General features: G+C 40.8%; 4 protein-coding genes across 4 annotated transcripts in view; 2 read left to right on the top strand and 2 right to left on the bottom strand.

Annotated features, from left to right (window-relative positions):
* Positions 1-1,004, bottom strand: part of LOC123770198 (uncharacterized) — a 4,201-nt gene extending 3,197 nt beyond the window's left edge. Inside the window, exon 1 of the mRNA XM_045761872.2 lies at positions 708-1,004. Coding sequence (XP_045617828.2) covers positions 708-864 — 157 coding nt within the window. The 5' untranslated portion in view covers positions 865-1,004. The remainder of the gene's footprint in view (positions 1-707) is intronic.
* A 21,524-nt stretch (positions 1,005-22,528) lies between these two features.
* On the bottom strand, positions 22,529-27,448 carry LOC123769778 (collectin-12). The gene is made up of 3 exons (XM_045761027.2): positions 27,214-27,448; positions 26,005-26,018; positions 22,529-23,363 (listed from the first exon to the last, which is right to left on the bottom strand). The coding sequence occupies exons 1-3, from the start codon at positions 27,335-27,337 to the stop codon at positions 22,905-22,907; spliced, it is 597 nt and encodes a 198-aa protein (XP_045616983.2). The 5' UTR covers positions 27,338-27,448; the 3' UTR covers positions 22,529-22,904.
* A 20,617-nt stretch (positions 27,449-48,065) lies between these two features.
* LOC138350356 (uncharacterized) lies at positions 48,066-55,661 on the top strand. The gene is made up of 4 exons (XM_069300985.1): positions 48,066-48,396; positions 51,991-52,053; positions 53,261-53,482; positions 54,939-55,661. The coding sequence occupies exons 1-4, from the start codon at positions 48,192-48,194 to the stop codon at positions 55,103-55,105; spliced, it is 657 nt and encodes a 218-aa protein (XP_069157086.1). The 5' UTR covers positions 48,066-48,191; the 3' UTR covers positions 55,106-55,661.
* Positions 55,662-62,980: 7,319 nt separating this feature from the next.
* Positions 62,981-70,752, top strand: LOC123770197 (uncharacterized). Its single transcript, XM_069301444.1, has 4 exons — positions 62,981-63,280; positions 66,395-66,463; positions 69,207-69,548; positions 69,772-70,752. Exons 1-4 carry the CDS (start codon positions 63,139-63,141, stop codon positions 69,942-69,944), a joined length of 726 nt encoding a protein of 241 aa, XP_069157545.1. The 5' UTR covers positions 62,981-63,138; the 3' UTR covers positions 69,945-70,752.
* The last annotated feature ends 1,337 nt before the right edge of the window (positions 70,753-72,089 follow it).

Genomic DNA, 72,089 nt, shown 5'->3' with positions numbered 1-72,089 from the left:
CTTTTTAATTCAGTCAGAATTTAAAACATGGCTGGGAAACGCACCCACCAAGGAAAGTGAGCCTCACAGCACTTGAAAAGAACGTCGAAGGGAGACTTGATCCCGACGTAAAAGATAATGAAAAGATACAGGAGGGATTCAGATGTCATCCACAGAGGCAGAGCAGATATGCAGACGATGAGTCACAATAACGTGGCTGAAGTATGTTGACCAGACCACACACTAGAAAGTGAAGGGACGATGACGTTTCGGTCCGTCCTGGACCATTCTCAAGTCAATTGTGATTCTCACAATCGACTTGAGAATGGTCCAGGACGGACCGAAACGTCGTTGTCCCTTCACTTTCTAGTGTGTGGTCTGGACAGCAGAGCAGATATGCCAGAGAAAGAGATAGCTTGAAGAATTGCTCCAAATAGGTTTTGTTAGGGGTTTCACTTTCACGCAGGTCGGCGTTCAATTCCCGAACGTCCAAGTGGTTGGCCACTACAAAATTCCTAAGAGATCTGTCCTATTTATTCTATTCAAGGCAGGTATACCCGTCTCCTGTATGTGGGTGGGTGTATCATAAGACACGGGGGACAGCTTAAGACATCGGGACAACATAAGACACGGGGGGACAGCATAGGACACGGGGGGACAACATAAAAACATAGGGGGAGAAAACCCACAAGGCATCACGACAAGACAAGCTCTCGAACTCACCTCACCGGAAGCTCCATTCTCGCTCGGCGCCTTTTCTGGCACGGGTTCGTCCGGGTTGGTGACCCCAACACCGTCCGGGTTGGTGACCCCAACACTGCCCTGGCCGGTCACCGTGGTCACCAGGAACACACAGAGGACCATCAACACATACAGGGACTTCATGGTGATGATGTCTAGCTACTGGGGAAGATATGGTCGATGAGGATGTTGCTTCACCCAACGCGCTGTCTGTGTGCTTTCCTGACTTCGCTGGAGTCGCCTTCAGGTGTCCGCCCGCCAGCGATGGAGTGTGGCTGAGGACTGGTGGCTCCAGCACCAGATACACCTGACTTATATCTAAAGTCAGCCGCAGTTAAACGCACAACCTGCTGCAACACACACACACACACACACACACACCTGCTGCCAATTGAACCCCAATGTAATTGAAACAGTGTACATTGTATTTTTATATTTTATTTGAGGGGTCGCGTTTCGCGCATGTACCAGGATATAAGAACTATAGCAGTGACTGAACACACTTCAGAGTCCCTCGTCTCTGAGTCCCTCGTCTTCAGAGTGCTGAAGCTGTACTTAAAACGCAAAAGAAAAACATGAAAGGCACTCAGAGGAGGAGGAGGAAGATTTCCTTAAAGACACTGAAGATGTCCAGTAGTTTCCCTTCCAACGCTTGTCCTCAAATACACCACGAAATCACCTTAATGTGATCTCATTGTGTATTTCAGTGATGTATTCACAAATACATCATTGTATCAATGGTGTATTTAGGTTATGGCGTTGTGGTCTATGGCGCTATAGCTTGGGAGTAAAAAGTGCACGGGGTTCGATTCCCCCTCTCGGCTCCTACTGATGTTCTAACTGATACATCACGTTAATGTGTTTTTATTGTGTATTATGATTATCATTAATATTATTATTATTATTATTATTATTATTTTTTTATATTTATTATTTTATCTGTGTTCTTCTCACGTTCTTATATCAACTAATATTACCTCCCCACAGTCAAGTCGTGTTCTGTTTTGCAGGTCATCTGTAGTAGCAGATCTCAGGTGCATTATCTCTAAAATCAAAGTAATGGTTAATAAAGGTATGTTCTAGTCTCTGATCATTGATTGTTGTTCTCAAAGATCCTCTCAACGTGGATATTGGACCAGGATACAGGTTCACTGACGGGAGCTCTGACTCGTATTTTCATTCATGGACGCTTACACTTTATTTATTATACAGTTCACTGCTTCAAAGACTGACAACAAAAGGCCGTCGGGTTCACATCATATAAGTCAAAGACTGACAACAAAAGGCCGTCGGGTTCACATCATATAAGTCAAAGACTGACAACAAAAGGCCGTCGGGTTCACATCATATAAGTCAAAGACTGACAACAAAAGGCCGTCGGGTTCACAGCATATAAGTCAAACACTAACGTTAAAAAATACATTAGTTGGTATTTGACTTACAGCACACTTGGTCGTGTTCGAAGCTGTAATTCGAACACGTGCTTCGTTCACTTTCAGCCTGTAATTTAAACATTCTTTAAAAATTCGTAACCCAGTCAACTTACTTAGGCCTAGCCTAGCCTAACCTAAATCAACGTAACCAAAACACCCTACAATACCTTATCTAGGCCTAACCTAATATATCCTAACCTTACCTAACCTAACCTAACCTAACCTAAATCAACGTAGCCAAAACATCTTACCTAACCTTACCTAGGCCTAACCATATATAAACCAACAGTATTCAATAAAATTGTATTTGAGAGGGCAAAACTTTGGTATTATTCTGTATGACTTTGACTATTATTCTGTATGACATTCATCCTGTCAGTTGATTGTCAATTGTAATAAATAAATATTGATTTGTTAAACTCAATATGTCAGTGTCTGACACAGTTTGGGTTGGAGAACGGGTTGCCCACACCACCTTGAGTTAAGGTTGGACTGGTAACTGCCAGTTGGACTGGCAACTTTGAAGACGACCTAGTTAGTGACTCGAAGATTGTTAATTATTTCGTCAAAATCGCCACTTACAAATCAACTTACATGTGTCCACTTACACATCTCGTAAGTGGACACATAGATGCTTTGTTTATAGATCTCTATAGAGTTCTCTATATGGATTTTATTTTTGTAAGCAACTGCATTACAGTCTATATTGAAACTATGTGGCTAAGTTTGTTGAACTAAGGTTTTCCTCGGTTTTAACACAGAAAAGTTTCAGCTATTTAATTAACCAGGCTGTGATTCATACGTCAGCCGCGTCCAACAGCCTGATTGACCAGTCCAGCAACCAGGAGGCCTGGTCGAGGACTGGGCCACGGGGACGTTGAGGCCCGAAATCATCGCAAGGTAACCGCACGGTATCTACGTCATCACTTTAACCAGCCTGGCCTTAGGACAGGTTGCCTAAACAACCAGGTTTGGCGGCTGGATTAATGAGCATTTGGTCTTTGTTGAAGAGGACGTGCAACCTTTCCTTTCACCCAGTCACCATTTGGTCACCATTTGGTCCGGGAGACATCTCCCGTCACGCAGGGTGCAGTCGCACCTCCACAGATCTCCAGTATCAGCTCTTGATACTGGTAATGGCTCAAAAGGGCCACCACTTACGGGCTATTCATGCCCGTGCCACCTCTTGGGTGGCTTAATCTTCATCAATCAATCTTTTCACCCAATGGTGCCGGGCGTACCGTAGCAGTAAACAGGTAACTGGGAGTTAAATCAAAACCCGATATAAGCCTCTCTATTGTGGGAAAGTCAGTATGCTTGCGCTATGGGGAAGACCTCGGTGAACCTAACAGGATTCACGGTGTCCGAGGCGGTGGTGGTGAGAATAACGCTATGTTGTTCTCCCGTATCTGACGCCCCGGAGGAGGTAACTTGGTTATTGTTGCTTAAATATGAATGCTCTTCCCAGCTGTTGAAATGTTGTTGTTGTTTTAGATTCAGCTACTTGGAACAAACAGCTGCAAGTAGCACGGGCTATGGTGAGCCCGTAGTGGACTTGCCTGGCTGTTGTAAGGTCCTCGCTCTGTTGTGACAACTGTTTATGGATGTCGAGAATGACATTATAATAATAAAAATAATAATAATAATAATAATAATAATAATAATAATAATAATAATAATAATAATAATAATAATAATAATAATTATTATTATTATTAATAAACTAATAATTACTATACTATTTTTTGTTAGTATTACTATTAAAATAATACAAATAATAATAACGCACAATGATATCATATAAAAGTGATGTATCAATAAGAAAATCCGCACAGGCCGTGAGGTGGATTCGAACTCTCACACACTTGGTACGCCCAAGCTGATCCACAGCCAGAGTGCTGGGAGGGGTAATGCGTGAAACCCTGATTGGGATTCAGTAGAAGCCTCGATCAACACCCCCTAAAGGCTTCAGTTGAATCCTAAGTTGCATCGCTTCTTGACCATGTCATGGTGTAGCCTCGAGTCGATCGGCCGAGCGGACAGCACGCTGGACTTGTGATCCTGTGGTCATGGGTTCGATCCCAGGCGCCGGCGAGAAACAATGGGCAGAGTTTCTTTCACCCTATGCTCCTGTTACCTAGCAGTAAATAGGTACCTGGGTGTTAGTCAGCTGTCACGGGCTGCTTCCTGGGGGTGGAGGCCTGGTCGAGGACCGGGCCGCGGGGACACTAAAGCCCCGAAATCATCTCAAGATAACCTCAAGAAGTGGCCTCGGGCGTGTGCGTGGGAGTACCAAGTATCAGGCTTCGAATCCTGCTCATAACTTCTACTGATTTTCTCAATAATACCAATGATGATAATTATCACTATGAAATTAATTTGTATGAAAATTATCACTGTGATAGTAAATATCTTTATTAAAATTACCATAAGACCGGGAAACTTGCAGACGACATTGTTCTGTTTGCCTGTTGGGTGCCGCAGCTTGCGTCTTCAATCCTCTCTGCTGTCAATCACTTCCTCTTATGATGTATGCTTTTCTGATCTTCATTATCCTAATTATTAATCAACGGATAGTCCCCGTGGTGCAGGGGTAAAACACACGCAAACGCTTTGGCCTGGGTTCGTATCCTGGCCGGGGAAGATTGACTTGGCGCCAATCCTTAACTGTAGCCTCTGTTCGCCCAGCAGTCAATGGGTACCTGGGTTGTTAAACGATTTGGCGGGTCGTATTCCGGGGATAAATTAGGATTAAAGACCTGCTTGAAACGCTATGCGTGCTAGTGGCTTTACAACAATGTAAGAACTCTCGGATAAATAAATAAATAAATTACTTTGCATTTACTGTGATTGAATTCTAGTGGCCGTGTGTTCGTGTAATCCAGCATTTTGTTTACGTCGTTCATATCCCGAGCCAGAGGGATGGAAAGGTCAATGAGCCAGAGGCTCCGCACAATGGCCATTTGTTTTCTATCAGGTACGTCCAAAGCTATCTAAGCTATTTCCAGTTATTTCTGTTTATTCCATCTTATATAATAACATTTTGCAGGGACAATATCAAACGCTCTTTGGCAGCATAAGAAGATGCGGTACACCCATCCCTTTCACTCTTGGCTTGTTGCGATTACCAGTTATCAGTGGAACTAACTGTATGAGGCTCGACCGAAGCCGTTTGTCTACCCTGTAACCGTTCTACTTCTGCATTTAAAGAAATTCTCTCTACAAATTCTGTATGAATCTTCTCGATTACTTCTCTGTTTTATTTTTTTTTTTACAGGAATTGCATGTCAAGGTTTTAAAGCTCTGTATTATAGAGTCTCCTTCCTGTATTCCCCCCCCCCTTCCTTTGTTGAATTGTTGGTACAGATTTTGATATTTGCCAGATATCCAGGAGCTGCTCTGCATCAAGTGTTGTATTGTAGGACACACACACACACACACACACACACACACACACACACACACACACACACACACACACACACACACACACACACACACACACACACACACACACACACACACACACATATAATATATAATATATATATATATATATATATATATATATATATATATATATATATATATATATATATATATATATATATATATATATATATATATATATATATATATATGTCGTACCTAGTAGCCAGAACTCACTTCTCAGCCTACTATTCAAGGCCCGATTTGCCTAATAAGCCAAGTTTTCCTGAATTATTATATTTACTATAATTTTTTTTCTTATGAAATGATAAAGCAACCCTTTTCTCTATGTATGAGGTCAATTTGTTTTATTGGAGTTAAAATTAACGTAGATATATGACCGAACCTAACCAACCCTACCTAACCTAACCTAACCTATATTTATAGGTAAGGTTAGGTTAGGTAGCCAAAAAAAGCTAGGTTAGGTTAGGTTAGGTAGGTTAGGTAGACGAAAAAACATTAATTCATGAAAACTTGGCTTATTAGGCAAATCGGGCCTTGAATAGTAGGCTGAGAAGTGCGTTCTGGCTATTAGGTACGACATATATATATATATATATATATATATATATATATATATATATATATATATATATATATATATATATATATATATATATATATATATATATATATATATATATATATATATATATGTGTGTGTGTGTGTATGTGTGTCCTCTTTTTTTGTGTCCTCTTATTAATGCTAACTTTTTGTATATAATCAGATATGTAACTGTATAACCTTGCATAATAAAGCGTACACCATAAAAAAGGAGGGTGGTAGGAGGAGTTAAATGGCAAGTTTTTCTCTGAATGCTCTGTGTTCCCTTCTCCGAGGCTGTGGGTCCCTATAATTGCACCAGAGGTGGTACCCCCCTATATATATATATATATATATATATATATATATATATATATATATATATATATATATATATATATATATATATATATATATGCGAACAAGCCTGAATGGTCCCCAGGACAATATGCAACTGAAAACTCACACCCCAGAAGTGACTCGAACCCATACTCCCAGGAGCAAACGCAACTGGTATGTACAAGACGCCTTAATCCACTTGACCATCACGACCGGACATAATGAGGTGATAGCCGAGGCTATTTGAACCACCCCACCGCCGGCACTCGGATAGTAATCTTGGGCATAGCATTTTACCAAATCACCTCATTCTTTGGGGCACACGTGAGGAACACAAATGCGAACAAGCCTGAATGGTCCCCAGGACAATATGCAACTGAAAACTCACACCCCAGAAGTGACTCGAACCCATACTCCCAGGAGCAAACGCAACTGGTATGTACAAGACGCCTTAATCCACTTGACCATCACGACCGGACATAATGAGGTGATAGCCGAGGCTATTTGAACCACCCCACCGCCGGCACTCGGATAGTAATCTTGGGCATAGCATTTTACCAAATCACCTCATTCTTTGGGGCACACGTGAGGAACACAAATGCGAACAAGCCTGAATGGTCCCCAGGACAATATGCAACTGAAAACTCACACCCCAGAAGTGACTCGAACCCATACTCCCAGGAGCAAACGCAACTGGTATGTACAAGACGCCTTAATCCACTTGACCATCACGACCGGACATAATGAGGTGATAGCCGAGGCTATTTGAACCACCCCACCGCCGGCACTCGGATAGTAATCTTGGGCATAGCATTTTACCAAATCACCTCATTCTTTGGGGCACACGTGAGGAACACAAATGCGAACAAGCCTGAATGGTCCCCAGGACAATATGCAACTGAAAACTCACACCCCAGAAGTGACTCGAACCCATACTCCCAGGAGCAAACGCAACTGGTATGTACAAGACGCCTTAATCCACTTGACCATCACGACCGGACATAATGAGGTGATAGCCGAGGCTATTTGAACCACCCCACCGCCGGCACTCGGATAGTAATCTTGGGCATAGCATTTTACCAAATCACCTCATTCTTTGGGGCACACGTGAGGAACACAAATGCGAACAAGCCTGAATGGTCCCCAGGACAATATGCAACTGAAAACTCACACCCCAGAAGTGACTCGAACCCATACTCCCAGGAGCAAACGCAACTGGTATGTACAAGACGCCTTAATCCACTTGACCATCACGACCGGACATAATGAGGTGATAGCCGAGGCTATTTGAACCACCCCACCGCCGGCACTCGGATAGTAATCTTGGGCATAGCATTTTACCAAATCACCTCATTCTTTGGGGCACACGTGAGGAACACAAATGCGAACAAGCCTGAATGGTCCCCAGGACAATATGCAACTGAAAACTCACACCCCAGAAGTGACTCGAACCCATACTCCCAGGAGCAAACGCAACTGGTATGTACAAGACGCCTTAATCCACTTGACCATCACGACCGGACATAATGAGGTGATAGCCGAGGCTATTTGAACCACCCCACCGCCGGCACTCGGATAGTAATCTTGGGCATAGCATTTTACCAAATCACCTCATTCGGTGAGGTGATTTGGTAAAATGCTATGCCCAAGATTACTATCCGAGTGCCGGCGGTGGGGTGGTTCAAATAGCCTCGGCTATCACCTCATTATGTCCGGTCGTGATGGTCAAGTGGATTAAGGCGTCTTGTACATACCAGTTGCGTTTGCTCCTGGGAGTATGGGTTCGAGTCACTTCTGGGGTGTGAGTTTTCAGTTGCATATTGTCCTGGGGACCATTCAGGCTTGTTCGCATTTGTGTTCCTCACGTGTGCCCCAAAGAATGAGGTGATTTGGTAAAATGCTATGCCCAAGATTACTATCCGAGTGCCGGCGGTGGGGTGGTTCAAATAGCCTCGGCTATCACCTCATTATGTCCGGTCGTGATGGTCAAGTGGATTAAGGCGTCTTGTACATACCAGTTGCGTTTGCTCCTGGGAGTATGGGTTCGAGTCACTTCTGGGGTGTGAGTTTTCAGTTGCATATTGTCCTGGGGACCATTCAGGCTTGTTCGCATTTGTGTTCCTCACGTGTGCCCCAAAGAATGAGGTGATTTGGTAAAATGCTATGCCCAAGATTATTATCCGAGTGCCGGCGGTGGGGTGGTTCAAATAGCCTCGGCTATCACCTCATTATGTCCGGTCGTGATGGTCAAGTGGATTAAGGCGTCTTGTACATACCAGTTGCGTTTGCTCCTGGGAGTATGGGTTCGAGTCACTTCTGGGGTGTGAGTTTTCAGTTGCATATTGTCCTGGGGACCATTCAGGCTTGTTCGCATTTGTGTTCCTCACGTGTGCCCCAAAGAATGAGGTGATTTGGTAAAATGCTATGCCCAAGATTACTATCCGAGTGCCGGCGGTGGGGTGGTTCAAATAGCCTCGGCTATCACCTCATTATGTCCGGTCGTGATGGTCAAGTGGATTAAGGCGTCTTGTACATACCAGTTGCGTTTGCTCCTGGGAGTATGGGTTCGAGTCACTTCTGGGGTGTGAGTTTTCAGTTGCATATTGTCCTGGGGACCATTCAGGCTTGTTCGCATTTGTGTTCCTCACGTGTGCCCCAAAGAATGAGGTGATTTGGTAAAATGCTATGCCCAAGATTACTATCCGAGTGCCGGCGGTGGGGTGGTTCAAATATCCTCGGCTATCACCTCATTATGTCCGGTCGTGATGGTCAAGTGGATTAAGGCGTCTTGTACATACCAGTTGCGTTTGCTCCTGGGAGTATGGGTTCGAGTCACTTCTGGGGTGTGAGTTTTCAGTTGCATATTGTCCTGGGGACCATTCAGGCTTGTTCGCATTTGTGTTCCTCACGTGTGCCCCAAAGAATGAGGTGATTTGGTAAAATGCTATGCCCAAGATTACTATCCGAGTGCCGGCGGTGGGGTGGTTCAAATAGCCTCGGCTATCACCTCATTATGTCCGGTCGTGATGGTCAAGTGGATTAAGGCGTCTTGTACATACCAGTTGCGTTTGCTCCTGGGAGTATGGGTTCGAGTCACTTCTGGGGTGTGAGTTTTCAGTTGCATATTGTCCTGGGGACCATTCAGGCTTGTTCGCATTTGTGTTCCTCACGTGTGCCCCAAAGAATGAGGTGATTTGGTAAAATGCTATGCCCAAGATTACTATCCGAGTGCCGGCGGTGGGGTGGTTCAAATAGCCTCGGCTATCACCTCATTATGTCCGGTCGTGATGGTCAAGTGGATTAAGGCGTCTTGTACATACCAGTTGCGTTTGCTCCTGGGAGTATGGGTTCGAGTCACTTCTGGGGTGTGAGTTTTCAGTTATATATATATATATATATATATATATATATAACTTTTCTCCCGGTGTCTCCCTAACATTCTATTAGATAGACAAAAGAGGATTTTTGAGTACATAGGATATTGAGTACACAAGGTATTAAGTGCAAAGGGTATTGAGTATGCAAGGTATTGAGTACACAGGCTATTGGGTACATAGGGTATTTAGTACATAAGGTATTGAGTACACAGGGTATTGAGTACACAAGCTATTGGGTACACAGGGTATTGAGAACACAGGGTATTGAGAACACAGGGTATTGAGAACACAGGGTATTGAGTACACAGGGTATTGAGTACACAGGGTATTGAGTATATAAGCTATTGGGTACACAGGGTATTGAGTACACAAGCTATTGGGTACACAGGGTATTGAGAACACAGGGTATTGAGTACACAAGGCATTGAGTACACAGGGTATTGAGTACACAGGCTATTGAGTACAAAGGCTATTGAGTACAGAAAAAATTGAGAACAGAAGTCATTAAGTACAGATGCCACTGAGTAGGGAGGTTACTGAGTACAGAGGCTATTAAGTTCAGAGGTTATTCGATACAGTTAGCATGACTGCTATCACGTTTCATCAAAGTTAACTGCCCCGCAGCTTGCTATGGTCAATAGGTTGTCTTTGTTTACCACAGTTCACGATGACGGAGAATCTGACAACGTTCTGATTGCTATTTTCACGTTGTTTCCCTCCCCCTCACATTTTTTTTTTTTTTGAGATATATACAAGAGTTGTTACATTCTTGTACAGCCACTAGTACGCGTAGCGTTTCGGGCAGGTCCCTGGAATATGATCCCCGCCGCGAAGAATCGTTTTTTCATCCAAGTACACATTTTACTGTTGCGTTAAACAGAGGCTACAGTTAAGGATTTGCGCCCAGTAAATCCTCCCCGGCCAGGATACGAACCCATGACATAGCGCTCGCGGAACGCCAGGCGAGTGTCTTACCACTACACCGCGGAGCTCCAGAACAGTTTAATTTTAACACGAGAGGTTTACAACAAGTCAAGTAGGTATAGGACATCAAGAGCTGAAACCTCACTTCTCCTTTAGTCACTAATAGGTTAGTATTGATAGTCAAGTAGTGAATAAGTTCCTTTTCTGACGTGTGGAATAAGTATGAGATTATTTCCACCTGGCGTTGGGTGGTACATCTCTGTGTTAGGTACCAAATTGTCATGAATTTAAACTACTCGTCTTATTTCCTGGTCACTTTGATAAGGTCTTCAACATATACCCCTGTAGTACAGTGGTCTACGTCTTCAATTCAAAATCTAGGAGACTCGGGTTCAGTCTCCGAGCAGGATATAAAAGGGAGAGTCTCCCTGTACCTCGTCAACTGGAATTATTGTTATAAACTTTGTGGCAGAGACATAAACTTCTCTCCCGAGGGTGTCGAGGCTGCTCATTACACGTGATATTGAAACTATGGCTATACCCAGGTGTTTATCGTATGTATATGTGTGTCACTCAGGGCGATCATATATCTGAGTTCCCTGCAATCGCTTATGCAGCAAATCCATCATATTTTAGTAACCTGCTTATGGCATATTTGTAAATATGCCTTAATATCAGTGGCTTCGCCTTCAGCAGCTGGGTTTATCATGTGGGCATGGAGGGAATTGAGCCCACATCACGGAATTAGTTAATATGTGATTGCCCACTTGAACCCCTACTCTGGGGGCTGAGGGCCGGGTAAACGATCATAACCTGAGAAACACCTCGATACAGCTCTCTCTTGCCTATTTATTGCCTGTCTCTACCTCCTCATCACAATCGACTTGAGAATGGTCCAGGACGGACCGAAACGTCGTCGTCCCTTCAACTTCTAGTGTGTGGTCTGGTCAACCTCGATACTGTATGTAAGACTCTCTAGGCTCGCAGAGCTCACTCCCGTCTCAGTACATACGCAACGTAAATAATCCTGTGGTTACATTGTGTGTTTTGGGGTACAACGCACCTCTGGCAAGCATACGTCCGTCTGGAACGAAGTTATCATTCAAGTCTAAAGAATTGAAACCTTTTTTAAGTTTTACTTTTTGGGAGGAGGATGAAAGAGAGGGGTTGGAGAAGGGGGTGGGAGAAGGGGGTGGGAGAAGGGGGTGGGAGAAGGCGTACTTGAAGGGTAAGAGATGGAGGTGGAACTCCAGTGTGGTGAGGACATGTTGAAGTTGCTATATAAGAATTAGCAGTTAGCAAAGAGAGAAAAGAAAGCACCAAAGCCCACATATCTATCACACAATCTGTGGGCAGGACAGAAACTTGTTGGGCAGGTTTCCTTTCACTTGATGCCTCTGTTCACCTAGCAATAGGTGAACAGAAGCATCAGAGGGGTGTTTTAGGAAGAATCTCGATGCGTTTATGCATCAACTGCTACATAGCCTTCCCGGCTTGGTGCCTTCATTTGATAATTATTTACTTATGCACCAACTTCAAGTCCTCGGACAGCAGACATTACTCTTATTATGTATAGTATAGGCACTGACACGAGTAATTGACCCAGGGAACTGTAGTGATCTATTGCGGGGAGGGGCGGGAGGCTGGCAGTTCTAGTGTTCAGTTCGAGCCTGGTGTTCTAGGAGGCTCTGAAGGCGGGGCATTGGTGTTTGCTACTCTGAAAGTCTTGGGTGCTGATTATATCTGATTTTCTGATTGTTCTTGCTGAGTTCAGACAATGTTTTGTCCTCTTTAGGGGCTACTTTGCTGGAGAGAGTGATAGATTCTTGTCCCTTGCTTCTCTCTCTCTCTCTCTCCCTCTCTCTCTCTCTCTCTCTCTCTCTCTCTCTCTCTCTCTCTCTCTCTCTCTCTCTCTCTCTCTCTCTCTCTCTCTCTCTCTCTCTCTCTCTCTCTCTCTCTCTTTCTCTCTCTCTCTCTCTCTCTCTCTCTCTCTCTCTCTCTCTCTCTCTCTCTCTCTCTCTCTCTCTCTCTCTCTCTCTCTCTCTCTCTCTCTCTCTCTCTCTCTCTCCCTGAGTGGCAGGCGCATTCTCAAGGAATAAGTTAGTTTTGAAGAAACTAACTTATAATTTAGTACTCATTATTAAAACACGAACTTTCTGATTGGGTGACATACAATTTTTTTTAATTCAATTCGGGAGGAAAAAAAATTTGTAAAGTGAATTTGGAAAATGTATTATAGTGATGTTCAATAACTGATTGTTTGTAGGAGCACACGTGTTGATGACTCTGTGTGTGTATACTCACTTATTTGTGTTTGCGGGGGTTGAGCTCTGGCTCTTTGGTCCCGCCTCTCAACTGTCAATCATCTGGTGTACAGGTTCTTGAGCCTACTGGGCTCTATCATATCTACACTTGAAACATGTGTATTCACCTAGTTGTACTTGCGGGGGGTGAGCTATGCTCTTTCGGTGTGTGTGTGTGTGTGTGTGTGTGTGTGTGTGTGATCCTCATGTTATGTAGTTGCGTGCGTAGCGTGAGAGTGTGGACGTGAGCACAGAGCGTGATCGCGGCCTCACGCCCTCTCATTGAGTGCAGTGCGTTAATCAAATCATATGACAATAACTTTTTTTCGGAACACACGTTGAAGTAAATAAAAGTATGGTGAAGGTGTAGGGCAGCATGGGCGCGCGCGCGCAGGCGAGGCCGTGACGTGGTGGTGGTGGTGAGGAACACGAGTACATGAACACATCACCAACAGTCTGGTCCGCCACGTGACTGTTTCCACGGTGTTCTCCTCGCACTCCAGGCCCCCACTGTTATTCACACACACACACACACACACACACACACACACACACACACACACACACACACACACACACACACACACACACACACACACACACACACACACACACAGTTGTTGTTGATTGATTGTTGATTGACGGTTGAGTTGTTGATTGACGGTTGAGAGGCGGGGCCAAAGAGCCAGAGCTCAACCCCCGCAAACACAACTAGGTGAGTACAACTAGGTGAGTACACACACACACACACACACACACACACACACACACACACACACACACACACACACACACACACACACACAAGGGGGTCTGGTTGCTGGGTGAACAGCGCGCGGGACTCGTAATCCCGTGGCCCGGGTTCGATTCCCGGACTAGGCAGAAACAAACGGGCAGTTTCTTTCACTCTGATGCCCCTGTTACCTAGCAGTAAATAGGTACCTGGGAGTTAGACAGCTGCTACGGGCTGCTTCCTGCGTGTGAGTGTGTGTGTGAGGGGAAAAAAATAGTAGTTAGTAACAGTTGATTGATTGACAGTAGAGAGGCGGGCCGAAAGAGCAGAGCTCAATCCCCGCAAGCACATCTAGGTGAATACACACACACACACACACATACACACACACACACACACACACACACATACACACACACACACACACATACACAATCCGAGAAGCAAAAGAGGAATCCTTGGTTTAATAGGGAATGTATGGAAGCACAGGACCCGAACAAAAGGGCATGGAGGAACTTTCGAAATAACAGAACATCAGAAAGCAGAGAGAGATACCAGAGAACCAGGAATGAGTATGTTAGTGTAAGAAGAGGAGCAGAGAAAAGTATGAAAGTGATATAGGAAATAAAGCCAAGACCGAACCAAAGCTACTCCACCGTCACATCAGGAGGAAAACAACAGTGAAAGAACAGGTGATGAAACTTAGAACGGGTGAGGACAGGTATACAGAGAACGACAAAGAGATGTGTGAAGAACTCAATAAGAGGTTCCAGGAGGTCTTCACAATAGAACGAGGTGAGGTCACTGTGATTGGAGAAATGACAGTAAACCCGGCATCCTTGGAAGGGCTCGAAATTACAAGAGATGAGGTCAAGAGACACCTGTTGGATCTGGAAGTAAGTAAAGCTATTGGTCCAGACGGAATCTCACCATGGGTATTGAAAGAATGTGCAGAAGCACTTTGCTTGCCACTCTCCATAGTGTATAGTAGGTCACTGGAGACGGGAGACTCACCAGAAATATGGAAGACGGCGAATGTGGTCCCAGTATACAAATAGGGTGACAGGCAAGAGACACTGAACTACAGGCCTTAACTTGTATACCATGCAAGGTGATGGAGAAGATCATGAGAAAGAACCTAGTAACACATCTGGAGAGAAGGGACTTCGAGACAACCCATCAACATGGGTTCAGGGAGGGTAAATCTTGCCTCACTGGCTTAATATATTTCTACGATCAGGTGACAAAGATTAAGCAAGAAAGAGATGGATGGGCGGACTGCATTTTCTTGGACTGTCGGAAAGTCTTTGACACAATACCCCATAAGAGGCTGGTACATAAGCTGGAGAAACAGGCAAGAATAATTGGTAAGGTGCTCCAGTGGATAAGGAGGTACCTAGGCAATAGGAAGCAGACAGTTACCGTGAGGGTGTGAGACCTCAGTTTTGGCGTGAAGTCACCAGTGGAGTCCCACAGGGCTCTGTATTCGGACCTATCCTGTTTCTGATATACATAAATGATCTCCCAGATGGCATAGACTCATTCCTCTCAATGTTTGCTGACGATGCCAAAATTATGAGAAGGATTAAGACAGATGAGGGCTGCTTGAGGCTTCAAGAAAACCTGGACAAACTGAAGGAATGGTCGAACAAATGGTTATTAGAGTTTAACCCAAGCAAATGTAATGTAATGAAGATAGGTGTAGGGAGCAGGAGGCCAGATACAAGGAGTCATATGAGAGACGACATTCTTCAAGAATCAGAGAGAGAAAGACTTGCGTGTTGATATCACGCCAGACCTCTCCCCTGAAGCCCATATCAAGAGGATAACATCAGCGGCATATTCCAGGTTGGCCAACTTAAGAACGGTATTAGAAAACTGGAGAAGGTTCATAGGTTTGCCACGAGACTAATCCCGAACTGAGGGGTTATGAGCTACGAGGTGTAACTACGGGAATTAAACCTCACGTCACTGGAAGACAGAAAAGTTTGGTGGGACATGATCACTACATACAAGATTATCAAGGGAATTGATAAGTTAGATAAAGATAGATTATTTAACACAAGGGCACACCCACTAGGGGACACAGATGGAAATCGAGTGCCCAAATGAGCCATAGAGACGTTAGAAAGAATTGATTTAGTGTTAGAAGAGTTGACAAATGGAATGCATTAGGAAGTGATGTGGTGGAGACTGACTCCATACACAGTTTCAAGTGTAGATATGATAGAACCCAATAGGCTCAGGAACCTGTACACCTGTTGATTGACAGTTGAGAGGCGGGACCAAAGAGCCAGAGCTCAACCCCTGCCAGCACAACCAGGTGAGAACACACACTCGTGTCACAGGTGTCAGTGACGTGGCTGAGGGAGCAACAGGGGGGCCGCCTCAGTTACGAAAATTGCTTTATAAAATGACAACAGAATAACAATGCATATACTACACACACCTGTTACAGCTACTGTTCCTATATATATATATATATATATATATATATATATATATATATATATATGTGTGTATATCACGAAAATAAACACGTGATTAAGAATGTGACAATGTCAGACCACGGAGGAAAAATGAAACAGGAAATTTCCTTAAGTACTTTCGTATATTAAATACATCTTCAGAAGGTCATTTTACAGATCGAGTGATGGGTATAAATAGGCAGGAGAGAGTGGTGAAGTAAGGTGAGGTACAATACTTGGACAACGCAGAAGGCCCATTGGCCCATCAGATGCACCCAATTAGCCCATCCGATGTAGCCCAATGGCCCATCTGATACAGCAGACATACAAGCATAATACATAGGTAATTATAACATAAAGAGGTAAATATATACAATAAATTAGTGAGACAAATGTTTTTCAATGATTCTACTTAAATCGCCCTTTAGCTGATCTATTAGAAATGGATCTAAGTTATATAGACCACTACTAATATTCAAATTACTTTCTTTGGTGATCTGTATCAAAGCGGATTCAATTATGTTTCTGTTATAGGTGCTTTTACAATTTGTTATTGAAGACGCACTCTCCCAATCAATTTGGTGAGCGTTTTCTGACAAATGCACAAACAAAGCATTAGATAATTGGCCATGTCTTACAGAGTATTTATGTTGCGATATTCTACATTTTAAATCTTTAGATGTTTGCCCGACATAGAACTTATTACATTCCTTACAAGGTATTTTATAAATGACGCAATGTGGTCTGACATTGTCATATATATATATATATATATATATATATATATATATATAACTGAAAACTCACACCCCAGAAGTGACTCGAACCCATACTCCCAGAAGCAACGCATCTGGTATGTACAAGACGCCTTAATCCACTTGACCATCACGACCGGACAAATAATGAGGTGATAGCCGAGGCTATTTGAACCACCCCACCGCCGGCACTCAGGCTTGTTCGCATTTGTGTTCCTCACGTGTTGCCCCAAAGAATGAGGTGATTTGGTAAAATGCTATGCCCAAGATAACTATCCGAGTGCCGGCGGTGGGGTGGTTCAAATAGCCTCGGCTATCACCTCATTATTTGTCCGGTCGTGATGGTCAAGTGGATTAAGGCGTCTTGTACATACCAGATGCGTTGCTTCTGGGAGTATGGGTTCGAGTCACTTCTGGGGTGTGAGTTTTCAGTTGCATATGTCCTGGGGACCTTTCAGGCTTGTTCGCATATATATATATATATATATATATATATATATATATATATATATATATATATATATATATATATATATATATATATATATATATATATATATATATATATATATATGTATATATATATATATATATATATATATATATATATATATATATGTATATAAATATATATATATATATATATAAGATTCCTTTTTATGCATATACGAGAATAGATGTGGTACTCAGCGGTGCTAAGACTTCGCTCCCCACCCCACCTCTCTCTCTCTCTCTCTCTCTGCTCTCTCTCTCTCTCTATCTCCCCCTCTCACCTCCACCCTCTTTTCCCTGTCTCTACTCTCCCTACCTCTCCTCCAACATTCTCCCTCTTCTCGTCTCTCTCTCTCTCTCTCTCTCTCTCTCTCTCTCTCTCTCTCTCTTATTCTCCTGGAAAATGTAATACTCAGACCGAAGTGAATTCATAGTCATCGTTCTCGTAGCATGAAAATACGAAAGTAACGCATGAAAACTCCATAGAAAACACAACCCCGATTTCATTTCAGACTGAAAATTGCATGGGGTCGATATAGATGTCAATATTTCTGAAAGGGTGGCAATTGGGCCAACCCGATTGACCTATGACTCTCACATACTCACATATAATATATTATTATATACATAATAATAAATGTAATTAGTGGACCTCAAAGAAAAAAAGTCTAGCAGATCCATTTCCGATATAAAATTACATAATCCACACACAAAAAAAAAAAATAAAGCAGGATATATAAAGACAATTCTCCAAACATTTGTCCTCTGCTCTATAAGCTTAATAAATTTGTTATCACATACGATGACAAGAACGATAAAGATAATATACTTATAGTCATCATATATAATTGACATAATGTATATGGTTTTACTACACGTACAATAAACCACAACTACATACACAGTAAAGATATTAACATGGTAAGATATAGTAGCAATAAAATGCTCTTTGTTAATATATTAACTGTGTTTGGTGGTCGTGGTGAACTTGTACCTTTGGGCATGATTAATGCTTATAGCATTAGTTGTGATAACATGATATCAGTTAAGGAATTGTCAAGTTGTTGAGTTCTTCCTGGTGATCCTTGGCACCAGGAGGTGTTGTTGACCCGAGATGTCAGGTGGTGTTGTTGACCTCTGATTGGTGACCCCAGGCCACCAGGGTTTGTTGTTGACCCCTGTTCAGTGACCCCTGACGTCTGGTGTTGGTGTTGACCCCTGTCTGGTGACCCCGACGTCAGGCGACGTTGATGACCCCCTCTTAGTAACCCCCGACATCAGGTGATCCGACAGAGGTTAACAACCTGAGGGTGTGAGTGAGTCAGCAGGTGTGAGTGAGGCCAACCTGTATGTGTTGTGTTGGCAGTGTGTGTGTGTGTGTGTGTGTGTGTGTGTGTGTGTGTGTGTGTGTAGACTATGTTGAGGACTAAAGTATACTTACTTAATTGGCAAAGCCCAGTCGGGTCTAAAACAATATGATGTCACACATATTGACATCGTGCACACTATATATATATATATATATATATATATATATATATATATATATATATATATATATATATATATATATATATATATATATATATATATATATATATACCCAGGTAATGGTAGGTAGGTGCTTCATCTACTACCATCATCATCATCGCTACCTTCTCTCTCCCTCATTATCTTCCCCACTTCTTCACCACTTTCACTCTCCTTCGGCACTTTTCCTACCCCTTCTCCAACTTCTGTACACTTCACTACTTTCTCCCCCTCACCACATTTCCATCAACTCACTACTGCTCATTATCTTCCCTACCCTTCACCACCCTCTCTACCACTCTCCATCTTTCTAACCTTTCACCAGCTTCCCTACCCTACAACCACCTTCCTTACCATTCACTAGCTTCCCTACTCTACCATTCACCATGTTCTCTTCCCTACACCCACCTTCCCTACCATTCAACAGCTTCCCTACCTACCATTCAACAGCTTCCCTACCCTACAACCACCTTCCTTACCATTCACTAGCTTCTCTGCTCTTCATCCCTGTAACCATTTTCATTAAACACTGACATCAAAGAAAAAACTACATAATAGAAACTGACAATAAATCATCCTGTAGAAAATAGTATGCTAGATGAATCCTAGTGAGGAACGAGTCTTGTATTTAGCAAGATTTGGAAATTACATGCAAATAGGGGGCGCGGGGGGTTATGGAGATAATAATAATATAAATAATGGATGGTCATAAGCTATTCGCCTATGATAGTCCTCGGACAAAGACCAGTCACTCTGTAAACCTGTATATCATCCATGAGGTATGTTGTCCGGCCCGACGTCTTTTGGAAGAATTCTGAGGCGCGTAGCCAAGCTGCTGACGCCATCTAGGGGTCAAAAAATAACACTATAAACAGGTCAACAGCAGCCCATAAGGCAGGTTGTTGGGCTGAAGGTTGCTTCCCGCACTCGCTTTTCATTGGTAGAAACTTTGTGTTGACATTCACCTCAACAGCCAATCACAGGAAGGGATCGGGTTGAAGCTCCGCCTTCTTAGTTACAGTTTTGAGAAAATACCTTTCTTAAATCTTGGTTGAAACTTTAAATATATCTTGGTTGAAACTATAAGGCATAAGGCCTAATAGTTTCAACCAAGATATATTTAAAGAAAAAGATACATTTTTTGTATAAAAATTCTTATAACAAATTATGATACATGTGTAATAATGAATATAACAGTTCCCATAAGTGAATTGCCGGGCTGCCTATCCTGTGATGTTATCACTGCATTGGTGTTACCTGACAAGTACTTCCATCTAGTGGCAGAATTGAACACTAAGTAATGAGTGGGCGGGGCATCGCTTCATACAATACAACATTCTTTTGTAACAACTGTTAAGTCCTATAATATTATATTAATGCTAACAAAATATCATAATTTTAAACATAACTGTGAAGAGAAATCAGAGATAAAACAGTACGACATAAATAAGCAGGAACAAATTGTTAATGTTTCAGATAATATAATTAATTGGTCGCAGCTATCAGCTGATTCTTTCCTGTGATTGGCTGCCGAGGTAAGTGACGACATAGAGTTTCTACCAATGAAATGCGAGCGCGGGAATGCGACCTGTAACACAATAATTCGCCTTATGAGCTGCTGTTGGCTTGGTGATAGTGTTATTTTTTGCACCTAGATGGCAGCAGAAGTCTCGCTCGCTTCATCATTCTTCTAAAATATGGTGACTGGGCTTCAGAACAAACAGGTATGGTGCAATGCTTCGCCCTCTGATAGTGGAGTCTATTGGATTCTGTTTTAAGTATACACAGAAATATATCTTCATCGATGTATATGCATCAGTCCATTTATACTCACACCTAATTTAGGTTCAATGTTTTGCATTGAACATTGACACCTAATTTAGAACATTGAACCTAATTTAGGTTCAATGTTTTGCACCTTTGGTGAAATGTTTAAAATTAATCTTTTAAATATATCTGTTTAAGCCCTTTTGGCCGCCCACTGCTAGGTTAATATGGCGGGCTTCTGAAACCACTTTTCAGGAAGGCACTCCACCTAAACTTTGATGACAGTCAGGGGGAAGAAGTAACTCTACCAGTTAGACTTTTGACAGTAGGCAGATACAATGCAACAGAGGTAGCACTACCAGTATTTTTATTTACGTGCATTGCTGCCAGCGAATTAGTAGAGAAGATCCTATCTGATTTCATGAGAGATTCCGAAGTTCATCTAAGGAGCCAACCATAGGAACACTAACGCACACGCCTCACCGCGGCCACAAGCCCCAAAAGAACCCCAAATCTCACTTGGAAAGTCCCATAATGGAGAAAGATTGCCTCAACAATGCTCGAAAGTTCACCTGTTGAGAATAAAACCCGCCTCCTAGCAGTGAAAGCCCCTCTTTTCTAAGATTTTTAATTTCCTATACTCATCTCAGCCGTAGGAACTCACCTTAACCGCGACGCTCTTTATATTGGTCTAGCCCTTTGCCTTGCTGTCCCCCTCCTCACCGAACACAGGTGCATCTGTAAACGTGCATTGGCAGACCAATAAGACAACACACTGATATGTCATAAATCACACGACAAGATTGCAAGGCACAAATAAGTCAACGACATCATCAAGACAAAACGGCACTCAGAAGCGTCAAGATGGGGTCACCATGCGTCCCTAGAAGGATAGCAGGCTAGTGGCCCTGATACTACCTACTACTGTAGGTAGTACCTACAGAAGATAAGTACTACCTATGCCTCACATAGGCTAGTACCTACCTTCAACACAGGGCAATGGAAGAGGTAACGCTGTTTCTTCTATGAAACGCAGAAAGCCATCAAATACAGAGGTCTGACACATTGCTATAGTTTTGTTCTGATTTGCTTGGAAACCCTTTGTTTGTGCGGCAAATGTGCACTAGAGTTCCTGAAAGTACTGGGCCCACAGACTAATTAGGGTTACTAAAGACCAAAGAACGACAAGTTTCTTGTTGCATCTTCTCAGTGTCGCAGTTCAGAGGGGGAATTTCTGCTGTATCTTGGGCACGTGTCCATCGCAGGAAGAGCTCGAGGAGGTGTTAGATTTGTAATAGCTGTCAAGTTAGTTTGTGATATCCATTAATAGCTGTGAAGTTAGTTTGTGATATCCATTAATAGCTGTCAAGTTAATTTGTAATATCCATTAATAGCTGTCAAGTTAGTTTGTGATATCCATTAATAGCTGTCAAGTTAGTTTGTGATATCCATTAATAGCTGTCAAGTTAGTTTGTGATATCCATTAATAGCTGTGAAGTTAGTTTGTGATATCCATTAATAGCTGTCAAGTTTGTTTGTGATATCCATTAATAACTGTCAAGTAAGTTTGTGATATCCATTAATAGCTGTCAAGTAAGTTTGTGATATCCAATAATAGCTGTTAAGTTAGTTTGTGATATCCATTAACTATTCATTTTATTTTTTTATTTTTTTATTTTGCTTGTAATGGTAATAATGTTTGTATATTAGTGCTACACAATCCGCCAGTCCGAAATGCAAAATTAACCTCCCTCAAATAATTTGATATACAATAAAAGCACCATTTTTCAATTAATCAGTATCTCATATATTTAGTTAATGAAGTGGAAAATGTAGATACAAAATGATGTATTTAAGTTCAATTAATATCTAAAAGTTCCTAGACTTACACGTTCTTATGAACCTAGAACACCAACCCAGGAAACACAACCTAACCACAAATTTTGTAAAAGATTATAAAGTTATAGGAAAGTTGTGATAGTTCAAATAACGTTGTGGTTAAGTTGTGCGTTTGCCAGGTTAACAGATGTTTACTGTATAGTGGGATCAGGCGGGATTGTAAAGCCGGAGACGCCAGGTGGACCTGGAGGGCCTTGAGGACCTGGAAGCCCTTGGGAACCTTGAGGCCCTCGGAGACCTGGAGGGCCTTGGGGACCTGGAAGCCCTTGGGAACCTTGAGGTCCTCGGAGACCTGGAAGGCCTTCGGGACCCTGGGGACCTTCAGGACCACGAGGGCCTATTCTGCCTTCTCTCCCTGGCAACCCATTGCGACCTGCACTGCCCTTGGGACCCTCTTTGCCAGGGTCGCCTTTTAGACCAATTGGTCCGGATCGACCCGGAGCTCCTTTAGGTCCAACGAGACCTCGAGGGCCGGCTGGTCCTGGTTTTCCTGGTAGACCTGAGAGACCCAGTTGGCCAGGTGGCCCAGGCGGCCCGGGTGGCCCGGGTGGCCCGGGTGGCCCAGGAACGCATACCGGGTAGTGGTGATTCTGTCGAAGAAGAAGTAAGTAATTATCAAAAGAAAGGCACCAGACCGGGAAGGCTATGTAGCACCATCTGTTGAAGAAGAAAAGGGAGTCAAAAAATAAATTATATCTTTTGAAATAAATAAATTAACAAATAGTAACTTTTAAAGTAAAGGAATTAACAAATAATAACTTTTACAATAAATAAATAAATAAATAAATACATATTTTCTTATTCGATAGTGTAACGTGGACCCATTCATTTATTGCTGTTATTAATGCGAAAGTCAATATCTTCATTATTCGTTAAAAGTAGTTATGTTTTTAACAGTATTTGCATAACAGTGTTTACAAGACCAAACTTTAGCTCCTGGGACCCCCCCTTTTTTTACCTGCTATCGAAACTGTCTCGCTGGTTACACTAACTGGCCTTACACTGAAGAATTATTTCCTTACATCTCTGAGTCTTATCTCAGTGTCTAAGTCATCTTAAAAAATCATCGATACACCTGAGTATTTAGTATGTTTGGATCATATCCCGTCTGTTTATCTTTAAGTTCTGTGTTGTTAGGTTTAGTTTCTTTATCTTCGCAGTAAAAAGCTCTGTACTTTCTCAATTTTTTAACATTTTTTTCGAGGTGGGACTCCAGACTGGTGCTGCTTACTCCAGCATGGGTTAGACAGATGTTGTATATAGTGTTATGAACGCGTTCTTACATTAATGTCTCTATGTTGTAAATTAGTTATCTAAACATCTGCCGCTGATGTGATTATATTCATGTGTTTCACGCCCCTTGTTACTAGAGACAGCAACATCACCCCCCCCCCCCTCGTCACAAGCATTAGCAACAAGACTTCAGATGTTATTCATCAACTTTACTTTACCCCTTGAGGTTATCTTGAGGTTATCTTGAGATGATTTCGGGGCTTTTAGTGTCCCCGCGGCCCGGTCCAGGACCAGGCCTCCACCCCCAGGAAGCAGCCCGTGACAGCTGACTAACTCCCAGGTACCTATTTACTGCTAGGTAACAGAGGCATTCAGGGTGAAAGAAACTTTGCCCATTTGTTTCTGCCTCGTGCGGGAATCGAACCCGCGCCACAGAATTACGAGTCCTGCGCGCTATCTACCAGGCTACGAGGCCCCCTTGTTAAGATTTCTTTCTTACGTTTAGTCTCCATAATATTGAATGACCATCATGCACTTGAACGGACGACTCGCTATGTATTTGTTGAATATATGGCCTGCGTAGGGTCATACATGGCTTGTGTAGAGGTCATACATGGCCTGTGTAGGGATCATACATGGCCTGTGTAGGGGGTCATACATGGCCTATACATTGCATTACTGCTTAAAGATTTTCTCCCCATACATGTGTCAATATGCATATCTCATATGTATATAATTACGTAGTCGGGGACAGGAAGTCCCCGACAACGTGATTATGTGTAGTGTGTATTATTTGTGTATTGCTATGGTGCTGTGTTGTATGTGTAGTGTGTATTGTATGATAACATACAAGGATTATCTGTTATCACCATTACGGTGCGTAAGGTTCGCCCATCAGTCAACAACTAATCCAGACATGATAAAATAACTTGTTAATATGATTAACATGGCAAAAAATGAATATATTTTGAATAATAATACAAAAATCAAATATAACTGTTGCTCATCAATACCGCATTAATTAACTAAATTAAATTAATAATCAAATAGATTCACTGTTCATTAATAAATAACAAATCAAATCCATATATTACTAAGTATTTATAATCTTTTCGGTATAAGAGTGCTGTACTGTGATCCAGTTGCTCGTTTTAAACAAGGCAATTGAGGATTTAATGGCAGAGAATGTGATGCCTTATAACTACCTCTTGAGCTGGTCGTAGAGCAAACGATTCTCTAGATTGGCCACTACGTAAAAAATGCAACTGTTTAGCCTGACCAGAAATGCACGAACTCAGCAATCTACCTAAGCTGTTGAGACCGATACATTGCAAACGTAAATATTACGGGGGTTATATATTTTTTTATAATACGTCACATTTATAACATATTAGACGTTTCCCTACACAATATGGCTATAAGCATATCATGGAACACTGACGACAGTCCTGTGTCAGTGTGATAATCTGGCAGCCGTCGCCAAGGTCCAGCAGCGTCATACTGCCTCAGTGTTGTGAACTGGTCACAACAAGGCCATATTGAGTCAGTGTTGTTAACAGGTTATTGGATTTTTCCGAAATTCCAACAGGTCTGATGTCCCTCTATCGAATCAGGACCAGTTTATTCACCAGGCCAGTCACTATTCCTTCGCAAAAGATCAGTATATGCACCAGGTCCATATATGCACCAGGTTGAGTTACACACCTGCTCAGTATATATTCACCAGAACAATATACGCATCAGGTCAGTATTTGCACTAAATCAATATACACATCAGGCCAATATACGTACCAGGTCAACATACATATCAGATCAGCATTCGTACCAGGTCAGTAAATGCACCAGGTCAGTATACGTACCAGGTCAATATATGCACCAAGTCAGTATACGTACCAGGTCAATATATGCACCAAGTCAGTATACGTACCAGGGCAGACATTACACCACACCTCAAGGAGCGTGCTTCCATGACAACCAGAAACAAAGCCTCACACCTACCTGGAACCAGAACCCTGAAAATGAAGGAATAACATTAATATATAACTGTGTGCAGCCTGCGCACTGACCAAGCCAAGATTAAATTATTATAACAACAATAAAATGCCTAAAATTAGCTCTGATATACTTAAACATTGGCAGAAAAACCAGGTTTTCAAGAATGTACATTTGTCATACAGATTTAAGCAAAAAAGCGCAAAAACAAAGGTTTAGCTTAATTTTAATGACCGATGATGTAGTCGATATCGACTTTTCTTTTAATTTATTAATAGTTTGGAAATTGCAGGATGTTGCAATTGAAATTGTTTATATATATTTTTTTTCTTCAGTGTAGATATTGGGGAAGAATTCGCCTCTATGATCGACAACCTCAGAGTGAAGAGGAGAGAGGAGCTCTTGTCCCTCAGGTCGACAACTCCAAGGATAAATCCAACAGAGGCATAAAATATTACATTTTCCATACTTCCGACAAATTCCTTCCCAACCCTTCACAAAAATTCTAACCACCCCTGCAAATGCCTCAGCTAGTAGCCTCACATCGCACAAATCCCTATGTTACTCTTTTAGACCCAAATCATTATATTTCCCATCCTATAACGTCCCCCCTTCCCCAGCATTGTGATCTTCTCCCCTCCCCCTCAATGTTGTAATCCTCACTTCATCCCTCAATTCATCCTACACTCATCCCCCCAAAGTCAACCAACGCTCTAAATCTCTTGCAGACCCCATCAACTCTTTTCTTCATATGTAGATCCTACCCAAATACTCTCTAACACAGAGGCTTTCCAGGGAAGCAATGGACAAGGAAGTGAGAATTCATTAAAGAAAGGGAAACTTTAAGTAATGTACACAAAAACATATGCGATTGCTTACAGGGAAAAATGTATTCAGAGAAAAGACATGACCTTCCCGACCTGAAAGAAAACCCTGATGTAATTGCACTCATAGAAAGAAAACTGTCTGAAGTTAAAACAAACATAATGTTTCATCATGAGTTCCGTGCAGTTAGAAAGATGAGAAATAGACAGGAAGGCAGGGGATTGACACTCTTGATCAGAGCATTGTAAATTCGAGATCATAATAAACATAAAACATGAAAAAATACTATTCATGTGTGAGTATAATTAATATCAAAATATTCCCATTTCAGTAAGATGTTATCCAATACTCTGATATATTAATCATTTTGTTTAATAATCTGTACTTTACCTTGTGTGGCGTGGGTGACGAAGAGAACTATCAGCACAGCAGTCAGGAGCTGGGTGTGGAGACTCATCTGAAGAACGCGATCCCTACCAATACCCACAGAGCAAATTCTGGGGCACCAACCCATAAAATGCAATTTCAACCGCAACTGGAACGTTAACCAAAGCAGGAACGCCAAATATAGTCAGTACCAGCATAGACGAACCTCTCCCGCCAGTTGTTCACAACACACTACTTGTTATCTCTTCCGTTATAACTCAAGTGACATGTTTATCTTCGATAACCAATCACTTACGAATAGCAATCTTCGTCAGAAAAATCTGAACTTTTGTCACCTGGCCAGTAAGATAATACCAGGTGTGGGGTAAATGGGTTAGAGGTTCAAATTTCCGATCATTTACAAATCAGGACAGACAAGTTTTTTTTGCTTAATCCATTCCACTATGTCCCGACATGTGGCGTTATCCACTGTCTATCCGTCAGTGACCAGCCTTCATCTTCCGAGGCATTATCTTCTTCATCTACAGTTTGCAGTATTCTACTGTCTACCATCACACTGAACTATCCTCCCCCGATCTAATTAAACATTATTCTCTGTCTACCAATATAAACCTCCTATTGATCCAATGTCACCTATTTCCTGTCTACCGCCCCACTCTTCACTGGGACAACTTTCACAAAATTTGGCAACCCTCTCTAGTTTGTTACGCTATTCTGAAACTGAGATTTCATTGATGTTTCTTTGTAGAGAGAAAGTCTGATATACCAAGGACAGGCGTAGAAAGAACTAGCAAATAGGGCACCACAACACAGTAACAGAGATGACTTACAAAATCATTTCTGAAACTGCTTTTCTGATAAGTTTTTACCATTGAGATGTTCTTCAGGGAGTTGTGCAGTATATGTGTGTGTGTGTTGTAATTATCTAAGAGACAATGGTAACTAGTCAAATGAATTACTTTTTTCCTTTTCATGTTTTATGAATGTGTGTATAATGAAGTCTCACTTCTTTGTTCTGTACATAGGCTGAGAGGTTTCCAATACCTTAACTCATGGTAAACCTTAATCTACGTGGTTTTCCCTGGAACACAATCCGCCAATCAGTTTACAACCAGGTCCCAAATTACCGCTGGGTGAAGAGGGGTGAACAGTAATGGAGCGATATTCAGTGGAATCTCCCACTGATAAAGTGATAAAGATTAAGGCACCCAAAATGTGGCACGGGTATGAATAGCCCGTAATTTACCCTGTACTGGGCTCGAACCAGGATGATATAGCTGGTGAGGTGTGGGGGATAGCGTGCCACCACTGAGCTGCAACCCATTATCCAAACAATAGTTCGTTAATCCAGCCACCTCTTTCTTGTTTATGATTAAAAACACACTGAATACGAAACTCAACTAATTACATTCAACATTGTTTTTCAAACATTGCTTCGCCTTCTTTCTTTTTTGATCGTACACGCTTCATCTGCATGCGGCAAATGCAAATAATTGTCAACAGAAAATATGTATCTCACCAAACCTGAGCCTAACTATGCACAAATTCTCATATATAATCAAATTAACTTCTCAGAAAAAGTCCTATTTTGGACACACATTATGTTAAAATTGATAAATGCGGCTATGAGGTCGGCCGCTGCTTGGACGAGCATTATCTGAGGAGAGAGTTGCTATACTGCGTATTGATCTTTCACAGCCATAAAAATATTAATTTCAAGGGTCTTAAGAAAATTAAAGAAGGTAGCGAATGAGCTCAATACTGCTTCATCAGGTCCTTTGTGGTAAAAATGTGTTGCATTTATATTTTAGAAAGGTAATTTTCCGCTATTCACGAACTGAATGAGAGATCTTGGAAGTAGCACTTTAAAGTGTGTCTGACAACTTTTGTCACCGAAGATTACTTCGTGGATCGTGATGATGAGTTATTGGCAAGCCAAGAGGTAATTCAGTGGTAAACAAGAGGAACCAGAAGCCTCACTGGACAATGTTCAGCAGGAAGATTGGAGGACTTGGTCGAAAATGTGATCGCTCATGAAGTGAAGACTGTCGTCGTTGGGGAAGAGTCCTCCTGAGCGGGCCAAACTATGTCGTGCTCCTGATGCTGTCAAGTGATAAAGGCTCTCACTAAACCAGTAGATCGTGGTGCTTAGCAGAAGGTATACGTCGCGTACTGTGGTAACACCAGATGATATACCTGTTAGAGGGTAGGTCACCACAACTGCTGTCCTTAGCAGTCTGCTCAAGAGGTTATCAAGCACCTTACTCACAGACTGACTATAGTCCGCCACAGAACAAGTATGTTTCGAAAGCCCTCATACTTCGACGAGGACTCCGAAGATCCTGGAGTGAGTGTGGAGAGTTCGAACCCCGCTTTGTACAGCGTCCTCAGTGTCACTGGCCTTTTGTTAGTGAAGGAGCAGCCATCTGGAGGGTACCAGGTAGCTCGGAAGAGATTATTTCCCTTGGTCATCCTGATGGGCATTGTAGCTAGGACCACCACCGAAGCCATTATCATTGCATGGAAGAGTTCCTACGATTCAGCGATTACGGCCACCACTATCATTGTGGGCGGGGGGTATGTCCTCGCTAACCTGATGTTGATAGTGGGGAAAAGGAACGCAACATGTCGCTTTTTCTCAGCTCTCGACAAGACTTCGAAACCCACGAAGATCTGGAAAACAATCGTGTCCGCTCTAGTCTACTGCGTCTACTGCACCGGGTATTGGCAGGGGGACAGGTGGCTGTACCAGCTTGACAATAGCACACCATACCGTCCATCGATGTTAATTTTTTCGTGTGTAATCTCAGGTGTATGTGCAATTCTGGACCTCCACGCGGCATCTCTTATTGGCGCCATAACCGAAGCCTATTCAAGTGCAATCAGAGACCTTCGATGCGGCCATTTTAGCCAGGAAGAGCAGTGGGATCTGAGGGTCCTACGGGTTCGAGGATACCGTAACCGAAGGATTCGGGACTCCGGACGCCACCACCACCACCAGGATGCGAAGACTGTGAACGACAAGCATGACAGGTCGGTCCGAGATATGACCATGGGAAATCAGGTAAATTCCGTTTATTCGATTTTTATATTATCATTGTAATTATTATTATCATTCTTGGTTTTACTGCTGCTATTATTATTATTATTATTATTATTATTATTATTATTATTATTATTATTATTATTATTATTATTATTATTATTATAATTATTATTATTATTATTATTATTATTATTTATTATTATTATTATTATTATTATTATTATTATTATTATTATTATTATTATTATTATTATTATTATTATTATTATTATTTATTATGATAAAAGCCCATTGTTGTTAAAATCATACTCAGACCTTGATAAAGCACTCAAGAGAGTGCGAAAGACTTGGTGTATCTCAAATCTTTACATAGAATACATAAAATACACAAGTGTGAGTTTTAATCCCATGTTATAATGTCTGTGAGAAGAAATTACCATCACTTAATATTTTTATTATTATTATTACTTTGTTTATATTACTTATTAGTTTGGTTGTTGCAAAAAAAAAAAACTGCTTTTTCTGTTCGATAATATGTAGCTGTTTGTGTCTGCAGAATCGAGCTATTAGCTCCTGGTCCCCGCCTTTCTAACCAATCTATTTGTCCTTTATTATATCTACTACATATATTTCTCTCTAACACACACATACACATCCTTTTCTAACCAGCCCGTAGCAGCTGTGTAACTCCCAGGTACCTATTTATTGCTAGGTGAACAAGTGCATCAGGGTGAAAGAAACTCAGCACAATTGCTAGGTGAACAGGTACATCAGGGTGATAGAAACTCAGCACAATTGTGTGTGTACAAACAATTGAAGCTCAGCACAAACTCCACGTGTGTCACTGTCGACATGACTTTCCTTATACTAACAAGATCAGTGTGTTTACCCCCCTACAGCCAATGTTAATGTTCCCCCGTACATCATCCTGTGATGCATGGGAGAAGGGTGGCCAAAGTTCCCATGGTAATATTGTGTATCATCCCACAGTGGATGGGATTAGGGTGGGCCAACCCACGTCCCATTAACCCGGGGGAGGTGATAGCCAGTGCCGAACACCTCACTTATCTCCTTGAACTCTTCAACCAGGTGAGGCCTTGATAGCGGCTTGATCATTGGTAGATATTGAGATATGTTGTTAGGGATACGCTATAATATATATGTTATCTCTCTCTCTCTCTCTCTCTCTCTCTCTCTCTCTCTCTCTCTCTCTCTCTCTCTCTCTCTCTCTCTCTCTCTCTCTCTCTCTCTCTCTCTCTCTCTCTCTCTCTCTCTCTCTCTCTCTCTCTCTCTCTCTCTCTCTCTCTCTCTCTCTCTCTCTCTCTCTCTCTCTCTCTCTCTCTCTCTCTCTCTCTATCACTTCAGACTACATGACAATTACTCAGGATTGCTATAGTAGTCTATATATACATATATATATATATATATATATATATATATATATATATATATATATATATATATATATATATATATATATATATATTGTATACGACGTTCCACGTGTATTTAGACTGGCGAGAATGCTTAGCGTCAGACTATACGACGCTCGAAGGTTTGTATAGCTGCCACGTGTGTATTGTTGTATACAGCTACCTGCCACCCCAATTGTTAAAATTTAGACTATTTAGAGCTCTATTGAACAGGATTAGTTACAGATAAATGTACACAGTAAATGGTTTTCGTGGGCTGAGTGGTGCATGTAATCAGCCTGTTCGCTACTTAGCATAGCGTACAAATTTCGGTGCTTCTAGTGAGACTAAAAGTGTCGTAATACTGACGCTGTATGGGACTAATAGGCAGCCCGCCAAACACACACCGAAACTACGACGTTGGTACAACGTTCGAACAAGTTTTCACACCTCCTAACCTGTTATAACAACCAATATAGCAAGTTGTATCAACGTTCTAATACGTCATAAACACGTTCAGCCAAGATGTAACAACTTTATTACAAGTTGTAACAAGCGGAAAATAGAGACAGTTTAGGTTTGTGTTTCCAGGGAGGTCAGACGGGCAGCTTAGTTTCGTGTACTTCTGGCTAAGAGGAAAGCTGCTTTATATTTGATGTTTAACTAATTTTACAAACAGTAGTGAACCACTTTGACGGTGTTGATGCGTTGTGCATGCTTGCAGGCCTTCTCCATGCGCTGTGCTTGCTTGCAGGTCTTCTCCATGCGCTGTGCTTGCTTGCAGGCCTTCTCCATGCGCTGTGTTTGCTTGCAGGCCTTCTCCATGCGCTGTGCTTGCTTGTAGGCCTTCTCCATACGATGTGCTTGCTTGCAGGTCTTCTCCATGCGCTGTGCTTGCTTGCAGGCCTTCTCCATGCGCTGTGCTTGCTTGCAGGCCTTCTCCATGCGCTGTGCTTGCTTGCAGGCCTTCTCCATGCGCTGTGCTTGCTTGCAGGCCTTCTCCATGCGCTGTGCTTGCTTGCAGGCCTTCTCCATGCGCTGTGCTTGCTTGCAGGCCTTCTCCATGCGTCTGCTGGTGCGTTGTGCGGTGACCTGGGTGATGAGTCTGAGTCTGATGTATTACTTCACCACACATACTGGCGACGCAGTCGTCTCTCTCGTCATTTTCTGCTTCATCGTCGATGAGCTCCTCCGCTTCTACTGGATGTGCTACCGGGCCGACCTCCTCCAGCAGGCGGTGAGTGGGAACAAGCGGCGTGCCACAAGGACTACACAAGTTCCCCATCTCAAGTTGATACACAAGAGAAGATAAGTTAAAAAAAAAAGAACTTTACTCCCATTTTCTATGTCCTAATTTTAAAAAATTTCGAATAGTATTTTTACGGATAGACTGATTGGAATATCATAATGGTATTTTTACTAATATTATTGCTGAGGGAACTCACTTTCAGTCGCAACCTGTCCCAGTCGATGAGAAAATCTTTTCGAGCAAGACGAGGATCGAACCAGCGTCCTGGGTAATCATAGATGCACAACTTAACCCATTGATCGTGATAAAATCACACTGTATTAAAATAGTAATGATTTCCTCCCTCCCTCAGCACCTCGCCCTGGAGGACACCGTCTGGGAGCTGTACCAGCGACTGGACACCTCCCAGCGCCCTCTACTGGCAGCCCTGGCTTCCCGCCTCAACTCCCGCCGAGCCGTCGTCAGCGTCGGGGGCTTAGGAGTGCTGGGGCGACGCCTTCTTCTCTCCTTCGTCAACCTCTCCTGCACCTACACCGCCATCCTCTACCAGTACCGCCCCAATATACTCGACGTACCTGATAATACCACCCTTACTAGCCTCTAGAATGATTGAGGCACAATAGGCTGCGTCCTCGCCTCACAGCCGAGGTGTCCCTGGTTCAATCCTCCGGTAGGATAGAAACGATTGAGTCCGGTTTCTTTCTCGTAATGGCTAATGGTACCCGGGAGCTAAGCAATTGTTGTGGGGTTGCTTTCTATGGCAGGTCAGGAGTTGGCCTGGCGAAGAGCTCGATATGTCTAAATACAGGCTTCCTGTCCTCTGCTATGAGAACTGTTAGATTTTATCAGCACCTGTCTTCATACTGAAGGGTTGATGAGGGATTATAAATAAATATAATACTGCTGCAAATGTATATCAATTAAAAATAATTAAGGAAATTAATGGTTTAATTGCTGAATATGATGACAGACACCAACGATTTCAATATATAGGCAATACAACAACATCGGTTTCAAGGTCCTCACCAATTCACAAACAGGAAGTTCCCATCAGAGAACACATAATATCTACACAACCCGATAATCTCCAGAGATATCCTGACAAATCCCTCTGAAATAATCGACTTCGACAGTGGAAGATTAGACATTAGCAAAGCAATGCATATCAAACCAACTATCAACGGCCAGCTAACACTTAACATAAATTCCTCTGTCTTTGGGGCTAGGAACATGCAGGATATATATATATATATATATATATATATATATATATATATATATATATATATATATATATATATATATATATATATATATATTGTCCAGTCACCATGAGAACATAGGAAGTAAGGAGGCTGTAGTAGGCCTATTAGCCCACTACAGCCTCCTTACTTCACTTCACTCTGGGTTATATATTCAATTGATCCAGCTAAACTGTATTCACCTCTGCTCTGCCTTTGAAAATGTTGACTGGATCAATGAAATGCGGACTTGTAGCCGGACTTAGTGTTCAGCCACAAAGAAACTGTAAAAGAAACTTTGGAGAGTTAACTTTTCAGTTTTCTTCTCAAGTGAAGACCATAATAAATATGGAGAAGATTCGTGCTAGAATCATTAATATCACCCTTTCTGTCATATTCTGTAACATATGTCTATAAGAAAGACTGCTACCAAAGTATACTACTACTATATTAATGTTTTGTATATATATATATATATATATATATATATATATATATATATATATATATATATATATATATATATATATTGTTCTCTTCCCACCGCAGCTGTGCACCAACGCCCATTTTGTCTGTCGAATACATCACTGCACCCTGTTCATCTTGGCAATTATACCAGAGCATGCGTCACCACAGCATGTTATCTTCCATACACACATATGCACTCTATCATCTCTCAATTACCCCCTTCCTGTATATTTGTATCTCTGCACACGTATGAGCTAGAAACAGTATGATCCCCTTAGGACAAATATTTCCTATAGTGCTCAGGTGACATCTGCAGCGGCCCCGTCAGGTGTTTAACCTTCCCCGGGGCATCGCACCTGTACGTGCTGTGGGTGTTTGTGTATCCGCTACAGGTGTTGAGTGATGCTGGCAAGGTATTAATTTTCCTCCGCCACGTCAGCCTGGGTTGTTGCTACGGGCGACATGACTTGGTGTAGATGAGGGCGGGGCATGATAGTCTAAGGTGCCTCTGTTGATCTCGCTATTTACAGCAGATTTTGTGGTGACTTTGGTTCTGTAATTGTTGAGGTCAGAGGTCAATCAAATCGGGCCCACCTTGTGCATATTGAAGTCATGTAAAGATATACCAGCGTAAAATATTTGTCAGACTTTTGTGGCATACAATTAACATACAACATGGCATACAAGATGATTCAAAGTTTTGTAGTGGGATGAGAGGCTTAGCTAGATAAGGAGGGTTCTTCTAAGGTTTCTTTCTAGGCAGAATTCATTCTCACTCAGTTTGATTAGCTTATAGGTACCATACACAGAGATCACAGTGTGTTATGGCTCTTCACTTTTCATTACCACCAAGAAAAAGCTGATGGCAGTTTTATATTCAGTTATGTTCATGTAATGAAGCAGGTGCTTACCTGTACCTGTGGTTTACCCGTACTCGGTTCCAAGAGTTCTAGTCCCCAAGCCCTGAAGACTGTATATAGGTTGAAAACTACCGATGCTTCTCCTTACTCAGCTATGCAGGCATCCCCAACATGAGTAATTAACTCGTATTATAACTATCAAGACTCACCCACAAACTTTAACCTGAGAAAATCTTTAACGAAAGAACCTCCTATTGTGTGCCGCACATCTCCCGGTTCCACTCTCCTCCCTCTCATGTTGCTCTTCTACACTTTTTGAGGCCATGGAATGCCTCGAACTCGCGACCTGGTGATCCCCCAGACGCCTGCCTTAACTGACTCGGCCACGGTCGTATCAAAGTTGATCAACCCCGACATCTACTGAGCTCTCTGGGAGGTTCTGGAGGCCCCAAACCGGGGCCCCCAACCAGGATTTTACAGCCAACCCGACCACACTGGGACCTACAGTAATGGCGTTCACACTCTTACGCCAACAGTCAAATCGCATTGAAATCGCAATATTATTGAGATGAAGTGTATACAAGTTAGCTGGAGCAAGTGAAGACACAACCAAGGATGAGGAGGTGTGGCATGGGCCTACAGATCTCACACCCCATGCTTTACTTTACCTATGATTTTTCCAGTAATAATTCCACGGTAATTACACGCCATATTTCATAACCGACTCTAATTAAGACTGAAAATGGGGTCTAGGGGTGTTTATAATTGTTAATATTTCTTAAGGCCTTTAACTTAGGCCTACTCCGACCAGTCAATAACGGTCTCGTACCAGACCATTTCCCGTGAATTTGGGTGAGACTAGCCCCTAACCTCTAACCTCCATCTCTAGACAGAAAGAAAGACAGACATTCTCTCTTAGAGCTACAGGTAAGTAGCTCTAAGAAATGGAAAGTACATCTTCATTATTATATATATATATATATATATATATATATATATATATATATATATATATATATATATATATATATATATATGTATGTATGTGTGTGTGTGTGTGTGTGTATGTGTGTGTGTGTGTGTGTGTGTGTGTGTGTGTGTGTGTGTGTGTGTGTGTGTGTGTGTGTGTGTGTGTGTGTGTGTGTGTGTGTGTGTGTATGTGTGTGTGTGTGTGTGTGTGTGTAAATCACGAATAATTGAACACGTGATTAAAAGTGTGAAAATGTGAAAATGTCTGACCACGAGGAAAATGAAACAGGAAATTCCTGAACTACTTTCGTATTAATCAATACATCTTCAGAAGAATGAATAATACAAGTCAGTGGTAGATATATAGAGAGGAATGAGGTAAAGTCGGGTGAAGAAATATTGTCTTGGGATCACCAATATTGGAGGAAACTGCAAAAGACTCATTAGCCAATACATGTGAGTTCCAGGAAGCAACAAGGCCAAGCAGATATTATTGAGATAACTGTATATTAATACTCCTATTCAACTAGTTTTTAGTTAATAAATTAAAAACGGATCCAAATTGTATAAACCAATACTAATGTCCACATTGAATGGATTTGTGATTTGAATTAATACAGATTTAATAGTGTTTCTGTTGAAAATGATTTTATAATTAGTTATTGAAGAAGACCTCTCCCAATCAATTTGTTGAAATTTTTCTATATTATTACATCTATATTACAAAGATGGTAATAAATTCTATATAGGTCAAATATCCAAAGATTTGAAATTCAGAATGCCTCAGGGGAGGTTTAAAGATCCAGCTGGGCAACAAGTAAGTGCCTCTGGAATACTTCAGAGGCACTGAAGTATATATTTACCTTTTTAATTCACGAACACCTGAATTAATGAACACCAAAAATGAACACCTTCATTTTTAATGGTGGCTCGGTAGGTAGAGCTGCGGCCTATGGTTTATGTGGTCTGCGGTTCGAGACTCCGATTGTCACGGTGAATGAAATATTTATATTTTTTGGGGAAAAACAGGTGCAGGTCAACCCTTTGCATCATTTTTTTTTTCATATATATACGTAAAGAGATCAATAACGCTCAACTATTAAATGAAAATCGACCCCATTTGAGAAAGGTGAAATATTGAAGCAATATATTTCAGCTTTCAAATGTGGTGTGTGTATATATATATATATATATATATATATATATATATATATATATATATATATATATATATATATATATATATATATATATATATATATATATATATATATATATATATATACCGCTGTAACCAAGCTAGTGTCTATATGTATGCATGGAGGTTGGAGAGAGCGGTAATCATCACAGGTGAAGAACAAAGTGTTCTGTCACTTCTGTTGAGATGAATAATGTCTGTATATGTTTGGCCTCGACGACCCCCGCCCGACCCCCTCTTCGGTTTCCACCTGCCACTGACACACCCGCCACGTCGCTACCTCCTGTTACACTTGTGCTGTATTGTGTAGTGTGTGTGTGTGTGTGTGTGTGTGTGTGTGTGTGTGTGTGTGTGTGTGTGTGTGTGTGTGTGTGTGTGTGTGTGTGTGTGTGTGTGTGTGTGTGTGTGTGTGGTGTGTGTGTGTGTGTGTGTATTCACCTAGTTGTATTCACCTAGTTGGCTTGCGGGGGTTGAGCTCTGCTCTTTCGGCCCGTCTCTCAACTGTCAATCAATCAACTGTTACTAACTACTATTTTTTTCACACACACACACACACACACACACACACACACACACACACACACACACACACACACACACACACACACACACACACACACACACACAGGGAGCAGCCCGTAACAGCTGTCTATCTCCCAGGTACCTATTTACTGTTAGGTAACAGTGGCATCAGGGGTGAAAGAAAGTCTGCCCATTGTTTCTCGCCTGAGCCGGGAATCGAACCCGGGCCACAGGATTACGTGTCCAGCGTGCTATCCACACAGCCACCGGCGTGCTTGTGTGTATGTGAGTGTGTGTAGTCAGTCTGTGAACTAGCCTATTTGTGCCTGCGGGATCGAGCACTGGGTCTTGGATCCCGCCTTTCTAGCGGCCGGTTGTTTAAAGCAGTGACTCCTGTCCTTTATCTCTATCATATTTAGTATTAAAAGTATGAATATTGTTTGCTCTTCATAGTTGTGAAAATTAACTATCAACGTGCTTCTTTAGTTCATTTCATTTACTCACTATTCTCACGCTAAAAGAAAACTTTCTAATATCTCTATGACTTACCTGAGTTTGCAGCTTCCACCTATGTCCCCGTGTCATGTTAGTATTCCGTGTGAACATTTCGTCTATTTCCATTTTGTAAATCTCCCGATGTATTTTATATGTTGCTATCATATCTTCCCGCTCCCATCTTTGTTTCTAGCGTAGTCAGGTTCAGTTCCTTCAGACGCTCATCATATCCCATTCTTCGTAACTTTGGGACGAGCCTCGTCGGAAATTTCTAAATCTTTTCCAACCGTAATGTGTTTCTTCAAGTGGGGTCTCCATGATGGGGATGCACACTTGAAGACTGATCTTACGAAGGCAGTGTAAAGTGCTCTAAATGCATCCTTACTTGGGTTTCTGAATGACGTTTTAACTTTTGCCAGTATAGTGTACGCTGCTGTCGTTATCCGATTTATATGTGCCTCGGGAGTTAGATTTGGTGTTACGTCCTCTCCCAGGTACCTTTCTCGAATCGTCACGGATAGGTAGTTTCCCTTCATTGTGTACTGACCATTTGGTCTCCTGTCACCTAGTCCCATTTCCATAACCTTACACTTGCACGTGTTGAACTAAAGTAGCCATTTATCTTATCTTCTCTGCAGCTTGATCAAGTCCTCTTGGAGGATCCTACAATCCTCATCTGGCACAATTCATCTCGTTAACTTCGTGTCACCCGCGAGCATCGACATATAGAAGTCGACTCCTGTATACATGTCGTTCACTTATATAAGAAATAGAACTGGTCCCAGCACCGATCCTTGCGGTACTTCACTCGTTACGGTTCACCAGTCTCACGTCTCGCCCCTGACTGTTATTCTCTGGCTCCTGCCAGTTAAGTAATTCCTTACCTAAGTAGTTAGGGTTTTTCCGCTTACTCCAGTCTGCCTGTCAAGCTTGAATAGGTATCTCCTGTGCAGTACTGTATCAAAGGCTTTTCGGCTGTCCTGAAAAATACAGTCTGCCCTGCTTTCTCTGTCCTGCTTTATTCTTGTGTGTGTGTGTGTGTGTGTGTGTGTGTGTGTGTGTGTGTGTGTGTGTGTGTGTGTGTGTGTGTGTGTGTGTGTGTGTGTGTGTGTGTGTGTGTGTGTGTGTGTGTGTGTGTGTGTGTGAGTGTGTGTACTCACCTAGTTGTGCTTGCGGTGGTTGATCTTTGGCTTTTTGGTCCTGCCTCTCAACAGTCAATCTACAGGTGTACAGATTCCTGAGCTTCTCAAGCGCCATCATATCAACCTTTGAAACTGTGTATGGAGTCAGCCTCCACCACATCACTGCCTAATGCATTCCATTTACTAACTATTCTGACACTGAAAAAGTTCTTTCTAATATCTCCGTGGCTCATTTGGGTACTCAGCTTCCACCTGTGTCCCCTTGTGGGTGTACCACCCGTGTTAAATAACCCATCCATGTCTACCCTGTCAATTCCCCTGATAATTGTGTATGTGGTGATCATGTCTTCCCGGGCTCTTCTGTCTTCCAGCGACGTGAGGTGGTGTTGGGGATGTGTATGTCAGTGTGTGTGTATACTCACCTATTTGTGCCTGCAGGATCGAGCTCTAGCTCTATGACCCCGCGTGTTCTGAGTGTGTGCTAGAGTTACTCTCACACTCGCACATAACAGCCATAAATGCTGTTCGTAGCACGAATGTTTATAAGAGTAAGGTGAGGGGGAAAATGACGATCAATATCAATAAAGACAATGTTCTTTCTGCCCAAGTTAAAAACATTTAGTTTTTTGGTAAATCCCGCTGGTAATCCAGACAGGATTATATTGCACCCCTGGAAGACCTACAGGCTGTTGATCTACTCGTTCATCTACATTGACTTTCATGTAGGGTATCTATATAGGAGGTGCTGCCACATACAGGGAATCAGCTTAGATCCGTAAATACAGAGAATTAGTTAATCAGTACAATGTTACAATCCCATTGCTTTGGCGTACCTGAGGTAAAAGTACCAGGAGTGTTTTTTTCTCAATGATTTGTGTTCTAGGCTCATCAAAACAACAAGAGACCCAAGAGCAGCCAGATACATTTGTATCAGGCATCAATGCGATAATACAGAGGGAGAACACATACACTCAATGTGCACACTGGGTGTTAGCTTTACTCCTTCTTTGTAACTAATCTTGCAACAATCTTGTGTAATATAATTTCAAATGAAATCAAATGTATCTATAGGTATTTCAAGACAAGAGCCTGGCGGTGGCGCCCTTATCTTGACACACTAAGATACATTTGATGGGCTCATGTTGACGGTGTAGTACTGTGCACTTAGGAAGGGGTCCTGTGCACAAGCTGAGAATATGCACATGTATTCAAGCTGAGGATGTGGTATTGTACCCAAGCTGAGAAAATGTAACTTTGTACAAGCTGAGAGAATTTGGTACTGAACACCCAGTGGTCACGTGATCACGTGCTCTTAGTAAGAGGAGATTTGTATGTGTTGACCAGACCACACAGTAGAAGTTGAAGGGACGACGACGTTTCGGTCCGTCCTGGACCATTCTCAAGTCGATTGATAATGTATCGACTTGAGAATGGTCCAGGACGGACCGAAACGTCGTCGTCCCTTCAACTTCTAGTGTGTGGTCTGGTCAACATGCTTCAGCCACGTTATTGTGACTCATCGCCTGCGTTTGTGTGTGTGTGTGTAAACAGGTTTGAAATAAAGATGAAGATGTAAAGCAGAGCAGCATGAGCGCGCGCGTAGGCGAGGCCGTGACGTGGTGGTGGTGAGGAACACGAGTACATGAACACATCACCAACAGTCTGGTCCGCCACGTGACTGTTTCCACGGTGTTCATCCCATGTGTTCTTCCCCACTCTAGACCCCCCCGCTGTTATTCACACACACACACACACACACACACACACACACACACACACACACACACACACACACACACACACACACACACACACACACACACACACACACACACACACACACACACACACACACACACACACACACACACACACACACACACACACACACACACACACGCACATACACAGGGAGCCGTGGCTGAATGGACAGCGCACGGGACTTGTAATCCCAGGGTCCGGGTTCGATCCCGGCCGCAGGTGGAAACGGAAGGGAAGAATTTCTTTCACCCTGATGCCCCTGTTTTCTAGCAGTAAATAAGTACCTGGGAGTTAGACAGCTGTCACGGGCTGCTTCCTGGTTGTTTGTGTGTGTGTGTGTGTGTGTGTGTGTGTGTGTGTGTGTGTGTGTGTGTGTGTGTGTGTGTGTGTGTGTGTGTGTGTGTGTGTGTGTGTGTGTGTGTGTTTGAGAAAAAAAAATAATACTTAGTAACAGTTGACTGATTGACAGTTGAGAAGCGGGCCGAAAGAGCCAGAGCTCAACCCCCGCCAGCACAACTAGGGGAATACAAACACACTAACGTGTCCCCTCACCACAATAATTAATAGTACAAGATGTGTGAATGTAAATATTTCCTATTGCTTCTCAGTCACTTTATATTGATTGTTTACTTAAACTGAAATACATATATTTTAATCAGAAATTGTTCCAAACTTGGAATTTGTATTATTGAGGCTACTTTTCTTCTTGTTTAAACCAAATTATTCCCGTGAAAAGTTGCCAAAATATACCCATGAAATAGTGACAAATTATCACATGAAATAGTGACAAATTATCACATGAAATAGTGACAAATTATCACATGAAATAGTGACAAATTATACCTCCATGAAATAGTGACAAATTATACCTCCATGAAATAGTGACAAATTATCACATGAAATAGTGACAAATTATCACATGAAATAGTGACAAATTATCACATGAAATAGTGACAAATTATACCTCAATGAAATAGTGACAAATTATCACATGAAATAGTGACAAATTATACCTCCATGAAATAGTGACAAATTATACCTCCATGAAATAGTGACAAATTATCACATGAAATAGTGACAAATTATACCTCCATGAAATAGTGACAAATTATCACATGAAATAGTGACAAATTATTCCCATGAAATAGTGACAAATTTCCTATGAAATAGTGATAAATTATCACATGAAATAGTGACAAATTATACCCTATGAAATAGTGACAAATTTCCTATGAAATAGTGATAAATTATACCCATGAAATAGTGACACATTATACCCATGAAATAATGACATATTTTACTCACTGAATAGAACTAAATTATGCCCGTAGAATAAAGGCATATTCTACCCATGGACTGGAGCCAAATTATACACAGGAATAGTACCAAATTATACCAATGGATTAGAGGCAAATTATACCCATGGAATAGCACCAGATTTTTTTCTCATGGAATGGAACCAAATTATACCTATGTAATAGTAACCAATTATACCTATGGAATGGAACCAAATTATACCTCTGTAATAGTAGCCAATTATACCTATGAAATTGAACCAAATTATACCTATGTAATAGTAGCCAATTATACCTGTGGAATAGAGGCAAGTTATACCCCTGGAAGTCCCAGCTCAGCAAGGCCTATTATGAGTACCATAGACCGCCTCAGTTGACAATCAAGGGCTTATCGAGTTACAACTTAAACTCCTTACTCAAGGCTGTTCCCTAGTAACCTATCCTCTCACTTAATGTCTCGTAATGTGTACGGAATCGACCAATCCGTAAAAAATATGACGTATTATTACAAATTAAAGCATAATAATATTGACTTTTTCTATGAATCTGCCTTAATATGTTACGAGGGACGTTTGGGCTCCTGCGTTTCTGGTTAGGTAAAACAATTATAATTGTTTACGGGGTGCTTGTCTGAATATAATTAACGGGCTGGGCTGTGTACGCAGTCTCATTTTCTTGTTTATTTGCTGCGTAAAATATGCAACTGTTTGGTCATCGCCCCTGCGAGAGGAGTCACCAACATAGGCGAGTAACTAACTAACCTTAAAGTTGATCTGAACGACCTTCGTGCTCAACAGTTGAGCACTGTTATGACCCTTGACCTCTGGGTATGGTTCCTTTGCTTCTGACCCTTGACCTCTGGGTATGGTTACTTTGCTTCTGACCCTTGACCTCTGGGTATGGTTCCTTTGCTTCTGACCCTTGACCTCTGGGTATGGTTCCTTTGCTTCTGACCCTTGATCTCTGGGTATGGTTCCTTTAACCTTAAAGTTGGTCTGAACGACCTTCGTGCTCAACAGTTGAGCACTGTTATGACCCTTGATCTCTGGGTATGGTTCCTTTGCTTCTGTAGTTCTAAAATAGATATAAATGCGGCCTTGCCAACTACATTTGTCTAGGGATAAATAAGTCAACCACTTAATATGCAAAGCAATATACTTTAAGTAAGGGTAACAAAGGAACATACAAACAAATAAATGAAATACAGGCAGCTAAGAAGCACCAGAATGAAATAACACAATATTATTATATAAAAGAACTGATCACTATTTTAAAAGTTAAACGAATAGATGGGTATGTAAATAATGGTCTAACCAGAGAATTATCTATGTTAATTGAGCAAAAACAGAAATTGAGCCGGCGAGAAACGATGGGCAGAGTTTCTTTCACCCTATGCCCCTGTTACCTAGCAGTAAATAGGTACCTGGGTGTTAGTCAGCTGTCACGGGCTGCTTCCTGGGGGTGGAGGCCTGGTCGAGGACCGGGCCGCGGGGACACTAAGCCCCGAAATCATCTCAAGATAACCCCCCCCCCTTTACATTAATAAACATGCAATAGCATTAACAAAAATATATTATACAAGCACATTACAGCATGATACAATTAACTCAGACCTTATATACTAGAAAACAAATGGACATGATGTTAATCTCCCGATAACTGATGAAAGAAGTTACAGTATGAACATAAATGATTTATCATGATAAATGTCAAAATCAAACATTATTGATCCATAACAAGCACCAAAGTCGTTCCCCGCCAAACACACGTCGAAAGTACGACGTTCCTACAACTTCTGAACAGGTTTTTAACACCTACTAACAAGTTGTAACAACCAATATTAGCAAGTTGTATTAACGTTCTAATGCGTCATAAAAAGTTATAACAAGATATAGCAACTTTATTACAAGTTGTAACAAGTGGAAAATAGGAACAGTTTGCAGGCGATGAGTCACAATAACGTGGCTGAAGTATGTTGACCAGACCACACACTAGAAGTTGAAGGGACGACGACGTTTCGGTCCGTCCTGGAGTGAACAGTTTCGTTTTGTGTTTGCTGGGGATTCCACTCTCATGAGTGTATGATCAAGTATATGGTTAGTTGCTGAGATGAAAGACTCGTCCTGACCATGTACTCAGACCTCGATAATGCACTCAGAAGAGTGCGAAAGACTTGGTGTAGTTCACATCTTTACATGAAATACACATATATACATAAGTGTGTTTTTGTATTAAATCTCCAATACAAATCATGCAAATAATGTATTAGACTGTGGACCTGTTCTTAGGCTGTATTTTGCGTTCTCTTATTATTTTCTCAAGATGATTATCTGTTTGTCCAACACAGAACTTATTTACAATCTTCACATGGAATTATATATACACACATCCATTACAACTATTTTGGGAATTTTTTAATCAGAGTATTTTTTGTATGATATCAGGATTCCTTAGAGCGACATTGATTTTAATTTGCTTTATTAATTTAGGAATTCCACAGAAGTTATCATAAAATGGCAGAATTTCTGTGTTCTTTAATATTGTATTCTTTCTTTTTCGAATTAAAGAAAGTGTTTCGAGTAATTGGGCTGGCTGTATCAATTTTTATTTTAGGGTATTAGACAGGGTATTTTAATTTAAAGTAAAATAGATGTAGCAACTATATTAAGTAATAACATACTAGTTACACTATATATCACTAATTTATATAAACTCATGACTACATATCCTTAAAACTCTAAAATAAAATTGAAGAAAATACATCTTGTTTTACTGTTCAATGATCTGATGAGTAAAAGTGTACACAAGACCCAACCTTGGTTGGTGTTCTGTAAACAGAAGACTTGAAATTATTTTCACATTTATAAATTAACACACAAGGAATTCTTGACCATTCCTACAAGCTTTCTCCAGATAAGTTTCTTCCTTTTGACGAAGTGCTATAATCCCGAACACACACTTGGGTCTTCGTCTCCACCAGGCTCTCCTAAAATGCCAAAACGTTAAGGAATCGACACATACAACGAAGATGAGTAACATACGTTATTCATCTCATTCCGCAACGACTCATCGCTGCCCTCGTGAACCACTCATTCAACACACCCCCAAACTTGCTCTCCACACGGGCCTGGTGATGAGAGAGCGAAGCCATTCCTAAATATATTCATTCTCGTTTGAATCCCAACATGTACGCAGCATCACAAGTCTCTGCGGGTGTGTGGCACAACACATGTTCAAGTGGCGTGATACACGTGATATGTGGCGTGATACACATGCGTAATTCATCTCGGATCTCAATTAAGGACTGTTATGTCAATTTACGATACAGTGATCAAAGCTTAACCGGGTAACATAATAAACGTCATAGCATTTGATTGTTACAAGCGTAGACTAGACATGTATGATTGTTTCAAGTGTAGGTTAGACATGGGAATGGATGCATTTACGTCATGCAGTTTACTTTTCATTCTAGTGTTCGAGAGTTAATTTATGATGAAGACAGCAAGAATGAAAAACGTGGGTGGGAAATATTGAATTAGTGTCTTAGAACATCGTAAGGTTCTAAAACACTAATAGACTTTGAACATCGTAATAGTCTAACACTTCGAATACATCCAGCTTCATCTCCCAAGACTTGGCGGACTCAAGTGAAGTCTGAATTTTCACCACGGAAAGTCTTATATTTAATAAATAAAAAAAAAAGAATTCAGAATTATCAGAATTCTATCTAACACAACTCAGAATTTTCAAGAACGATAATTTACAGTTTCCGGAGGACCTATCCATCTGGAGGACATATGACCTATCCATCTGGATGTGTGGGATAGAGGGTTTAATTCGCAGCCCCGTTGTTGTGACTTATTGTCTACTGATGGAGTTGTCGGTTGAGTGACGATCTTGTTTCTTGCTGGGTAGGTGTTCAATCCCCCGATGATTCAAATGTTGTGTTCATTACAACATTCCTTCACTCCGTTCTTATTTCCCATCTCTTTGTCCTCATATCCCACAGCGTTGTTATCATTTCTCAGTTCCTTGTCCTCATTTCCCGGCTCCTTGTCCTTAAATCCCAACTCCTTGTCCTCATATCCCAGCTTCTTGTCCTCATATTCAAGTTCCTTTTTCTCATAAACCCTTCCAAGTGCCACATAAACACACTGGTTGGGCGCTCTCTCCTCATAAATTACCTCATCTTCCCAGAGCAACATGGGACCAATAATGCAATAGAAAAACAGTTTCTGAGCGCCGAGAGAAAAATAGAATAAATAGAATGACACTCAGAATTTTGGACAAGCAGCCATGTTGTGACGCTGTAACCCCAAGAGAAAGCTTGGGATTTTTTCTTTTTATCTTGTGAGAGAGCAGGAGGAAGATTATGATAAAGATATTGTAATTTATTACTACTACCACTACTACTAATAGTTGGATTAGATGGGAATTTAATCAAGAAATCTAACCAGGCTCAATAGGTTGTGGATTGACTGGGCTAACTACTGCGCTGACGATATCGTATAATACTAATAGTTTCTTGACACAACGACGATGGTTGTCTTTGTGTTGAACTTTGATTTTTGAAAACTATAGAAATGTGACGCGTTCGCCCAAAGGCTTTCTACACCTGATGCCTCTGGTCACCCAGTAGTAAATACGTATGAAGGAGTGAGTTATAACTTATATCGGATAGCAAGCCGTTAGCCTTTGGGCTCTCGATGGGTCAAACAGGTTTAATTCATGTCCCAACAACATGAAAACAATGAGACACAATAAAAGAACTGACAAAAAAGAATTCGTAGCACCAAGCAAGAACAGTTAATCAAAAATATTAAAAAACGAAGAAAAAAAGTCTAACATGAATTTTGGGGGAATGAAGGAATATTAAACGCAAATGATTTATTGAATGTAATTTGAACTTCATGAAGCTCATTTTTTTTATATTATTGAATAGTATTGCTTTAAGCATGTTATAAACAACTTCATGACCCTAAATGGGTTGACCTGAGGGAGAGTTCAGTGCCTGCTGTTGAACGTGGATCCAGCAACGTGGCACTCACATAGCCGACTGGAAATTTACGAGGAATACCTTCGAGCTTTCAATTTGTTCAACTGTCACCTGCCTTTGCCACAGGTGCTTGTGTTTAGAGGCGGCTAAAGGTTCAGTGGGTATAAGACAGGTGTATCAGCTGCTGAAGCCACCAGTCACCAGTCACACACCACCGCTGACGGCCGGCCACCAGGAGGCGACCTAACTGAAGTCAGGGAAACCAATAGACAGCCTGTTGGGTGCAGCAACAGTCTCAACAGCAACCAGACCCGAGACATCACCACCATGAAGCCAATGTTTGTGCTGACGCTCCTCTGCGGCTTCCTGGTGACCATGGTGAACGGCCAGAACGGTGCTGGGGCCAGAAACCCGCACGGTGTTGCGGTCACCAACCCGGACGGTGTTGCGGTTACCAACCCGCATGGTGTTGGGGTCACCAACACGGACGAACCCGTGCCAGAAGAAGAACCGAGCGGAAACATATCTTCCGGTGAGGTAAGTCAGAGAACTGATCTTGAGACGCCTTGCTGTAGTCTCCCCCCCCCCCCCACCTCTTATACTGTCCCCTCAGGGGCAGGCGACGGGCAAATCTATTCTTAATCATAATGACTAAAACAAGCCAGATATTTTTATGGAAATCAAGAATATTGTAGAGAAATGTCTGAATATTCAGCCTGGAACTCTCACCAATTTCCGCATTGGTTCGAATTTTGTTTGGATATATATATATATATATATATATAAAACGTGAACGCATCTGTTATCGGATCACAGAGGCGGATATCTACACAAGTGTGAGCTGGTTTACATCATCAATTCATTTACCTCGACAGCTTAAATACATGAAAGTCAACCTAGAGTAAACAACGCGGTGTGTTTGTTGCCACAGACCATGCACGTCCTAGTTTATAAACCAAAATTTTTAGCAATGTCTATCCCATTTTTTTTTTTTAGTATCTTTTGAGTTTATATATTTGTCTGTTAAGGTTTTGACATAGTTTGCAATAATTCATGTATTGGGTGAATGTGATTTGTTCAGCTCAGTTTGTGAGCTGAGTGAAGGGAAAGGTCTTAGCTTTCTAACAACGGTTAATAGCCTTTTACCCCTATTGTAAAACTAGTGGGTTTAACTTAAATTATGGGAAGAGGAAGCTCACAGCCTGCTAACAGGAGTCAGGAGTCTTCTACTCCTGTACCCACCCAGGGACATTGTTAAGGGTAAGGCTTACCATGAACCTTACTCTGGGTTGTAGGAAGGGTAGAGGAAAGTTCTACATCTACTAACAGGAGTCAGAAAAGCTCCTTCAGAGTGAATGGCACATAAAGTGTTATATATATATATATATATATATATATATATATATATATATATATATATATATATATATATATATATATATATATGTATATATATATATATATATATATATATATATATATATATATATATATGTATATATATATATATATATATATATATATATATATATATGTATATATATATATATATATATATATATATATATATATATATATATATATATATATATATATATATATATATTTGTGATTATACACATTCACTCGCATACATTTTACATTCATACTCACTTAGATGACTGACAAATGAGAGGCGAGACCAAAGAGCCGAGGCTCAACCCCCGCAAGCACAATTAGGTGAGTACTAGGGTCTCTCCTGAACGCAAAACGAAGCTGGAGAAAGTTCCGATGAATGGCTTCAGACAACTCTCAGAGCTGAAACGTATGATTTAAGTGGGAAGTCTAAAATAATTTTTCACGTCACAGGCAGAGAGAAAGAGAGAGAGAGACAAATCAAGGGAAACATGATTACCACATACAAAGTTCTCAAGGTAATAGAAGGGCAAGTAATACAAGCAAGGTGGCACTAGTGGTATCTAAGTACCTTAATAAGGCACAAGAGACATCATAAGAACATTCATTGACTGAGAATGGAACAGTCGGAATAAGAAGTGATATGGAGGTAAAGGAAGATTGTTAAGAAGGTGTTAAGAATGTGATAAGAATATGTTATGGGGCGATATGGGTAAAGGAAGACTCCACACATAGCTTTATGTATAGGTATGGCGACGCGATTGGTTCTCAAGCAAGTACATCAGCAGATTGAAGGTGGAGAGGCAGAACCCAATAGCTGAAGCTCATTCTCAGGAAATAAAATTTGGTGTAATTATACATTTACACAATGTGTCTACACACACACACACACACACACACACACACACACACACACACACACACACACACACACACACACACACACACACACACACACACACACACACACACACACACACACACAGTAAAAATATTTGTACCACTTTTCTTTTTTCCTTGCAGATGATGGAGCCGAAAACAGAGAGAGACAGAGTGGGAAAGTGAGAGAAAGAAAGTATCCACGAGAAACTGTGTCGCTATTAAATAGCCAAGAACACAGACCCCGAGCAAGAGTTCTGTGGCACCTTTCAAGAGTCACAACACAGGACTCAAAGACTGTGTGCCACAGACATATTACTGAACACTATTTCACTGCAGGCACAAGCTTGGGGAGTCTGTGGTGGTGTTCCACAGACATGAACTTTGTGGTCTGTGGGACTTTTCAACAGACACATAAATGAAGGGGGGGTCGTTAGTGTTGTTCCACAGACATATACAGGGAGCCGGTGCAGTGCCACAGACATATACAGGGAGCCGGTGCAGTGCCACAGACATATACAGGGAGCCGGTGCAGTGCCACAGACATATACAGGGAGCCGGTGCACTGCCACAGACATAAAACAGGGCCACTTTTGAGCAATCCCGCAGACACAACCTTAGACCAGGAATCGTCTAGTATTTCCTCCACGACATACGAAGCCTGTACATCTTTCAATTATCATAGAAACTTTCACAACACGATGTTATTATGCTTATAAACAACATCGTTGTGCCTCAGAGCTCATCAACGGGTTAATAAAATGCAAATAAAGCCGTCTTGATTGATGAGAGATGCACAGGTTTCGTAAGGTGGTGGAGGAGGTACTTGACGAATCCTAGTCACAGTCATCGGAGGGCTTGGAGAGTCAATTAGCCTCAGCACTCTATAGTTCTTCACTTCATAAATAGTAATTGATCCTATTTCATCCTATTTCTTTCAGCCTATTTTCCTAAAATGAATAGCCCAAGTTATATTATCAATATTATATTAATAATAGCCACTTATAGCCATTATTTGGTCGAAAGTACCAACATGTATTCTTGGGGCCCACACAAATTCACTTTTTTGTGATATTAATTTTATATAGTACGAAAAAAACAAAAGGGAAAATTCAGACAAACTTTCCTAGGCCTAGTATAGCACATATATACTATATTAGGCCTAATATATCGTGTTCTTGTGCTAGGATTCCTTGCTATAAGTACTATCGTCTTAGAAGGATTTTTTCATTTAACGTGAATAAGGCAATCTTTAAATAAGTTTTTTTTAAGCTGTTTAAATTGAAATAAGAAAGTCATTCATATCGTTATTTGTGGTAGAGATTTTTATGCTATTTAGACAGCACAGACGCAGGAATATATATCTTTTCTCGGGAATTCTCTGGCAAATATAGTTTACTTAATATAACTGAGTGAATCTGATATTATAATTGATTTGCGAAACGAAGTACTTGGAACTAAACATTATAGGAAGTTAGATATGCATGTAATAGAGAACCTTTTAATACGAGATAATTTTCTCGAAAACAAATTGCTTGGACAAAACATTTTGAGGTTAGTAATATTAGAATGTCACACAAGTTTTGTTCCTGGGGTAGTAAGTTTTTTTTTTTTGCCTATGAGTACAGAGTATGGGGAAAAATGGTTATTTTTCCATCAAAATTTCCTTTGGTTTTTACCTCAGTTACCTCTGACAGCTTAAGGCAGAAGTCTAGAAGGTGCTTGAAGGTAGGCCTACTCCTTATCTAGAGTTGTGACACATTGTTTACAAGTCAGGCTGCTGGATTGTTATGTAGACAGTATATGTAAAGACGAATTACTATCAGATGTATAACATTGTTTTGTTTCTCAGGGAAACGCCCGGAGGAACGGAGTTATAGATCCGGATCCGGTTCAGGATTCGGACACGACAGCAGTAAGTAAATTAGCTCCCTTCCTTTGTCTCTGTTATTCTCCATCCACCCCATTTGTTCTTCTCTCTACATCCTATTTTTCTACTTATCTCTCTCTATCAGTTACAAAATTTAACGCAAGAAGAATCAGAAAGAATTTATTTATTGCAAAGATTTATATATATATATATATATATATATATATATATATATATATATATATATATATATATATATATATATATATATATATATATATATATATATATATAAACTACCTTTACCTTCAACCACTTCCATTTATGTAAAAAATCTTTGCAATAAAGAAATTCTTTCTGATTCTTCTCTAGTTTATTTGTCTTTAATTTATGTCTTTAGTTTCATTTATATATATATCCTTTTGTGGAAATATTACAACTTTATCAATGATGTTATTTTCCCTTGAAAATCTTGCATGCAGTTTTCATGTCTCACTTCCTAATACTTTCCTGCCGTCTGGTGAGGTCTAATTTTTCAGAGTTGAACAAATCCACAAGGGCCGTGACGAGGATTCGAACCTGCGCCCGAGAGCATACTAGACGCTGCCTTAATTAATCGACTGAGCTACGACATGGTCAAAAGGAGTTGAAACCAAAGTTCTACTGAACTTACTGGATCCTGCAGCCTCTCCGAGGCACAAACCTCGCCACGGCCCTTGTGGATTTGTTCATTTGATGCATCACGCAATTGGGATTTCTGTGTGTAATGAAGTAAGGGCGAAGAGGGAGAACGGCCTATTGACATAGCTCGAGTGCATGGGGGCAGTTGTGTAAAATCCTGGGTTGTGTCTCGGAGAGGCTGCAGGATCCAGTAAGTTCAGTAGAACTTCGGTTTCAACTACTTTTTGACCATGCCGTAGCTCATTCGATTAAGGCAGCGTCTGGGATGCTCTCGGACGCAGGTTCGAATCCTCGTCACGGCCCTTGTGGATTTGTTCATTTGATGCATCACGCAAATTGTGATTTCTGTGTGTTCCCAGAGTTATTTCTCGTAGTTTCTTCCACTCAGTTCTGAAATAAGCCTTGTTGTATATTTTGAAAAATGTTGTGTATTTTCAAAGAGACCTTCCACTCCAGAGCTGTATACACACATTGTTTTGGTATATTGTTTACACCCTACGTGAGACTAATCACCGAGTATGCAACCCCGGCGTGGGACCCTCTATTTGAAAACGCCCCACGATCCAAACAGGGTGCAGGAGCTTGAGGGCGTGCCGGCGCGCCAACGGAATCTGTCAGTCAACAGCCTGCCGGTCGAACCAACGGGAGATCGTGAACGGGTGCAGAAGCAACCCCAACAACGACTACTCGAGGAGGAGCGGCCGTCGCAATTCTTTCGGCAACGATCACTTTAGCGGCGGCAGCGTCGGTCACCCCGGCGTTGGCGGCCATTGTCGCTGCTGTGCCTCTACAGGTTGGTATCGTAACAATATTTATTATACTGAATATGATATGAAGATACAAATGATATTTTGAACGTGAGAGTTCGCAATTAATGTGTTTTCTTCTTGCATCGTGACCCTCTGTTTCCTGTCCGAGAGGTACTCCCCACTTTCCATCGATTGGGCCTGTCAGTGAGGGTCTATAGACCCCTTCTTGAGGTTATCTTGTGATAATTATTTGGGCTTTTTAGTGTCCCCGCGGCCCGGTCCTCGACCAGGCCTCCACCCTCAGAAAGCAGCCCGTGACAGCTGACTAACACCCAGGTACCTAATTTACTGCTAGGTAACAGGGGCATAGGGTGAAAGAAACTCTGCCCATTGTTTCTCGCCGGCGCCTGGGATCGAACCCAGAACCACAGGATCACAAGTCCAGCGTGCTGTCCGCTCGGCCGACCGGTTCCCCGAATGGTGTGTCCCCCCTGGACACACATTCTTCTAGGAATTCGAGCTGAACTCCAGGCTGGACCGCACCAGTGTGGTAGTTGCTGCCTTCCGTGACGGTAAACAGTTGGGAGAGTGGCGTGCCATCTCCTCGATCTGGGAATCGAACTCGGTCCAACAGACAATCAATCGGTCACGCTAACTCTTACCACGCTTGATACCAGTCATGATAATATTAGCTATTTTTTGCAATAGCAATCCTTGTGACAATAATATATGCACATTATAATTTGCTAGCAATTGAGCAATAGTTGAGAATCTTCTGACTCAGATTCAATTATATGCACAATGCTATCACAAGAGACTGATATATCTATGAGAAAATCATTGGAGCAGGTCGGTGGAATCGAACCAGCGTCCTGGATCACCTCAGACACGCGTATTAAACATCGCCCCACGATGCGCTAAAACTAACACAGCCTGGAGTCCACTCAAACTGCTAAGGAATTTGAAGACACTGAACTGATACTCAAACCAATTTGGACGTGTAACCTACACACACACTCTGCTGTGGGTTGTGGAGATCACCCAACATTCACACACACATACACACACACATATGTGTGCGATAGAGCCCAGTAGGCTCAAGAATCTGTACACCAGTTGATTGACAGTTGAGAGGCGGGACCAAAGAGCCAGAGCTCAACCCCCGCAAGCACAAATAGGTGAGTACAAATAGGTGAGTATATATATGTAACCTGTAGCCCGCTCGTGGACCTAGAATACCCTAACCTAACCTAGCAAACTTAATTATGTGTCTAAACCAACCTAACTTAACCTACACATGTATCTAAATGAACCTATTATTGAACATAACCTGACCAAATCTAACTAACTCTCGTATCTAACGTAACCTAACCAAACCTGCGCTTGTAGTTAACCTAGCCTTACTTAACCTAAGAAAGTCGTGTACTTAACCTAACCTAACCTAACCTAACCTAACCTAACCTAACCTAACCTAACTCCAAATATCCTCGGTACCACCAGGCGGGTATGGCCATGTGGTTGTGAGAGTGGAAAATGGACATGGAGGTCCAGAAGAAGATGGAAATGGAGGAGCTGAAGAAGCACCACAAGGAGACGAAGAGGAAGAAGAAGAAGAGGAAGAAGAGGAGGAGGAAGAGGAGGAGGAAGAGGAGGAAGAAGAGCAATAAGATAAATCACACACACACACACACACACACACACACACACACACACACACACACACACACACACACACACACATGTAGTCATGAATGCACACAAAGGTTTCATCACAATTCACATAGCACAATTATCTGTTTGCTTTGCAAGGCCCCTTTGTATAACATGCCGGCATACCCCAGCATACTATATAACATGTGGGCATACTCAGCATACTCTATAACATGTAGGCATACTCAGCATACTCTATAACATGCTGACATACCCAGCATACTATATAACATGTGGGCATACTCAACATACTCTATAACATGTAGGCATACTCAGCATACTCTATAACATGCTGACATACCCAGCATACTGTGTAATAGGCAGGCATACCTGGCATTATAGATGTTTAATCTGGAATTTGTTTTTATTAATTTATATTATTATGTATTTATTATTATTATTAGTTTTTATTAATTTTATTAATTTATTATGCCGTGTGATTTGCTAATTATTTTGTGCACAATGGCACGTGTAATTTTATTCATGAATAAAATATTGCAACACTATATAAAAGTCTTTTATTCACTGAAAGGCTGGATGCTGAAGGCTTAAGAAAATCAACCTATTCTCCCGATTTGCCATTACGTCAAAAATACTACTGTGTTTCCTAACCAGAAATGTATACAACATCCATTTTGCCTAATCAGAAACGTAAAAAGTGCAGCTGTTTTTCCTAACCAGAAACGTAAAAAGTGCAGCTGTTTTTCCTAACCAGAAACGTAAAAAGTGCAGCTGTTTTTCCTAACCAGAAACGTAAAAAGAGCAGCTGTTTTTCCTAACCAGAAACGTAAAAAGAGCAGCTGTTTTTCCTAACCAAAAACGTAAAAAGAGCAGCTGTTTTGCCTAATCAGAAACGTGAAAAGTGCAGCTGTTTTTCCTAACCAGAAACGTAAAAAGTGCAGCTGTTTTTTCTAACCAGAAACGTAAAAAGTGCAGCTGTTTTTTCTAACCAGAAACGTAAAAAGAGCAGCTGTTTTTCTTAACCAGAAACGTAAAAAGAACAGCTGTTTTTTCTAACCAGAAACGTAAAAAGAGCAGCTGTTTTTCTTAACCAGAAACGTAAAAAGAGCAGCTGTTTTTTCTAACCAGAAACGTAAAAAGTGCAGCTGTTTTTTCTAACCAGAAACGTAAAAAGAGCAGCTGTTTTTCTTAACCAGAAACGTAAAAAGAGCAGCTGTTTTTTCTAACCAGAAACGTAAAAAGAGCAGCTGTTTTTCTTAACCAGAAACGTAAAAAGAGCAGCTGTTTTTTCTAACCAGAAACGTAAAAAGAGCAGCTGTTTTTCTTAACCAGAAACGTAAAAAGAGCAGCTGTTTTTCTTAACCAGAAACGTAAAAAGAGCAGCTGTTTTTCCTAACCAGAAACGTAAAAAGAGCAGCTGTTTTTCTTAACCAGAAACGTAAAAAGAGCAGCTGTTTTTCTTAACCAGAAACGTAAAAAGAGTAGAAACGTAAAAAAAAGGATAATTCATGTTGTTCACATGAATGATGTTATGAGTAAACAGCATGAATGATATTATTAGTGAACAACATGAATGATATTATGGCTGGAAAAGGGAACAATCCCATTATTTGTATCAGTGCAGGAGGAAATGATGTTGGACGAGTTAGGAGTGAGGCACTGATACAGAGGTTTAAGACAGTCATAGAATTAATTAAGAGCAAGGGGAGGAGTCCCGATCATATGTAGCATTCTTCCAAGAAAGGGAGTTGGAAATGAATGGTTGTCGAAGGCACTTGGTGTCAACTGCCGTCTGGAAGAATATTGCAAATCAAATGCAATATCTTTCATAGATAACTGGGAACACTTCTATCGAAGTAATAACTTGTATGCTCGGGATGGGGTGCATCTATCGAGGGCTGGGGTTGTTGATGTTGCCAACTCGTTGGAACCTCTGCGGGAGGGATTTGTTTGGGTTTAAACTGTTAGTAGATAGTGGTATGGGAATTGATATGGAGAAAGGAGGTAATAAAAGTACGTGTTTGCGGGAGAAACAACTTGGCAAAATGATCAGGGAAGGAGTGGAACCTCAAAATAACAATACAATTAGGGTATATTATACGAACAGTAGGAGTCTAAGAAACAAAATAAACGATTTAAATGCTCTTGTCTGTACAGAAGAAATAGATTTTATTGCACTTACCGAAACGTGGATGAATGTAGAAAATAGAGAACTATTAGCTGAATATCAAATAATAGGATTTAAACTATTACACACAGAAAGTTATATTAGACGAGGGATATATTTTATAAGGGACAATTTGAAATGTAGTCTCAAGGAGGGAATCAAAACTAATCCACACGCCAAAACTATTTGGCTAGAATTTAACGAAAAAGCAAATAATCTTATAATAGGAGTTATATATAGGCCACCAAATTTAAATAGAATGGAAGCAAAGCGCCTATGGGATGAAATATCTAGAGCATCAAGGTCTAACAGTATTTGTGTCATGGGAGACTTTAATTTTAGTGGAATAAACTGGATTAACAGAACAGGGAATAATGAAGCAGAAGATTTTAAATAATTAATTGACGATTGCTTTCTTACTCAACACATTAAGGAACTAACACGGGAAAATAATATTTTAGATTTGGTGTTAACTAACAAAGAAACATAGATTAATGACATCGAAATTGGGAGTGAACTAGGAACAGTGATAACAAAGAAATCAGATTTAACATAAAGTGAAATAGATCTGCAGGAGAAAATTCTGTTAAAGTGCCAGATTTTCGTAAAGCTAATTTTAATATCCTTAGAAATTTTTTGGGTAAAATAGATTGAAAAGTCTTGGGCATAGAGGGTGGGCCGGTCTTGGAGCAAGACGTGAACCCAGCAATGTGTGATGTAAAAAGGGGATTTCAATTTGGATTCAAATATAACTTATTTAAAAATAAGTTATATTTTAATAAATTAAAAAATCTAAGCAAAGCACAGGCACGTAGTATACTTTACAAATTGAATAGATCAAATGCAAATGACCCGAAATGGATAACAAAGGATCTGAAAAACCTTATAGGCAGAAAGAGAGCTTGTTACAAAAAGATTAAGAATGGGGAAGTCAGTTTCGAACAAGAATTCGTACATCAGGTTAGAAATGTTAAAAACGAGATAAGGAGGGCAAAAAGAAACTATGACGTTCGTATAGCAGGCCAAGCAAATGCAAATCCTAAAGGGGTTTCTCAGATATATCGAACAAAGGTTAGGGCAAGGATAGGTCCATTAAAAACCGAGACAGGTCAGATATCGGATAATGACGAAGAGATGAGTAGTATTTTTTAATAAATATTTTATCTCTGTATTTACTAAAGAAGAACTTAACTCTATGCCTTCAGCCGAACAAGTTTTTGTGGGTGGGGACGAGGACAGGTTTGGACACGAGGACACGAGGAGCTTTGACTAGTCTAACAGTTACCAGGGATGATATTGTTAAACAAATAGTGAAACTCTAACCAAACAAATTCTCAGGGCCGGATGAAGTGTTTGCCAGGGTGCTTAAAGAATGCAAAGAGGAACTATGCGATTCATTGTCTACCATCTATATAAATGAAAATGTAAAAGTTCGTTTGTGCATAACCGCTAATCTCCGAAAGTTCTTCACCGATTGCTTAGAAATTTTCACACAATGTTCCATTCGTATCCGAGCAGATTATATATATATATACTATATAGATGTCACGTCTGTGACGGTAAAAAAAAAAACATGTTTTTTTCTGAAAAACTGTTTTTCATGTGAGGGAAATCTTCGAAACCTCTTTACCGATTGCTTTGAAATTTTGACACAGCGTTCCATTCGAATAGGCGCGTCTTTTTATATATCTACTATATACATGCCTCACCTGTGACAGGAAAAAACATGCGTTTTTGAAAAACAGCGCCATCTGTTGCACATAATAGCAACATACACGCTATACTAAATATGTCACGAATTGTCATTTCAATGTTTCCGATTGTACTGAAAAATTTTATTTTCATAGATTTCGAATTATTTCAGTTTTTATTGAATTATTTTGTGTGATATTGTGTTGGAATTGAGCTGTGTTGTTTACCATACCGTTCATTTCGTAAGTATATGTATAGATGCCACACCTGTGACAGGTAAAACTATGCTTTTCTTGAAAAACAGTGGCATCTGTTGCTTGTAAGAGCAACACACATGCTATACTAAATATATTACAATTCCATTTCAATGTTTCTGACTGCATTGATAAATTGAATTTTCATAGATTTTTATTTATTTTCATTTTGATTTAATTATTTTGTGTGAATTGCATTGGAATTGAGCTGTGTTGTTTACCATACCGTTCATTTCGTGAGTATAGTTTTTTTTTGTCCATATTTTCAATTCCTTTTTTAACTGTTTTTCATATATTTCTGTAATGGGAACATCAGATCACTTGATGTTCCCAATTTTCTGATGGGAACATCATACCATTTGGGAATGCATCAGACAAGGGAGTGGGGAATGGTGGGGATGACGAGGGGACGGAAGTGAGAGATGGTGGGGAGGACGAGGGGACAAAGGAGGGGGTAATGGTGGGGAAGGACGAGGGGACGGGGGAGTGGGGAATGGTTGGGAGGTCGAGGAGACGGGTGAGGCGGGAATGGGGGACAGGGAAGGTTGCTGTGGCTCAGCAACGCACGTGCGTTGCTGAGCCACAGCAACGCGTGGCCGGGTACTGCTAGTATTTAATAAATCATTAGAGTCAGGCAGAGTGCCGGAGTCGTGGAAGATTGTTAATGTGGTACCAATTTTTAAGAAAGGAGATAGATCACTTGCGTCAAACTATCAGTCAATTAGCCTAACGTCTATTGTGGGAAAGTTACTTGAATCGATAATTGGAAATACCATTCGTCTTCATCTTGAAAAACATATTTTAATGAATGTCACAACATGGTTTTACAAATGGTCGTTCATGTTTAACAAATTTGCTATCATTTTATTCCAGCATAGTTGAGGCAGTTGATAGTGGTAAGGATTGTGATGTTGTGTACCTTGACTTTAGCAAAGCTTTTGATACAGTGCTACATGAAAGACTGATTTAAAAGATAGATGCTCATGGTATTGGGGGTGCTGTATTAAGTTAGATTAGGGCATGGCTATACCAAAGGAAACAGGGAGTTAGTATAAATGGGGTTAAGTCAGAGTGGGAAAATGTTGTAAGTGGAGTGCCTCAAGGTCTTGGGACCTCTGTTGTTTATAATATATATATATAAATGATTTAGATTCAGGTTTGAGTAGCAACATTTCCAAATTTGCCGATGATACAAAAATCGGTAGGGAAATAAACACGGAAAAAACTCACTATCACTTCAAGTCGATCTAAATGGGGTTTTGATATGGTCTAAAGATTGGTAGATGCAGTTTAATGATGATAATTATAAAGTTTTGAGGCTAGGTAATGATGATAGAGTTACAAGATACAAGCTAGATGGTGTTGAGATTGTGAAGTCGGATTGCGAAAGAGATCTGAGTGTTATGATTAGTAAGAATTTAAAACCAAAAGGATCAATGCATGAATGTTCGTAATAAGGCAAATAGGACCCTGGGATTTATTAATCGAAGCGTTAGTAACAAGACACCTGGTGTTGTTTTTCAGCTATATCTTGCTCTGGTTAGGCCCCATTTAGATTATGTAGTTCAGTTTTGGTCGTCGTACTATAGAATGGATATAAATTCACTTGGACGTGTCCAGCGTAGGAAGACAAAGTTAATTCCCCAAATAAAAAACCTGTCATATGAAGAAAGATTAATAAAGCTTAAATTGCATTCACTGGAATGGCGAAGAGTTAGGAGTGATATGATAGAGGTTTACAAGTGGATGAATGGACATTACAAAGGGGATATTAATAGGGTATTAAAAGTATCAACACAAGACAGAATACGAAACAATGAGTATAAATTGGATAGTTTAGGTTTAGGAAAGACCTGGGTAAATACTGGTTCGGTAACAGGGTAATTGATTTATGGAACCAATAACTACGTGGCATGGAGGAGGTTGGGTCCCTTGATTGTTTCAAACGTGGGTTGGACATGTACATGAGCGGGATTGGGTGGTTATCAACAGGAGCTACCTCGTATGGGCCAATAGGCCTTCTCCAGTTACCTTCATTCCTATGTTCTTCATTAAATACAGGGATAAAATGTTTATTAAAAATACTACTTATTAAAATCAGCTTTTCGAAAATATGGCACTTTGACAGAATTTTCTCCTACAAATCTTTTCCATTCTATGTTAAATCTGATTTCTTTGTGATCACTGTTCCCTTCCTCACTCCCTAATTCTATTTCATTAATTAGTATTTCCCTGTTAGTTAACACGAAGTCTAAATATTATTTTCCCGCGTTGGTTTCTTAAAGTATTGCTTTAGAAAGCAATTGTCAATTATTTCTAGAAAATCTTCTGCTTCTTTATTTCCTGTTCTGTTAATCCAGCTGATTCTACTAAAATTAAAGTCACCCATGACACAAATACTGTTTGACCTAGATGCTCTAGATATATCTATCCATAGATGCTTTGCTTCCATTCAGTCTAAGTTTGGTGGCCTGTATATAACTCCTATTATATTTTTTAGCTATTTCGTTTAATTCTAGCCAGATAGTTTCTGTGTGTGGGTCAGTTTGATTCCCTCTTTGAGACTACATTTCAAATTTTCCTTAACATATATGGCTACTCCCCCTCCTCGTCTACTATATCTATCTGTGTGAAATTGTTTAAATCCGTTTATTTGATATTCAGCTAATAGTTCTCTATTTTCTAAATTTATCCATGTTTCTGTAAGTGTAATAATATCTATTTTTTTTCCTGAATATACAGGAGCATTTAAATCGTTTATTTTATTTCTTAGACTCCTACTGTTCGTGTAATGTATTATGTATATAATGTATTGTTATTTTGAGGCCCATCTCTTTCCCTGTTCATTTTGCCAATTTGCCTTCCCCATAAACACATACTTTTATTACCTCCTTTCTCCATATCTTTCTCCTTATATTGGTAGGCTACACAACTTAAGTATGAGTGATAATGGAGCAGCAGCAGGTCTGCAGGACGTGGATAAAATAATTAGTCATCAGAGTAGAGAGAGCAGGGAGAAACCCCCCCCCCCCAGATGGATAATATGGAATTATGAAACAACTACCGACACAGAGAATTGGATTACTGACAGGCATTTTGAGTCCAACTGGAGTCAGATAGATATTACATGAGCAGAGTGTTGGAAGTAATTTTGAGCCAGGATAACCCCCAGAATTTTTGTTAGTGTAGTTTCACAAAAATGCTTAGAGAGAGAAAATACATATTATTTTATGTTATGATTGCTTTACATTAGTTATACTTGTAACTGTCTTTTTGTCATCCTAATTTTGTGATATAAATTGTTCCGATATCTGTCTTATTACCTTAATGTAAACCTCACTTTGCTTTTAAAACATATAAAGTTTTAAATTATACTTTAAGTGTGATTTAAATTGTTGTAAACCTGTTTAGTTCAGATATGACTTATTTAGACTTGTATAAGTTGTTACGAATAAAGTTCCTGATTCTGTGTGACTCCTATGTAATCATTGTACTAAATTTATATGTAAACGTTCCCAATTATAAATGTACAATCAATTTATGAATAAGTTTTATTTTATTTTATTTGATGTTAGAGAGAGCTCAGTGAGTGATGTGTCACTGTGATACTGCCACGTGTGTTGCGACGCTTGACACAGGATATTGAACCAGGTTTATTGTTTCAATTTAAAAGCGTTCAAACGGTAGCAACAGGTGTGTTTACGACAGCTGCTTGTGGTTTAGGGGCAGCTGAGTTTAGAGTGGATATAAGGCAGGTGTATCTGCTGCTGGAGCCACCAGTCACCACTCATACTCCATCGCTGACGGGCGGACACCCAGAAGGCGACATCAGCGAAGTCAGGAAAATACACCAGAGAGCGTCGTGGGTGTGTAGCACCAGTTTCATCAGCTGCTGGAGCAGCCAGACTTCGCCACCATGAAGTCCTTGTGTGTGCTGATGCTCCTCGGCGTCGTCCTGGTGAACTCGATAGAGGCTGGTTCCCTGAAGGTTGAAGTGACCCCAGCGCATGACGAACCGGTAACAGTAACCCCTCCCGGCGGGAATGACACTGCTACAGGTGAGGTAAGTCGAGGAGTTTGTCTTGTGTCTTCATGCTGTGTTCTATTCCCACGTCTTATGCTGTGTGTCATGTCATAAGTTGTCTCTATGTCGTAGCTTGGCCCCATGTCCTGTGGTACATGTGCATGCGGCACACGACGCACAAATGCCCCAGCGTTTCAGTCTTGCTCGGGTATTAAACTCGGGTCTCCTCGGTTGTGAGCCGAGGACAAAGACCGCATGAAACAAAAGCGGTTTATCGTGGTTAATCTCACCTAACCTAAACTAATGGAATGAGTTAACTACAGAAAGCAGTTGTCAGTTAACGTAGTGTTTGTGTTTAGCTCCACCAACGGCCATGTCTGGAGCGAGGCTTCCCGACAGTCTTCCACTGACACGTGTGCACAGTGCCTGTAGATGGCGCAAGCCTCCACCACCACCCCTGCACGTGCCATGCAGGAATGCTTCTCTTTGTCTCCCTGGCACGTCTGTCTCTCCAGACTCCCCCCTGTCAGCTCAGTCTAATCCCAGCCATTCAAGCAAAGAGCCTCCTGGGCCGGATTCATTAAGCAACTGCTTACGAAACCTGTACACCTTTCATGGCTCTGTTTTCATTCATTAAACAGTTTTTAAGCTAAAAAGCTTCACAACCCAAGGTTATTGTTGTTATAAACAACCTCGTAGTGCTTCGGAACCCATAAATTGTTTAATATATGAAAAAAGTCGCCATGTTTATGGAAAGATGTACCTGTTTCGTAAGTGGTTGTGTATATTATTGTTGAATCCTGGCCATGGTCTGCATCTTTCCTTCTCTACCTTACCGGCTTCGCTAGTGGTTTGCTTGGATTGAATCCCTCAGAACTTTATACGTCGTGATCAGACCCTCCCTCAGTATTCTCTTTTCAAGTAAAGTGAAGCTGTGCTTCCTCTGGTATGTCCTCTCATCTCAATCTTGCTTTAAATTGAATTGAATCTAAATGACTCGGATCGATTAGCCAATATATGTAAAATATTGACAGCATATACGGATGTGTGTGTGGGAGGAAGCATCTGTTTTCTGGATACATAGTTCATAACGATATGTGGACAGGTGTGCTGTAGCATGGCACAGCATAGCGGAAGACCACATAGTAATTTTCATTTTGTCTAGCTGAAGTTTATTGTGTTTTGCTTATTGTGAACAAGTTTTAATAGAAAGTCAGTGTTTTGATGTGATCCATTTTTGTCCTTATAACTCGCTTATGTATATTTTTGGACTATACATTAGATATTTGTAAATATGTGTGATACGTGCTGTTAATTTCTGACTTATTAAGCAGATATTTAAAAAAAACAATTTAATTGATCAAGTCACACACACACACACACACACACACACACACACACGCACAACAGAAGGAGTAAATATTCATTTTTTCTTGCAGGTTATGGAACAGGCGACTGAGCAGTGAATGAGAAAGAGGAACTGAGGAGAAATGAGAAAAGAGAACTAATCAGTGGTACTGTACCATAAACACAACACAGGACTAGTGACTGTGGTACTGTACCACAGACACAACACAGTACTCATGACTGTGGAACTGTACCACAGACACAACACAGTACTCATGACTGTGGAACTGTACCACAGACACAACACAGTACTCATGACTGTGGAACTGTACCACAGACACAACACAGTATTCATGACTGTGGTCATGTCATGCACTAGAGACAATACAGGACTTGTGATGTGGTAAGGTCACATGTCTTCAGTTTGGTTTGGTGTGGAGCTTAAGTCCTATTGACCACTGAAGGGTTGGAAGACCACTAGAGGGTTACAATATTGACCATTGGAGGGTTACAATAGCTTTCTGACTAATCAGTAAGTATACCTTTAGTCCTGAACATAGTAAACTCAGTGTATACGCACCGTGAAGCGAGGTGCACCTCTCAGTGTGTATATATATATATATATATATATATATATATATATATATATATATATATATATATATATATATATATATATATATATATATATTATATATATATATATATATATATATATATATATATATATATATAATATATATATATATATATATATATATATATATATATATATATATATATATATATTATATATATATATATATATATATATATATATATATATATATATATATATATATATATATATATATATATATATATATATGACACGCAAGTGAAGTTTTACAACTTTAGAACACTTTTCCATCAGGAGACTCGAACCCTAACCAGCACAGAAGCCTCACAGCAACTGGCATAATTCATTCAGACACTAATTCACAATAACGGGGCTGAACATTAGTCACCCAACCCACGTATATGAAAATAAAGATCGTGGCGACGTTTCGATCCATCCTGGACCATTATTACCCGAATTGACATCGATAGTGGCCAAAGATGGACCGAAACCTCGTCTCTACAAATTTTAAATTTTGTATTTTTTTCTAGACGCTTCATTTAGTATAGGTCTGTTTAGTAATTACACCTGTAATGGTCTTCAAAGACTGAAATAGAACTTAGTACCATGAATATAAATTGAAGTTAAGATTGAAGAGAGATCAGGCAAGATTAGATTAGGAAAGAGGGTTTTGATTTTTTAGAATTACAGTGTAACATAATGGACGTGGGATCCCTTGATTGTTTCAAGCGTAGGTTAGACACATATATAAATGCGTTTGTGTGGCTATAAAGAGGAGCTGCTTTGTGTGAGCCAACAGAACCTTCTTCACTGTCCTTGAATCTTATGTTCTATTATATACAAAGCAGTTCTCAAACCTATATAAATATTCAAACCTATCGCTTCGTTCTTGTCTTAAGAACATATGAATTAGGAAACACCAAAAGGTCTATTGTCCCGATACAAGACAACTTTTATTTATATCCATCTACACCCATTCATATGCATTAACCTTCAATTGAAGCAGTCAGGTGATCTACAGTCTATTATGTAACCTGGTAAACTGTTCCGAAAGTCAACAACCTTATTTCCGAAACAAAGATTTAACACGGTGTTTATCCAAATCAAAATTAATTCAATTTATAAACATTTTTTTAGAACTTGTTGATTTGTTGCCAAATGTGCATTATTTTTTTTTTGTAGACGAGCTTGCGGTGGATGAAAGATATGGACCAGGACCAGGATCGGGATCAGAACATGGACATAATAAGAGTAAGTGAACTAGCTCTCTTATTCCTTCAATTCCGGGACCTGCCTTCATATTATAACGTGTTAGTGGCGTCGTCTCCTTACTCCTAATTAATCTCCTAATTCCCCTTACTGATTAACCCGTTCACTCAACAACACGTCGCGTTTCTTACGTTAGGGTGCCTGACAGCTGAGTGGACAGCGCTTCGGATTCGTAGTCCTGAGGTTCCGGGTTCGATCCCCGGTGGAGGCGGAAACAAAAAAGGGGCAGAGTTTCTTTCACCTTGATTCCCGTGTTCACCTGGCAGTAAATAGGTACCTGGGAGTTAGACAGCTGCTACGGGTTGCTTCCTGGGGATGTGTAACAAAAAAGAAGGCCTGGTCGAGGACCGGGTCGCGGGGACGCTAAGCCCCGAAATCATCTCAAGATAACCTCAAGATGGTAAGACCAACCTAACCGATGCATCATACTACGAATAGGAACGTCTCACAAAACTCTAGACGGTTTCTAGACACTGGCCTCGATAGGTTAAGTGGGTTGCTCGGGTTAGTATGTTGTCCAGATAGGTTTGTAGGTGAGATTAGTTAAGCAGTGACAAATCGAAAGAAAATACCACATCATTATGGCTTATCGGCCAGTGGTTAGTTTCTCCCGTGTCCTCCCCATTGACAGTGAAAAGGCCTGTCAAGGATCAAAATAATATTTTTCTAGAGAAAGACCGAATAATAAATAGAAAATTAAATATATATAAATAAACGCTGAAATCTTGAACCGTAACAGTGACTTTTCAGATTCTGTAACTGTGAGTCTAGGTACCACCAGCCCTTTATTAATTTAATAACAACAGTTACATCATCTAGTAAGTGCATAAATTACAAAGAAATTTGTGACAAGTAACAAGTCATATCTGTTCCTATTGAGGCCCTGGATACCAAAAACACAAACAGGACACTAAAAGGACAAATTACCTTATCTGACAGAAAACTGTAACCAGTGGGAAAACTGTATCCAAAAGTTAATTCAACGTTGAATCAACGTTAATTCAACATTGAATCAACGTTGAATCAACGTTAATTCAATCCAACTGCTATCAACGTGCCGCCGAAACAATCACACAACGTAATCCCAACTTTAGATTTAGATTGTAACAGTATAACAACGTTGCAACAAAGTTGTGCTGACTTTGTGTGTTTGTTGAGTGGTGAGGTTCTCGCCACAGGTCCTCGAGCTATATGCTCTTCCATCCAGCGGCCGAACCCCAAAGATACATTCATCCATTTTAATATGCTGTTAATCCAAAATAGCTATTTTCTCAAATATAAATATATTATTATATCAGCATACTGTCCATATTTAGGCCTTGGTTGGGTTAGGTTAGGTGTTCAGGTTCTGTTGGCGATTATTTGTATTTATAGTATGTCGGTGAAGCATTTACAGCGTTGTGGTTCGAAGAAAGGTCGTCAGCAAAGAGCAGTTCGGAAAATGCTCGAACGTCATCAGTCAGTTCATCCTTCTGTTTTGGTAGTAACGATTAGGACCATAGTACATGTATATCGACGTACAGCACAATTAGAAAGTAGAAATCTGTACTACTGAATTTGGACAAACTGGAAAAGGTGTTGTATTTGTGTTTCAAAAACAACCTAAACTAATCTAACCTAACCTTCCTAGGCCTAAATACATGCTATCTCAGTCCTAATATATTACATATGTATGCTGTATTTGGCCTAGGAATATTTAAGTTAATTTTTTAGCTTAATTTTTTTGAACGCATTTTTTTCGGGCCCCGTCCCCTCGTCCTCCCCATCATTCCACACTCTCACGTCCCTTCGTCCTCCCCACCATCCCCCACACCCGATCCTTCGTCATCCCCACCATCCCCCACACCCAATCCTTCGTCCTCCCCACCATCCCCCACACCCGATCCTTCGTCATCCTCACCATCCCCCACACCCGATCCTTCGTCCTCCCCACCATCCCCCACACCCGATCCTTCGTCATCCCCACCATCCCCCACACCCAATCCTTCGTCCTCCCCACCATCCCCCACACCCGATCCTTCGTCCTCCCCACCATCCCCCACACCCGATCCTTCGTCCTCCCCACCATCCCCCACACCCGATCCTTCGTCCTCCCCACCATCCCCCACACCCGATCCTTCGTCATCCTCACCATTCCCCCCCCCCCTCCTTCATCCCCTCGTCCTCCCCACCCTCCCCCACTCCTGTCCCCTCGTTTCCCCACTCCCTTGTCCAATGCATTCCCAAATGATCTGATGTTCCCATCACTGAATAAAACAGTTAAAGAAGAACAGTTAAAAAATCGAAATGAAAAACACTGAAAAAATAAAAACATAAACTATACTCACGAAATGAACGGTATGGTAAACAACACAGCCCAATTCCAATGCAATGTCACTCAAAATAATTAAATCAAAATGAAAATAAATCGAAATCTATGAAAATTCAATTAATCAATGCAATTGGAAATACTGAAATGGAATCATAACATATTTAGCATAGTGTGCGTTGCTTTTACGTCCAACAGATGGCGCAGTTTTTTTATAAATAGCACGTTTTTTTCTGTCACAGGTGTGGCATGTATATAGTAGTTATATAAAAACACGCGTATAGTCAAATGCAACTTTGAGTCAAAATTTCAAATCAATCGGTGAAGAACTTTCGGAGATTAGCGATTTTGAACAAACGAACATTATCGTTGTTATTTAAATAGATATCATATTTGCATGTTAACCATTGTTTCCAGAATGCAGGAGTGCCAAGGAGTGCAAGAGGGCCGGCGGACGGTGCCAAGCAATGAGGTGCAAGTCACACGAGCGGGAGATCAAGCGCGCCTGCAGGGATGGTAACTCTCACCATGATTTGAGGGGTGGTGGTGGCAGCAATCCGTGGGCCGGCAGTAACTCTGGCGGAGCCGGAGGCGGACACTCAAGCGGAGGCGGACACTCAAGTGGAGGCGGACACTCGAGCGGAGGTGGAGGCGGACACTCGAGCGGAGGCGGAGGTGGAGGCGGAGGCGGAGGCGGAGGTGGAGGCGGAGGTGGAGGAAACACGGGCAAAAACAACTGTCATTGCTGTGCTCCTAGAGGTCAGTATTATGATTTACAGTCAAATCTATATCTCTAAGAAGCCTTACCTGTTTGTTTGATAGTCTGTCAATCCAACGTCGGGGGCCAGACGTTTGGGGCTAACCTCATTAAACTTTGCAGGGTTCGAATCCCACGATAGGACTGAAGGCCGTTAATCCTTACACCTAATTATAAAAACATTCGTGTATTTAACTTGTATTCTTCATCTTCCTTAACTTACAGATGATCACCACGGCCCTACTATAGTGAGAGTGAATGAAGGGAATGAAGACGCAGAAGGAGAAGAAGAAGAAGCAGCACCTCAAGAAGGAGAAGAAGAAGAAGAAGAAGAAGAAGAAGGGGAACAGGAGTATGTAGAAGAGGGAGAAGGAGAGGAAGAAGAAGAGGAGGAGTAGAACCTGAAACACACACCTGACTGCTAATTATAGAGACTATAACAAGTCACATGTTTTATAACACAGGAATACCCAGGATACTAGCACTTACTAGCACGCTAACATCAATGGCCTCTACCATGACTGTCTCACCTAACCACTACCATGATGTACTTACCATGACGTTACACTAAGCCTACTCCACCTGCCGTAATACATCAGTCATGAGAAAAACATCAGATAATTAATACTGTCGCCATGACACACTTGCCACAGATGGCAACTTCTCACTTGTGTAACAAATGTGAACTGCTGTTTTGTGTCTGGTTCGACACCCATGGCATTCTTGACCTATTCATGACATTCTTGACATATTCATGACATTCTTGACATATTCATGACATTCTTGACATATTCATGACATTCTTGACATATTCATGACATTCTTGACATATTCATGACACTCTTGACATATTCATGACATTCTTGACATGGATATAATAGTCTTGACATATTTTTTATATTGTTGTCATATTTTTGATATTGTAGACATATTCATAATATTCTTGACACATTTATGACATTCTTGACATATTCATGACACTCTTGACATATTCATGACAATGATGGCTAGCAGAAGCTCAACCTACTTGTGTAGAATTTCTCTTGATTCGGCTCTAAAGTCGTTCTTTTCACTGGCTTGTGAGATCATGCTTTTAACATCTATCAACAACAACATATTTCTCCATGTGTTTTGCTAATTGTTTTCTACACAAACACTGGTGCTTGGAATTGCCGCTCGCGAAAATAAAATTATTGCAACAAAATATCATTGATTTTTATTTAGTGGTTGGCTTTTCAGCTGGGTGTCTACAGGTCCCTCCTTGATCAACCTTGCTCTGGGTACTTGATCTGAATGCTAAGATGTCTCCCTTAGAACGTAACCACACCAGTTCGGATATTTTAAGTTTTCCAAACTGGCCGGAACACGAGTTGAAACGTTGCAGAATACAAGTATGCAAAAAACCTGCTGGGATTGATATTAGAGGAGACTACCAGGGACTTGTACTGAACTAAATTCAAAATTGCTGTCTGCAATTTAATTCAACTAAAATCTCTAGCTAGGGTTGTAAATCCTAGCTCCTCTTTTCCTAATGACAGATTGTGGGCTGTAAGGGACAGGTGGGGTGAATGAATTAGTTGATAGAAGTTCCAGTCCACCTGTAGACAGGGATTCTCACATCAGCTTGTATTTTATACAAGGATAAGATTTAATAAATTCAGTTATATGACTGAACACTGGCTCTGTTTAAATCAGAGATTTAAACATGTACATAGTCTAGCTTAGCACCATAACTATTAACAGCCAATACATACTTATACTATAAACAACAATTTAAATTGTAAAAGTATAATAAATGACTTTAAATGTAGTCTAAGTACTGTTAACTAAGTACTAGAAATTATATTCAATTAAATGAACTTATATGATAACTTAAAAAATAACTAAGCAAGCAACTGCTAACTTAATTTATATATTCAAGTATATATGCAATGTATTTATATTCAATTTATATGATTGGGTATAGTCAGCTTGATTGAATCCTTTCCCACACAATGGACATTCATGAGGTGTTATTTACTTATTGCAGCTGAATCTTTTCTGACATAATGGACACTCATGAGGTCTAGTGCTTGGATAAAGATTCACAGCTACACTACAATTTTAATAAACTTACTGAGATATGAGGCGTTGCCTCGCTATATAACCGACAGACAGACTTATAGGATATTAAAGTTATACAAGCATATAATTGGCCAATTTATACACAACTGTAATAACCTTCAATATACTTATCTGAAGCCGGGTGCCTGTCTGACAAGTGTGCCAGACTGATTAACTCTCTTGTCGCAAGTATAGGCACGATATTTTATATCTAACAGTGTTGCTGTATGATGTACTAGTAGCGTTGCTACGTGATTTTTCTTTAACTGCATTGCAAAAAGATGAGGGTTGATGGTGAAGGTGGAGACAAGTTACTGTGTGCTCCACTCTACACTTATATATATAAATGTTCTAGGGATATGTCCTTGTCCTTGGACATATCTAGGGATATGTCCAAATGTCCTTGTAGATATTGTCCAGGTACTCCCCCAGTTCTAGAG

Source organism: Procambarus clarkii, chromosome 45, assembly GCF_040958095.1.
Source record: "Procambarus clarkii isolate CNS0578487 chromosome 45, FALCON_Pclarkii_2.0, whole genome shotgun sequence".
Taxonomy (NCBI): domain Eukaryota; kingdom Metazoa; phylum Arthropoda; class Malacostraca; order Decapoda; family Cambaridae; genus Procambarus; species Procambarus clarkii.
The sequence above is the reverse complement of the archived record's forward strand: the minus strand, read 5'-3'. Positions and strand labels throughout refer to the sequence as shown.

Bases quoted from the DNA above. Each gene is read 5' to 3' on its own strand.
- LOC138350356 (XM_069300985.1), top strand. From the start codon at position 48,192: ATGAAGCCAATGTTTGTGCTGACGCTCCTCTGCGGCTTCCTGGTGACC. The intron at 52,054-53,260 runs GTAAGTAAATTA...CGATCCAAACAG, and splicing joins AGGATTCGGACACGACAGCA to GGTGCAGGAGCTTGAGGGCG. The intron at 53,483-54,938 runs GTTGGTATCGTA...CGGTACCACCAG, and splicing joins TCGCTGCTGTGCCTCTACAG to GCGGGTATGGCCATGTGGTT.
- LOC123770197 (XM_069301444.1), top strand. From the start codon at position 63,139: ATGAAGTCCTTGTGTGTGCTGATGCTCCTCGGCGTCGTCCTGGTGAAC. The intron at 66,464-69,206 runs GTAAGTGAACTA...CATTGTTTCCAG, and splicing joins AGAACATGGACATAATAAGA to AATGCAGGAGTGCCAAGGAG. The intron at 69,549-69,771 runs GTCAGTATTATG...CTTAACTTACAG, and splicing joins TCATTGCTGTGCTCCTAGAG to ATGATCACCACGGCCCTACT.
- LOC123769778 (XM_045761027.2), bottom strand. From the start codon at position 27,337: ATGGGTTGGTGCCCCAGAATTTGCTCTGTGGGTATTGGTAGGGATCGC.